Consider the following 55,889-nt stretch of genomic DNA (forward strand, 5'->3'; position numbering starts at 1 on the left):
ATATACAGTGGGTTGCATGTGGGATACGCAGAATGTCCATCAACTCAGCCTCAGCAACGCCATCGGAGATCAGTTAAATAGTGTATACTGTGTTTGGAGTTCTTCGCAGTGTAATTTTTTTTTCAAGAAAGGTCATTTCATGATTTTGTTCAAACTAGAACTTGTAATAAGTTACCAACTTGGAAAAGCCCCTCGCCAATAACTAACCACCGCTTGATGTCAGGATTTCCGTATTAAAAGCGATCAGACGTTATGCTCTTAAAGGGACAGACCAAGTTAAACTCAGTAGCAGAGAAATACTTTGGCTTCAAGTTTTCCGATTTACCTCCAGTTGTTCAACAGCTCCGGGAACTGCTTCGTCCCAAATCAGGGAGATAACAGCTCTAAATGTCATCTGTTTATTTCACACACACTGAATTGAGATGCTTCCCAGTTCTGGGCTGGGGTTAGAAAGCGGGTCACTAATTCTTTCGCTGGAGTACAGTCTGTTGAAGTGCTACTGGCTCTTTGCCACTTTGATCAGATGACAACTGACCTACCTACTTTGGCAAAGACTTAAAGAGGCTCCTGAGAGCGGGGCTGAGCTTCCGCCTGGGAGGAGCCTGCCCCTTTAAATCTACAGAAAGCAACGTGATTGTGGATTTCACGGGTGGAAGCGGTTCTGAAAAAGTGAGCTAAAGGTGCCCGGTCCCGGGATAGGAGTACTGAGAGCCGGAGACTGTTTCCTGCCCATTCAGATCCTGAGCTGGGGGTTTCAAGCTGGCCCATGGGCTCCCCGGGACTGCTGCTGCTGTCTCTCCGGCTGCTCAGCTGCTGTCTAATTCCGGGGCTCGGCGCTGCTTCCCCGGGCTCCGAGCGGCGGCTGCAGTTGGTCCGAGTTCAGCCCGAGTTCGCTCACTCCCTGCGGACAGTCAGCCCCCGCTTCTTATCGGTGGCTCTGGATGCCTCCCTACTCCGGACAGAGAGCCTGGATTTACTGCGGTGAGTGGACAATATCCTGCCGGTAACCCGAGAGGAAACATTCACAGCAATTCCGAGTCTGCGATTGTACCCACTAGTCACTTTATGCAGTAACACCCCCGGATTGAACCCACTAGTCACTTTATGCAGTAACCCCCCCGGATTGAACCCACTGGTCAGTTTATACAGTAACCCCCTCCCCCCCCCCCCCCCCACCCCGGATTGTACCCACTGGTCAGTTTATACAGTAACCCCCCCGGATTGTACCCACTGGTCAGTTATACAGTAACCCCCCTGGATTGAACCCACTGGTCAGTTTATACAGTAACCCCCCCCCCGGATTGTACCCACTGGTCAGTTTATACAGTAACCCCCCCCCCGGATTGTACCCACTGGTCAGTTATACAGTAACCCCCACCCCCGATTGTACCCACTGGTCAGTTTATACAGTAACCCCCCCGGATTGAACCCACTGGTCAGTTTATACAGTAACCCCCCCCCCGGATTGTACCCACTGGTCAGTTTATACAGTAACCCCCCCCCCGGATTGTACCCACTGGTCAGTTATACAGTAACCCCCACCCCCGATTGTACCCACTGGTCAGTTTATACAGTAACCCCCCCGGATTGTACCCACTGGTCAGTTATACAGTAACCCCCCCGGATTGTACCCACTGGTCAGTTATACAGTAACCCCCCTGGATTGTACCCACTGGTCAGCTTATACAGTAACCCCCCCCCCCCCGGATTGTACCCACTGGTCAGTTATACAGTAACCCCCACCCCCGATTGTACCCACTGGTCAGTTTATACAGTAACCCCCCTGGATTGTACCCACTGGTCAGTTATACAGTAACCCCCCTGGATTGTACCCACTGGTCAGCTTATACAGTAACCCCCCCCCCCCCCGGATTGTACCCACTGGTCAGTTTATACAGTAACCCCCACCCCCCCGGATTGTACCCACTGGTCAGTTTATACAGTAACCCCCACCCCCGATTGAACCCACTGGTCAGTTATACAGTAACCCCCCCCCCCCCCGGATTGTACCCACTGGTCAGTTTATACAGTAACCCCCACCCCCGATTGAACCCACTGGTCAGTTATACAGTAACCCCCCTGGATTGTACCCACTGGTCAGTTTATACAGTAACCCCCACCCCCGATTGTACCCACTGGTCAGTTTATACAGTAACCCCCCCCGATTGTACCCACTGGTCAGTTTATACAGTAACCCCCCTGGATTGTACCCACTGGTCAGTTTATACAGTAACCCCCACCCCCGATTGTACCCACTGGTCAGTTTATACAGTAACCCCCCTGGATTGTACCCACTGGTCAGTTATACAGTAACCCCCCCCCCCCCGGATTGTACCCACTGGTCAGTTATACAGTAACCCCCACCCCCGATTGTACCCACTGGTCAGTTTATACAGTAACCCCCCCGGATTGTACCCACTGGTCAGTTATACAGTAACCCCCCTGGATTGTACCCACTGGTCAGTTTATACAGTAACCCCCACCCCCGATTGTACCCACTGGTCAGTTTATACAGTAACCCCCCCGGATTGTACCCACTGGTCAGTTATACAGTAACCCCCACCCCCGATTGTACCCACTGGTCAGTTTATACAGTAACCCCCCTGGATTGTACCCACTGGTCAGTTTATACAGTAACCCCCTCCCCCCCCCCACCCCGGATTGTACCCACTGGTCAGTTTATACAGTATCCCCCCCGGATTGTACCCACTGGTCAGTTATACAGTAACCCCCCCCCCCCCCGGATTGTACCCACTGGTCAATTATACAGTAACCCCCCCCCCCCCCACCACCCCCCTCCCGGATTGTACCCACTGGTCAGTTTATACAGTAACCCCCACCCCCGGATTGTACCCACTGGTCAGTTTATACAGTAACCCCCCGGATTGTACCCACTGGTCAGTTTATACAGTAACCCCCCGGATTGTACCTACTGGTCAGTTATACAGTAACCCCCCCCCCCCCCCGATTGTACCCACTGGTCAGTTTATACAGTAACCCTGGGTTCAGGACTGTACCCACTACAGTAATCCTTGAGGGTTTGGAACGGTGTTTGGCTGTTATCACTATTTCACTTTACTCTCTCTGTTTCACTTCATTCATCTATTTCTCTTTGCCCATTACATGCAGTCTCTCTCTCTCTCTCTCTCTCTATCACTTTCATCTCTCCTCCACTTTAGTTTCTGAGTTGCCTTTTTTCTTCCTTTCTCTTTTTTTTTTGCGTTTTGCATGCAGTTTCCGTCTCCTATTTCCTGCTGTATGCAGGAAGAGGTGATATGATGGTTAGGTTACGGAAGGGCCTCTCTGTTGTTGGTGAGATGATGGCGAGGGGGTTGCAACTTCAAAATGCAGCTCCAGGGAATGGGATTTCCAAAACAAGCCATGGGAGTGGGGTATTGGCAGGCTGGCTCCTGGTGAACGTTGATCAGAATTTGCTCTGGACACAATGGGATTCCAACATTTTCTACCTCTCCTTTCAAATCCCACTAAAGAAGCTCCTTAGGGAAGCACAATGACAACAATATTGAATTTGACCTGTAACTAATAGGCTGCCTTGTTCAACTGATGATAATGTCATCAAGAACATTTTTCAACAGTATAGTTCCTTTTTTTTATGTGGCAAACAGTTATTAAAACATTTTTAATACAGAGTAATGTGTGAAATGGAAACAGCTATTTTTAGACTGGGATTAATTATACCTTTCTGTCTGTACACCAAAAGTATATGTTCATTTCTCTGGTATTAACCCACTTATATTACAGAAAGTCTCTCATTTCCTCTTTATCATTGTGACATAAACAGTGGATCAGTGATCTATTGAATAAACAAGGGTTCCTGTTTCTAAATATTATTGTACTCCTTCCAGTCCAGTACTAATGAAGTGCTACATTGTCAGAGGTACTGTCTTTCAGCTCAGACATTAAACTGACACCGCATCTGCTTTCTCAGCTGAATGTAAAAGATCCCATGGTGCTTTTTAAAGAAGATCAGGGGAGTTCTGTTGGTGTCCTGGACAATATTTATTCTTCAACCAACATCACTAAAACAGTTTAATCATTTAACTCATTGCTCTTTGTGGGAGCTTGCTGTGCACATGCTGGCTGCTGCATTTCCTACATTACAACCATGACTACACTTCAGAATATGCCATTGGATGCAAAGCACCTGGAGACATCCTGAAGATATTGAAAAAAATCCATTTATATTGTAGCAACTTGTTAACTAATTCAAGCTACAATTCCTTCACTGTATACTAATTTGTATTTATATCACACATTAACATCGAAAATATCCCAAGATGCTTTAAAAAAAAAACTGCTTCAAATGTAGTTGACCCTGAGCTAGAAAAAAATAAATCCAAGTTTAGCTTGGATTACTTTTGAACTACATTCCCTTCTCAATTATCAGAACTGTGGGACTCAATCTAGTTTGGATATGCAATCACTCTGGATGTGCAAACACGACTATCTGATTTCTCTTGCACTTACCACTCCTGAGTTACATGTTCCAACTCAACAGAGAAATGGGAAAAGGAACAATGGGAAAACTGGGTTTAAGCTTAATTGCTGTTGCTTCTTAGTGACTGCAGGACTGAGGGAGACTTGAGCGTGGAAACGATCAGCAAAATGGTCCCTTTCTACTTGTCTGGTTATCATTCAGTTAATCCTCACTAACCCTGATTAACTAATGTCATTATTTTACCAATAATTGATGTGACTGAAGGATCTATATGCTGCCCAGGTTTGGTTGCACCCTGTTTTGAATATGAACCCCATCTCAGTACTCTGTTTCCATTCTTAAACAAATAATCATTAAAATGTTGCTTCAGTTACATATCTGATATTTGCTCAGACTACATTTTTGAAGAGTTCTTGGGAAAAAGGAAATTCCTACTTTGTTGAGTGACTTGTTTTCACAGGATGGCAGAGTGGCTTGGGGGCGTTTGACTGTATTGCTACTTTTCTGACTTTGGTGCTTTGTAAGGGTGGGCCTGTGCGTGATTTGAAAAGAGGTCACTTGTGTGCTACATTTTGTAATGCAGACCGTTTTTATATCTAGATCTCAGAAACTAATCACTTTAGCAAGAGGCCTATCCCCTGGATATCTGAGGTTTGGTGGAACCGGAGCTGACTTTATTCTATTTCAACCAAATGATTGTTCATTTTTACCACGAGAATACGGCTGGAAATCTCCAAACACTCCAGGTAAACTCTGGCCCAGTCATAAACCAAGACCAGATCATTTATACAGTGGCATTCTCTTAGGATTGGAAAGCTTGTTGCAATTATTAAGTATGGCCAACGTTAAAAGGACCATGATTGAAAGCTAACATGCAGATACAGCAAACAATTAAGAAGGCAAATGATATGTTGGCCTTTTACAAGAGGATTTGAGTATCGGAGTAACGATGTCTTACTGCAATTATATTGTGAGACCGCACCCGGAACCTGGAGCATTGTGGCCTAACAAAAATGTTTTATTTTTGAAAGGATTGCTTGACCAACAGTTCTAATTGTCATGGAAGTAATTGAGTAACGATACTGAAATTTGCTGGTGCTACCAAATTACAGGACATGGCAACTGTGGGAGCTGCAAGAGATCATAGATGGGTTCACAGAATAGGATTATAGGTGTTAGCTGCAGGTCAATGCAGAGCAGTGTAAAGTAGCACATTCGGGGGAAAGAATGCTGAACGAAAGGATATCCTAAATGGTAAGATACTTTATGGGGTAGAGGTTGTACATGTCGTGTGCTTCTCACAACTACACTTTGCCAGTTCACTGAGGCATGAATATTGAAAATAGTTTAAAAACAAGCTTTAATCTTTCTTTGATTTATTTTTAGCTACAGGGTGTCCAAAGCTTCTTTCCCAACAAACCATAGTTTAGTACAACGAATAACTGACATTTACTAGTTTAAAATTACAGGTCTCTCAGGCTCTATGATCTGTCTGCTACTAATGGGATAATAGCCCAATTTAAAACTAGACACCACATTGAAATCATTAGGCTGAATTTTACCCCGGGCTTCGAGACCTCGGTGTTGGGCAAAAAGCAGGTCCCAAGCCCGCACTTGCTGCCAGCATGACCAGCTCGATGATTTTACCATATGCAGCCTCCTAATTTTCAATCTGTGGGCCCGCCAAGCGGGCTCCTGATGCTGCTGGCCCAATCAGAGTGCCGGTGGTTCTGAAGCCTCAGCAGCACCATGGGCAGAGGTGGGGCATCTCCAGGTAAGTAAATTTTTTTTAAAAATTTAAATTTAGAAGCTGAGGGTCAGAGGAGAAACCCTTCCGGGGGATCTTTGAGGCTGCCTTTCCTGCCCACGGCCCCCTCTGTTGGGTGTGGAGCCTCCGGCTCCGATGGTCCCTCAGGCTGCTGCAGGGGGAAAACGTCCCCACACGGCAGGGGGCCACCCCGCTGTTGGCAAAACGCCGGCGGCCCTGAAAAATGGCACTTAATAGAGCTTTAATTATGCAAATCAGCTTCCCACACCCTTGGAAGGGACAGCAACCCACCTTGCAACCCGCAGCTGTAAAACCTCCCACTGGCGAGACTGCATCAGGGAGCTGTCTCAACGTGGCTCCCTGCTATTTTACTGGCTCCCCCTCGCTGCCCCCCACCCCCCAAATCTGATTCCCCCCACCTCCTAGCCCGCCACCCAGGAGCAGGTAAAATTCTGCCCATTGTTTGAGCATGCTGAACGCCTGCTGTTTCTCTCAGACGTGTATCGTTTTATGATTATTTCCCCCGCCCTTGAGATATAGGGATTGTGTAGCAGTGTCCTGAGCCATTTCACCAAAGGAGCCAACATTTCAAGTTGTCTTCACCCTTGAAATAAGTGAGAATTGCACACTATGAACCTGAGTGATCTTGATGCAAATCGCGCATTCATCCACAACACACAAAGTTTTTGATAGTGGCTACAGCTCAAGTGAGAAGGCCCTTTTCTATTAACGATCTCGTGCCCCATGCATGCCATATCTTTTGGGGGGGGAAAAGGATGTGGTCACCCTTTGTTGCTGTTCTGTGCTGGCACTGGGTTTTTAATATACTCACCAGCATGTCACAACACGGCGTGTGTGACTTGAGCAAACTGGCAATGAGTCACAATGCTGACGCACCCTTTCCACTTCCCTCTGCAGTTGCCTGGAAGGAGGCTGTGGCAAAAAAAAAGTTGAGTGACTTTGCCATTTCCCACTGCTGATGGCATATTGCTGAGCTGTTCCTTTCGTCATTTGCATCACATGTTGGTCCTCGGGGAAGTCAAAGTGACATAAAAGCAGAAAGTGCTGGAAATACTCAGCAGAACAGGCAGCATCTGTGGAATGAGAAGCAGAGTTAACGTTTCAGGTCTGTGACCTTTCATCAGAACTGGCAAAGGTTAGAAAAGAATTAGGTTTTAAGCAAATGAAGAGTGGTTGGTGGGGAAGAGAACAAAAGGGAAGGTCTGTGAGAGGATGGCGGGCAGGAGAGATTAAATGACAAAGCTGACCTGGGACAAAGACAAAGCAAGTGTTTATGCTTCTGCTGAAAGACAAAGTATTAGTCCAGAGAGTGTTAATAGCAGAATAATGAGCAGCTCTGTCTACGTGAAAAACAGGCCGGTTAAAAAATAAAATAAAATAAAAAAAAATAAAAATATCTTAAAGGCCAGTCATGCTCTGAAATTATTGAACTCAATGTTCAGTCTGCAAGGCTGTAGAGTGCCTAATCGAAAGATCAGGTGCTGCTCCTCGAGCTTTGTCTTTCACCATAAGCATTAACATGCTCTTCGCCTTTGTCCCAGGACAGCTTTGTTATTTAATCTCTCCTGCCCTCCGCCATATCACACGTCTTCCCTTTTGTTCTCTTCCCCACCAACTGCCCCACCCACCCCCTTCACTTGCTTAAAACCTAATTCTTTTCTAACCTTTGCCAGTTCTGATGAAAGGTCACAGACCTGAAACGTTAACTCTGTTTCTCTCTCCTGACCTGCTGTGTATTTCCAGCACTTTTTGTTTTTATTTCAGATTTCCAGCATCTGCAGTATTTTGCTTTTATTTAAGTCAAGGTGACATCTTGCCTAGGGTAGTGCTCCATTCTTCCTCTTTACAACTGCACGGGTGCACCTGCATGGGCCTTTAGTTGAGTCACTCTGTAATTGCTCCTGCTTTGTTCCATGCTGGATCTCTATTTGTTTCCATCCTTAATGGAGTTTTGGAGTCGGGGTCATTAATGTGTGGAGAGCTAGAAGGCAAGGATGTGGGAATTTTCACATTCTCCATTAATTGGTGTTTTAAAACATCCTCTCCCCCTCAAAAGCCTAACACAGTGGGTGAGATTTTAACTCGCTCTATACCCATCCATTTCACAGGGCTAAAATCAGACTCAATGTCAATGTGTTATATTAAACCAATTCATTGCAGGGAGAAATTTTGGGATCATGGCAGGGGAAATAATGTGCTAAGGCTCCATTCACATTAATGCATCAGTGACATATTAAACTGCAGCTGCTGCTTGTGTCACCTTTAAAGCACGGAGCAATTGCAGCCCCATCGAGAGTTACCAGTCTTGGCCCAGTTGTTGGATGTGTGGAGGGGAGGCGAAGTTGCTCCTCCACATTAGTGAGTAGAGAAAGGATGAGATATTGAATAAAGATGGAACATTGCAGCACATCTCCAAGCGATCCGAGCAGTCAGACTTCTGCTGTTCCCCATAGATTGAGAGACTGGAGATTGGAGCATCGATCTGGTGTGGGGAAGAGAAATGTAAAGTAACTTGATTGCTGCACCTTCGCCTCAGCCCTCGTCCTCTTTCCCCCCCCCCCCCCCCACTTTTTCTGCCCCCCGCCCCCACCAAAAAAAGCAACTCAGGATATGTAAGTGAAAATGTTTTGAATAGATACTCCAATTCTGCTGAATAAACATCATAAACAGAAAGTATACTGCATATTATGAGAAAAGTCGTACAGTAAAACCCCTTCCTTATTTTTGTTTGGCATGAAGAGTTGGAGGGCAAAGTTCCAATACTTTTGAAGAAATTTCCTTTTGTGTAGAAAAAAGGAAAAAAAAAATTCACTGCCGCTCATCAAATTAACCCACCCTGGATCTGCATCCACTCCATAATGCAGTCATCTTTAATTTTATGACAATATTGCATTAAACTATCAGCTTTTCTTTCCAAAATTTATTCTGTGTTTCTGCAAGTATTGGCATATGATCTGTATGAACACACTGGGCTCTGGTTTGCCATAAGCAGGATTCTGGAACTAATTATGGTGCATTGAAAACTAGATAACCAAATAGGTTTTTGTTAATTCAAAGTTATAAGGATGGGTGGTTTTTAACTCTGCTCTGTTCTACTACCCTGTCACCATCTCAAGGGTGAACTCCATATCTGAGAGGATCCTAAAACAAATACAGATACAAGCAGGAAGATAGCAATCGTTATGATTTTTATTCTGGGGAACATGGACAGTTCCATTTCTAAAATGGCCACTCAGTTTCTCTGAGGAACTATCAACATTTTCCAGGATTATGTAGGAGCCTAAGGTGCCGGGCAAGATTGTTCACTTTTGTGCCTCTTCTAAAGTGAGCAGTGGCTTCCTTCTGTTCCTGATTGTAGTACTGTTCATACTTAATACACTTTCTGTGTAATTTGCATGGAATCTCTGAGCAAGCTATACTTTTCTTGAAATAATCATTTTGTGTCTGCAGTGAAGCTGTCTGAAATTTGGGTTACTTTTAATCCCAGTCAATTTCTGTGCAATCTCCACCCTAAAGAGCTTTTAAAAATAATCTATTTGTTCCATGCCTGTTCCATTAATGTACTACAGACAGGGCGGAGGGAGCAGAGCTGACTGTGGAGAGTGAGGGAGAATGAACACACTCACGCACACACACACCCACACAATCCTATCAAGATGGAGACAGGAGAGAAAGCAGCAAGTAATGCTGATCTTGGGTCAGCAGTCTGTTTGTGTATCTGATGTGTTTGTGTACACAACAATGCAAGTGTGCAGAGAATGCCTCTGCATGCCCTGATCTCAAACTGGGCATACGGTCATGGTAGAGGGAACTTGCATTTCACAATTGGGTCTTGGGAGAAATATAAGGAAAGGCTGAGGAAATGAATGATGTGTGTTGTTGATCATGGGTTTCTAAGTGTTTCCTGGTCCTTCATAAATGTTTTTGGGAAGGGATAGATTTGAATGTTTCCCTTTTTCTGGAATTCTTAGTGAAGTTATGAGGAGACCTATCCTTTGTTTGTTTTTCAGGTTGAACTTGTTTGAGGCAGTGAACACAGAGTAATAGATTTTAAATCGCCTGTGTTTTGAATGAGTAATGTATTTTAACACTGTCTTTGTTCTCACTATGACTCTTGGCTGTGCATCTGTGAAAAGCAGGGTTGAGATCATGAATTTAATGAATTTTTAAAATGCAGTTGCATGAAACACTTGCATGCATTCTCCTGTTTGTAACTAATATTTTTTTTTCTCCCAGGTGTGTTGATATATTGGAGCTCATGTGATTAAACCCTGCATTGGATCATACTTTCCAAACTTAAAAAAAAAACCTTCCCTTTTTCATTAGCTTCAATTCAGGCTCCCAATTACAGTGTAGGAGCCCAATTTTAAAAATGTTAATAAATCTCACACCTCTCCATGCTGAAACACACAAACATACCGTTAACCTCCACTGTAAAAATGGTGAGGGTACATGAGCAACGTGTTGGGGTCAGGTCATGGGTTTTCACTGGTTAACCCCCATCCCCCAATCCTCTCCTGCCTGTCGTGGGGAGGGAAGTTAATATCGAGGTCTATGAAGTCCACCTAAAGATAAAACTCTGATCGCATCTGTTGAATTGAAACAGATTATCCATCTGCACTTGGTGGTATGTTAACATTTCATCAGCCTGTTGACCTAGAAATAGCTGAGTATTGTCACCACATGAACATCGAACATACTCATTGCCGCTACTACTTTAACGAAGGCATAAAAATTTAAAGGGCCAAAAACTCCATTAAAATAGCAGAAGAATTTAATATAAAAGCACCAACACAATTGATCACTCATTCCAGGGTAAGGTGCCCACATACAATGCCATCTCTGTGGAAGATGCAATTTCAGGTTTTTTTTAAAATGGGGAGCAGAAACTGGCAGTGGGAATGCGAATGGGTTGTACTTTTTAAGGAACAGTCTTTCCAGTGGTAAGAGTGTGATAGTGACTGAACAGTTTTATGGTTTATCTCCTGGTAGGTGATTGTTCAAATACAATTCCTTTTGAAGTAGAAGAATATCTGACATACCTCTTGGTCTTGCAAACGCCTGTCATCCTGAAAGAGAAATTCCAACAGGACTTTACGAACATTACAATTTCAGGTAATGGGCAGACTGTAGACGTTTTTAGACAAAAACTGCAAAGTAATGTGGTCATAGTGAGGAAAACTTGTTTTTATACTATTTTTAATCTTGGTGTAAGGTGCTGATTTTTCCAGAGATTGAGTAGAACATTTTAAGTCTCAGTGTATGACTGAACACGAGCTGCAAGTAAGATGATTGCGATTCTGTACAATGCACCATTGTTTTGTAAGTGGCGTGTATGGGTACAAGTATCTACTGTGATCTATAATTGACCATTATTTTTTACCTACAGAAAGATCCATGGACATCTTAAACAGTTTTGCAAACTGCTCTGGGCTTCATTTAATCTTTGGTCTCAATGCCTTATTGAGGAAAGGCCATGCATGGGACAGTTCAAATGCTCAAAAGCTCCTGCAATACTGTGCATCAAGAAAATATAACATGTCCTGGGAACTTGGCAATGGTAGGTTGATGCTGAGTTTTCTTGGGAAGGGGAGACATAGGGAATCGAATCATTAAAAAAGATTCTTTTTGAAAAAGCTATAAAAGTGTTTATGAAGTAAATGTTCCAATGTATATTAATGACTTACTTCGAGGAAGAGACCAAGAGTAATGTTTGCTGATGATACAAAGCTAGGTGGGAACATAAGCTGTGTGGAGAACACTATATAGACAGGTCAAGCGAATGGGCAACCAGCTGGCAGATGGAGTATAATGTGGGGAAGTGTGAGATTATTCACTTTAGTACCAAAAACAAAAAGGCAGAATTATTTTTTACAAGGTGTGAAACCTCTAAATGCTGATGCTCAGGATGACTTGGGTGTACTCATACAAGGAGCACAGACTGTTAGCATGCAGCTACAGCAAGCAATTAGAAAGGTAAATGGTATGTTGGCCTTTATTGCAAGAGGATTGGAGTACAAGAATAAGGAATTATTGGTACAATTGTACAGGGCTTTGTTGAGGCCACACCTGGAGTACTGTGCGCTGTTTTGGTCTCCATATTTAAGGAAGGGTATACTTGCCTTTCTCGGATGAGAGGGTTGTTCTATGATAAGAGGCTGAGTAAATTGGGCCTGAACTCTCTGGAGCTTAGAAGAATGAAACATACAAGATTCTGAAGGGGCTTGACAGGGTAGACACTAAGAGGTTGTTTCCCCTGGCTGGAGAATCCAGAACACAGGAGCACAGTCTCAGGATAACGGGTTAATCATTTAGAATGGAGATGTGGAGAAACTTCACTCAAAGAGTTGTGAATCTTTGGAATTCTCTAACCCAGAGGGTTGTAGATGCTCAGTTGTTGAATTTATTCAAGGCTGAGATAGAGTTTTGGTCTCTCAAGGAATCAAGGTATATGGGAGCGGGCGGGAAAGTGGAGTTGAAGCCGAAGATCAGCCATGATCTGATTGAATGGCAGAGCAGGCTCGAGGGGCCATATGGTCTACTCCTCCTATTTCTTATGTATTAAAACACAGTTCTTTAACAACTAGAACAGGTGTGAGTTCAGCTGAGACAGTTAGATAAAGTCTCCTTTCAGAAATAGCCGCTAGGATTCTTGAAATAAGTTATTTTGAACATTATTCCACTTTCTGGTCAGTTTAACTGTCCAGCTGGTTTCTCCATTACATTTTAACATCACATCCATTTACAAGTGGACAATCATGCACTCTGTTCTTGTACTTTCTAAGGGCAACAGTGGAACTTCACCCCAACCTACTAGGAAGGGGAAGGGGTCCATTGCAAATGTGACTTCTTTGCACCACACCAGGCTGTACCTCCGTTTCAGTTGAAGTAAATGATCTGATATTCAAGCAGTAAACTTGGGGACATCCATCCAGAAAGTTTGAATTGCCCCAACTCCTCACTGATGCTGTAGACTGATGATGCTGCTGCTACCGTTAGTTAGCATTTTACATCTGTGTGCTCTTCTGAGAAACAAAGTAAATACAAACAAATGCTGGAAATGCGCAGAAGCTAGGGACCTTTTTACTGAACCTAATTAGTACTGTGGAGATGACCACAAATAGTTATCATTTGTGACCAGGAACTTAAGAGGAAGTAGGCATTTGGTAGACAACATGTAACTTTGTCACCCAGTGATACTCTTTTATCTTGTGTTCACAGAGCCCAACAGTTTTCGAAAGAAAGCTCACATAAAAATTCAAGGCACTCAACTTGGACAAGACTTCCAGCACTTGCATAGTCTGCTGCATACATTCAGGATCTACAACCACACTGGGTTGTATGGACCTGATATCGGGCAGCCTAGGAAACGACCGATAATCACCTTGCTAAAAGGGTGAGTTAGATGGCAATCTTCCAAAGTCTGCTCCAGGAGCAGTGCCCCTTGATTTTCCACCTATTAATTACCAGAGATTTTGTTTGCTCGTAAAGATTGCCCTTTAATCATCTCCTCCAACAAGGCAGTTTATAGAAAAGGAACACTCACGTGGCAATTCGAGATTTTTGCCTATTTAGTCAACAAGGGACTTTGGGATAAAGAAAAAGAATTTGCATCTGTACAATTTCACATCTTCAGGTTGTCCCAAAGTTTTTCAGGCCAATAAAATACACTGCAATCTAATTACTGCTATAATGTAGGGAAACACAGCACCATCCCAGGAAGAGCAGTGAAATAATTGACCAGATAATCTGTTTTAGTGATGATGCTTGAGGGACAGGTATTGGAAAAGACATTATTTATTTATTTATTTAGAGATGCAGCACTGAAACAAGCCCTTCGGCCCAGCGAGTCTGTGCCGACCATCAACCACCCATTTATACTAATTCTACATTCCTACCACATCCCCACCATCCCCTACTACCTACCTATACTGGGGGCAATTTATAATGGCCAATTTACCTATCCACCTGCAAGTCTTTGGCTGTGGGAGGAAACCAGAGCACCCGGCGAAAACCCACGCGGTCACAGGGAGAACTTGCAAACTCCGCACAGGCAGTACCCAGAATTTAACCCGGGTTGCTGGAGCTGTGAGGCTGCGGTGCTAACCACTGCGCCACTGCGCCTCTCTGAATAGTAGTATGGGATCCTCAATGTCCACCTGAGAGGGCAAACAGTCTGATCTGGAAATGATGATTAGGCCCTTAAATTGGAACTTGATAAAGAGCCTAACAGAACTGTTTCTTGCACATAATATCTATTTAAAATGGGGTTTGTTAATACACTTTAGAAACATTTGCACGTATAAATGTTTGATTGGCTTCCACTTATGCAACAGGAATTCTAGATTGTCAGACAATGCATTGCCATGAATCTCCCACACTTAAGGGGAGGACACAGTGTCAGTTTAGCTTGGCAGTGTAATGAACCAGTCCTCAAGACCGAGCTGGCAGATGGGTCAGGGCTCAAAGGTCAGCTGATGTATCCATTCCCCAGTCTAGCAAAATACCGCAGATGCTGGAAAACTGAAATAAAAACAAGAAATGTTGGACACACTCAGCAGGTCTGGCAGCATTTGTGGAGAGAGAAGCAGAGTTAACGTTTCAGGTCAGTGACCTTTCATCAGAACCCCTGATGAAAGGTCACTGACCTGAAACATTAACTGTACTTCTCTCTCCACAAATGCTGCCAGACCTGCTGAGTGTTTCCAGCATTTCTTGTCTTTATCCCAGTCTAGCAATTTTGAGTTTGAAATGGTCAGTGTGGCAGAGAACTCTTTCTGAATAAAGTTAGCACTAGTCAGCTAAGATCTAATAAGTGCTAAAGCTCTAAATTAACAAAACAGCAAATTTATTTTTCTTTGTTTCCCAATCAGTTTCTCTCCTTTAGATTCACTTCCCTTTGTGATTCTCATTACTTGTGTTTTTAGGTCAGTACCTTTCATCTTTTGTGCTTTCTGTTGTCTTTTTTGGGATGTGGGCATCACTGGCAAGGCTGGCACTTACTGCTCTTTCCTAATTGCCCCGAGAAGGTGGTGGCCGCCTTCTAGAGCCACTGCAGTCTATATGGTGAAGATGCTATTGTGTAGGAATGTCAGGATTTTGACCCGGCAACAATGAACAAACAATGATATCTGTCCAAGTCAGGATGATGTGTGACTTGGAGAGGTATTCTTTACCCAAAGTGTGATAGGAATGTGTAACTTACTACCACAATGAATAATTGATGTGACTAGCATAGGGAAAACTAGATAAACACAAGTAAGAGAAAGGAATATGCTGTTAGGGTTAGATGGAGAGATGTGAAAGGAGCCTCGTGTGCAGCATAAGCACTGGTGTGGATCCTTTGGACTGAATAACTTGTTTCTGTGTAATTCTGTGACAGTGTTCCCGTGCACCTGCTGCTCTTGATCTTCCACGTGGTGACGGGCCTGGGTTTTTCTCCCAATTCACCATTCTTGCTGTCTGTTTCTATTCTTTTGTCTTCCTCTGTTTTCTTTCTGCTTTTTTGCTGTCACCTTTCTGTCTGCCCTTGTCCATTTGCCATGTGTGTTGAAGAAGATACTCAGCTTTTGCTGCTGCAGTCCAAACCCCAATTAGCAAATGTCAAAAATATACTGATTTGTTAATCCAACGCATAATTGTTTGAATGTTGAGTAGTCTAAGTATCACATCAATTCATTGATGCTGTCATATCTTCTGTAATTCACAATTTTTATTACAACAATCCATTCTGGATTTTTTTTCATATTGGTCTTTTAACTAATATTTGAAGAGGTTTTTACCCCTCTTTTTTTATTTTAGATTCCTTGGAACTGGAGGGAAAGTCGTTGATGCAATCACCTGGCACCAGTAAGTAACCCATTTATACGACAATGGTATCTCCGCTTTGGCTAGGAACCATTGGTACAATGTGAAGGGGCGCTGAGAAAGGTAAACAGAATCTTCAAATCTATAGCTGAAGGCAGAGGCAGTTTTTGCCTTGCATGGGCTCAGTTTGAGGCCGTTACATTTTCAAAGACAGTTATACTAAATATTCACCAGATCCATTCGGGGCCTAGTGCAATTGCACAGGTTATACTGTCCTAGCATTGCCCTTGACTCGAGGAATATAGCACATCTGGGAAGTGATGTCAGTGCAAACATTGATCTTCTCTCCCCTTGACAATTGTTTGACGTTCTGTGTACTGATCTATATGGGAAATATTTTGGCCTTGGAGGGAGTATGAAGAAGGGTGACTAAATTTGATAACTGGGATTGGACTTTAGTTCTTTGAGGAGAGACTGTGGGTATTGAAGATGTTTACATGACTTAGTGGTGATGTTACTGAAGTATTTAATAGCTTAATATTGGACATCCTTCTGCAATCCAGTTTATCAATTCCTTTTAACATGGGCTCTGGAACAAGGAGATGCAGACTCGGAGGTTACGTGAGAAGTTGAATACACAGCTAAGATGTAACATCCCTCACAGAGGCTTGGTGAACATGTGGAATAACAAGGCAGTGGATGCAGTTATATATTTTACTTATGATGAAAACTTTTTTGGCTGATAAGGATATGAGACCAAAAGTAGGACTTGACCATCTTGATGAATGGAAAAGGTCTCTCTCTCAATCTGCACAGTTATCCTAAGGATAATGGGACATATTTTGTGGGTTGGTGGGTGGGGTGAGGGGGATGTTAGGAAGAGAAGGGGAGGAGGTGTTGTTTAAGTATATCTATTGATATATCTATCATGGTTGTCTAGAGCTGAACAGAGGTTCTGGAAGCAAAGCACCCATCATGTTTTTCATTTGTTAATTTCTATAGAGTCAAAGCCATATAGCCCCACGCATGAAAAGATCTAAATCTACCTCTTCCTTGTAATCGGAGGCAAACATTCACGGTCTTGCCTTAGTATCATCTCCTGAAATGCATGCAGTCTCAATTAACTGCTTTATCCTTTCCCAGTTATTATGTGAATGGGCGAAATGCATCACTGAAGGACTTCCTGAGCCCCCAAGTGTTGGACAGCCTCGTACTAAAAATTAATCAAATATTTCAGGTAAGCAAATATTTCATGTTCAACTGCTAGTCAATTTCATGACACCAGTTAAAAAAATTACTGAATACTTGCCAGCAGTGGGGGGGAGGGGTGGAGTTAATGATGGAAACATAACTAAGGGTTATTAAGTCTGTTGTAAACGATAACTAATTGAAGGACCATTTACAGCAATGTCTATTTTCTGTCCAATTGTCACTGCATTCTAGCAGAAAAAACAAATGTCTAAGCTGTACTCTCTACAGCATTGGACAGTAGATTTCCCTGTTAGACTTTCTAAACAAAAAACTTTATTTGTTCAGATCATTGGGCAGTGCTATTGAACAGCTTCCCTCAATCCATTTGCTTAAGTTGTTTGCTCATTTTGAAATTTTAAAATTTTATATACGGCTTCTGATCTCTGGTGTCTGAGTGCCAGTTCATGTTGAACTTGATAGCTATGTTCACTGTTCCCCCCCCCCCAAGGATTGCCTGGACCTCCATTTCTTATCCATTTTATGGGTCATTTACAAATACCGGATCTAGATAATCAGCAGCTCTTTTAGCTGCTCTGACATTCTGGATCATGGAACAATTCATTCATTTACAATTGCCAATTCGGTTGGCTTGTGTTTACAGTTCAGCCACTAATGACATTGATTTTCCAATTGAGGTAACCTTTTTAGACTCTTTTATTCTTCCCTTATTACAGGTTGTGGCTAAAATTGTTCCTGATAAGAAGGTGTGGTTAGGGGAGACCAGTTCAGCTTTTGGAGGAGGTGCTCCCGACCTATCGGACAAATATGTAGCTGGTTTTATGTGAGTAGGAAGCATCTATTATCCTGTAAGTAACTTGGGGGAGGAGTGGGCAGGGTGTGTGGATTATATTTTTAGCACAGTGGTATACCAGCATTTGGAACCAGATGTGCAGTACAACCAGATGTAGAGTACAACTCTCCCTAGTTCTGCTCCAAAACATGGGTTAAACCCACCCTCAGGAGACCACCCTGCTGCATCCATACAAATGTTACTTCTTTCCACATGTGTGCATTTTTGACCATGACCCTCATTCCACCCTGAAGCTGGATTGAAGCTGCCTAAACTCAATTGGTGTAGGACACTGATAGTCTCTCAGACTTTTGTCTCATTGGTCTGACTGGATTGCACCTACTTAACCAGAGGTGAAAGGCCTAGCTTCTAATTCACTGGGCAATCCTGGGCTCCTGATATTCAACATATGTCCGTTGCACTGAATTCTTTAAAACTTTTATCATTTGCTTTTCTCCTTGATGAACCTATCAATATTTTTACACATTTGCCCCCTCCAGTTTCATGGAACATTTGCAAGAATCCTATTTTGGAAGCTGCTCAAAAATAACTTGAAACCCTCCAATGTGTATTTGTCATTTCTCTCCCTCTCTCAAGATGAACAAGGGCAATAGAATTATCACAAGGTATCTAAGGGATTTTGGAAACTGATCCAGTCCTTGACTCCTTGCTGAGGTTCAGCTGCAGAGGTGACCATCACCCTCCAGTACCTCAGCCAACTGGTTATTATTGCTATGTGAACCTTGACAGGCTCGGATATCTATTCGACTGAATCCTGTCCTTCGCACACCATCCACCGCAACCCCGCCGCCAACATCTACATTATGCTTCCAAAGATGTTGCAGGATAACAATTAGTAGTGGGAATCCTGACTAACTTTATTCCCCTTCCCTAATCGTAGGCAGGTAGGGCAGTGCTGCTGAGATCATTTTGAGCACACTTACTACCGCTATAACTTAGAACTTCTAGTTAGAATGGTAAATTGAAAGTTTTGATGACTTGCCCTTCTACTTTAGTCTGATGATGATCCCATCAAGCCTACAGGATACTGTGTAATAATAGTGTTGGGGGCTTGAGATTGATTGCATCGGAGACTGCTACTCATATCAATTAGTGTTTTAATCCAGAAAGCCAGTTGGTGTAGGATCACACTGGAGCCAATCTTTGCACACTTTTGTAAGCATTTACAGAGTTACACCTTACAAGCATACACCTCCAAACCCAACAGCAACAGTTTTAGCCTATGTCTATTTATAGGGGTTCAACTGAATCTCAGTTAATATGCTTGCATGCAATTAATATACAATTAACACTTGAGACTGTTCCTTAACCAACAGAATGGCACTCAATATAGAAAAAGCTTCACATGGTCTGAGAATTTGGGTCGTCATCTACTCTATTGTTTTACAGGTGGTTGGACAAACTTGGACTGTCGGCTAAATTGGGCATTGATGTTGTCATCAGACAGGCTTTATTTGGTGCAGGGTATTACCAGCTGGTGGATAGGACCCTTGACCCATTGCCCGTATGTATGGTTCAGTGTTTACCAAAATAAGTAGTGACCTTTTATGATGCAAACAAAACACTAACTTTCACTGGCATTCCATTGTAAATGTCCAAAGCCATTTTGGGGTTTGTACATAATTTGCCTCTAGTTTAACCAGTACCTAACTCAAAGAATCTTGGGTTGATAAAGCAGCCAGTTTGCTCAGGTTTAAACTAAAGCAAACCCAGTAAATATGTTCTGGTTTCATTAGGATCGTCACCTCTAGCACTGGAACATCACATTGAGACCCAAGCTTAACATCCTAGGCCCTTCTTGCATTTGTATGCGGGCTTCCCTTGAAAGCCTCAGCTTATGAAGGAAAGAAAGGTTGGACTATGAGACATGCTCTGCCATTTTGTTCAACCACGCCTACTGGCACAACAACCAACGCACTGCTTGAGCACCATGGACTGTGTCTATGATCTGTGGAGGTCCTGAACTGACCTGCTGCTCCTGGCCACATGATAGCAAGGTGAATTCTTTGGTTGATGCAAAAATACTGAGATACTCGATCTTTGCTGCATGCTGGTTGGCATGGTTATGGCTTTCTACCTCTGCAACTCGGGTTTGAATGTTGCTCAGATTTGAGGGGCAAGCTTTTTCTCGGTCTCTTGTGACCTTGCTCTCTCTGGCATGACTGAAAAATCACAAACAAAATATGTTTCCATCAGGAGATAGGTCTGGGCAATTTTTTCCTAGTTTACTGGTTGTAAGGACTTGTTCAAATTTCCACAACATTATACTGAAGTGGAGTTTTGTGCAGTTGAGCTTGACTTGGGTGAATTGGAAAGTGCATAACTTTCACTGAGGGGTGGGGGGTGCTCAGTGCTACTACAAGTTGCAAAACCAAATCACATTTGCAGCCATGCATGTGTAATTTATAATTTCCCAGTGCTCCTCCTGCCATTGTGGCAGTGATATTTGGCTGTGGGTGGGAATTCTTTCGATGATTTGCAAGGTCAGGATTGCTGATTTCAAAACTCTTTTGAACTCCGTCCCAATGTACCATTTTATCCCTCTCAGTGGCAAGAGTGGGCTCTGGCCCTTCAGTGGAACGGAGTGAAGGTAGGGTCGCCAACTCGCCAGAATTGCCCTGGAGTCTCCAGGAATTAAAGACTAATCTCCCGGAAACTGCAACATTGCAACAATTCAAAATTATGAGAACGTATTTTTCTATTTCCCTCCTGAGATGTAAGCATCATGGATGGGGCCACAGTTTGGAAAATTTAAGATGTGCTGCCTGCACCTCGATCACCATTAGTGGTTTGAATCTGACTATCTTTGTTAGACTTCAAGTAAACTGCCTCTTACTATGTACGTGGAGGTCTGATATTCCATTAAAGAAGAGAGAGACAACTGATCTGGATCACATTACCTGCTAAAATTACGATTGCTGGTGGCTCTTCATTGGTTTTATAGGGAATGAAAGGTACAAATGCTGCTCATCAAGTTACAAGTACGTTCAACATTAAACTAAATGTGTAAACCTGAGTAGAGTGAGTAAACATTTTAGTGTGAAGGATTAAATGAGGGAATATTATATGATTTATTGGGATTAACAAAAAAAAGCCCACTTGATAAATAGAATATTATCAAAGAACTTGTACCAGTGGAGAAAATCATCATACCCCACTCACAATTATAATTTTTGGAAAAATTAATTCTTGGGATGTGGGTGTCACTGGCAAGACTGGAATGTATTGCCCACCCCAGTTGCCCTCCAGAATTTGATGGTGGGGCTTCTTCAACTGCTAATAGGAGTTTAATACACAATTGGACGGCTTGCCAGACCACTTTAGAAGGCAGTTAGGAGTCAACCTCATTGGTGCGGGACTGGAGTCACATATAGGCCAGATTGTGTTAAGGACAGCAGATTTCCTTCCTGAATGGATATTAATGAACCAGTTGGGGTTTTTGTTTTGACAGTTCAACAGCTTAATGGTCACTTTTTACTGAAAGCAGCTTTTTTTATTGCCATATTTTTGTTTACACCTGAATTCTCAAACTGGGATTTGAAGTCACATTCATTTGAGGATTACTAGGGGGTGTGGTACCATAGTGGCTGTGTTATTGGCCTAGTAATCTAGAAGCCTGAACTAATCCAGAGACAGGAGTTCAAATCCCCCCCATGGCTGCTGGGGAATTTAAATTTAACTAAATAAATGTGGATTAAAAAGCTAGTATTCTGGTGACCATGAAACTACAGGATTATCTGTAAAGAAAAAAAAATCTAATGTCCTTTAAGGAAGGAAATCTGCCATTCTGACCCTGTCTGGCATATATGCAACTCCAGACCCACAGCAAAGTGGTTGACTCTTAACTGCCCACTGAAAAGACCTTTCTTTCTTTTGGGCCTCCTTATCTCGAGAGACAATGGATACGCGCCTGGAGGTGGTCAGTGGTTTGTGAAGCAGCGCCTGGAGTGGCTATAAAGGCCAATTCTAGAGTGACAGGCTCTTCCACAGGTGCTGCAGAGAAATTTGTTTGTCGGGGCTGTTGCACAGTTGGCTCTCCCCTTGCGCCTCTGTCTTTTTTCCTGCCAACTACTAAGTCTCTTCGACTCGCCACATTTTAGCCCTGTCTTTATGGCTGCCCGCCAGCTCTGGCGAACGCTGGCAACTGACTCCCATGACTTGTGATCAATGTCACAGGATTTCATGTCGCGTTTGCAGACGTCTTTAAAGTGGAGACGTGGACGGCCGGTGGGTCTGATACCAGTGGCGAGCTCGCTGTACAATGTGTCTTTGGGGATCCTGCCATCTTCCATGCGGCTCACATGACCAAGCCATCTCAAGCGCCGCTGACTCAGTAGTGTGTACAAGCTGGGGATGTTGGCCGCCTCGAGGACTTCTGTGTTGGAGATACGGTCCTGCCACCTGATGCCAAGTATTCTCCGGAGGCAGCGAAGATGGAATGAATTGAGACGTCGCTCTTGGCTGGCATACGTTGTCCAGGCCTCGCTGCCGTAGAGCAAGGTACTGAGGACACAGGCCTGATACACTCGGACTTTTGTGTTCCGTGTCAGTGCGCCATTTTCCCACACTCTCTTGGCCAGTCTGGACATAGCAGTGGAAGCCTTACCCATGCGCTTGTTGATTTCTGCATCTAGAGACAGGTTACTGGTGATAGTTGAGCCTAGGTAGGTGAACTCTTGAGCCACTTCCAGAGCGTGGTCGCCAATATTGATGGATGGAGCATTTCTGACGTCCTGTCCCATGATGTTCGTTTTCTTGAGGCTGATGGTTAGGCCAAATTCATTGCAGGCAGCCGCAAACCTGTCGATGAGACTCTGCAGGCACTCTTCAGTGTGAGATGTTAAAGCAGCATCGTCAGCCCAGAGGAGTTCCCTGATGAGGACTTTCCGTACTTTGGACTTCGCTCTTCGAGTATTTAAGAAGGTGAATCATCATCACCTTTTGAAAGGCAATAAATGCTGGCCTTACCAGGGATACCAACATCCTGTGAATGATTTTTTTTTTAAAGTCCAGTAATATAAACACTATCCAAAGTATTTTTTAAAAATAAGTTTTCAAATCTGCTTTGGAATTCTCATTCAACATCTTACAGTTTAATATCTGTCTTTAGAAATTCCTGACTATAACGTGTGTGTAATCTTTGTTTCTGTTCTGTGCAGGATTATTGGCTTTCTCTCATTTACAAGAGGCTGGTAGGCACCAAGGTGCTGAATGTATCTGCTGTGCACAGAGATGCAGCCAGCAATGGAACACTGCGTGTGTACATGCACTGTACCAACCCCAATAGGTAAAGAATCATCCTGAATACTTTTCTCACCTAATGCTGTCCTGGGGCATTTTTGTCTGTTGGATGAGATGCATTTTAATTGCACTAAATGGTTGCTGCTGTTGCCATGGATTCATGATAAAAGGTCCAGACTACAAAGTCGGGGTTTCACTCAAGTCTGTTTATTGATCAGGTAGCTAGAAGCAAATAGTGAAGAACTTTTACCTTATCCCATGCCTATGTAATAAGAAAGAAAGAACTTGCATTTATATAGCACCTTTCATGACCTCAGGGCATCCTAAAGTGCTTTACAGACAATGCAGTACTTTGGGAGTATAGTCACCATTTCTTTTGGGCCTCCTTATCTCGAGAGACAATGGATACGCGCCTGGAGGTGGTCAGTGGTTTGTGAAGCAGCGCCTGGAGTGGCTATAAAGGCCAATTCTGGAGTAACAGGCTCTTCCACAGGTGCTGCAGAGAAATTTGTTTGTTGGGGCTGTTGCACAGTTGGCTCTCCCCTTGCGCCTCTGTCTTTTTTCCTGCCAACTACTAAGTCTCTTCGACTCGCCACAATTTAGCCCTGTCTTTATGGCTGCCCGCCAGCTCTGGCGAATGCTGGCAACTGACTCCCACGACTTGTGATCAATGTCACACGATTTCATGTCGCGTTTGCAGACGTCTTTATAACGGAGACATGGCCGGCCGGTGGGTCTGATACCAGTGGCGAGCTCGCTGTACAATGTGTCTTTGGGGATCCTGCCATCTTCCATGCGGCTCACATGGCCAAGCCATCTCAAGCGCCGCTGACTCAGTAGTGTGTATAAGCTGGGGATGTTGGCCGCTTCAAGGACTTCTGTGTTGGAGATATAGTCCTGCCACCTGATGCCAAGTATTCTCCGAAGGCAGCGAAGATGGAATGAATTGAGACGTCGCTCTTGGCTGGCATACGTTGTCCAGGCCTCGCTGCCGTAGAGCAAGGTACTGAGGACACAGGCCTGATACACTCGGACTTTTGTGTTCCGTGTCAGTGCGCCATTTTCCCACACTCTCTTGGCCAGTCTGAACATAGCAGTGGAAGCCTTACCCATGCGCTTGTTGATTTCTGCATCTAGAGACAGGTTACTGGTGATAGTTGAGCCTAGGTAGGTGAACTCTTGAACCACTTCCAGAGCGTGGTCGCCAATATTGATGGATGGAGCATTTCTGACATCCTGCCCCATGATGTTCGTTTTCTTGAGGCTGATGGTTAGGCCAAATTCATTGCAGGCAGACGCAAACCTGTCGATGAGACTCTGCAGGCATTCTTCAGTGTGAGATGTTAAAGCAGCATCGTCAGCAAAGAGGAGTTCTCTGATGAGGACTTTCCGTACTTTGGACTTCGCTCTTAGACGGGCAAGGTTGAACAACCTGCCCCCTGATCTTGTGTGGAGGAAAATTCCTTCTTCAGAGGATTTGAACGCATGTGAAAGCAGCAGGGAGAAGAAAATCCCAAAAAGTGTGGGTGCGAGAACACAGCCCTGTTTCACACCACTCAGGATAGGAAAGGGCTCTGATGAGGAGCCACCATGTTGAATTGTGCCTTTCATATTGTCATGGAATGAGGTGATGATACTTAGTAGCTTTGGTGGACATCCGATCTTTTCTAGTAGTCTGAAGAGACCACGTCTGCTGACGAGGTCAAAGGCTTTGGTGAGATCAATGAAAGCAATGTAGAGGGGCATCTGCTGTTCACGGCATTTCTCCTGTATCTGACGAAGGGAGAACAGCATGTCAATAGTCGATCTCTCTGCACGAAAGCCACACTGTGCCTCAGGGTAGACGCGCTCGGCCAGCTTCTGGAGCCTGTTCAGAGCGACTCGAGCAAAGACTTTCCCCACTATGCTGAGCAGGGAGATTCCACGGTAGTTGTTGCAGTCACCGCGGTCACCTTTGTTTTTATAGAGGGTGATGATGTTGGCATCGCGCATGTCCTGGGGTACTGCTCCCTCGTCCCAGCACAGGCATAGCAGTTCATGTAGTGCTGAGAGTATAGCAGGCTTGGCACTCTTGATTATTTCAGGGGTAATGCTGTCCTTCCCAGGGGCTTTTCCGCTGGCTAGGGAATCAATGGCATCACTGAGTTCCGATTTGGTTGGCTGTATGTCCAGCTCATCCATGACTGGTAGAGGCTGGGCTGCATTGAGGGCAGTCTCAGTTACAGCATTCTCCCTGGAGTACAGTTCTAGGTAGTGCTCAACCCAGCGGTCCATCTGTTTGCGTTGGTCAGTGATTATGTCCCCCGATTTAGATTTGAGGGGGGTGATCTTCTTGATGGTTGGCCCAAGAGCTCTCTTCATGCCATCATACATTCCTCTGATGTTTCCGGTGTCTGAGGCCAGCTGAATATGACTGCATAGGTGTTGCCAGTAGTCGTTTGCGCAACGCCTAGCTGTTCTTTGTGCAGTACTTCTGGCTGCTTTAAGTGCTGCGGATGTTAAATCGCTGGGGGCTTTCTTGTAGTTCAAAAGTGCAATGCGCTTAGCGGCTATGACAGGTTCCAGCTCTTCATTATGAGATTGAAACCAGTCTGCATTTCTCTTCGCACTTTTGCCGTAGGTGGTCAAAGCTGACTCATAGATGGCGTCTCTGATGTGGGCCCACTTGGTCTCAGCATCCCCTGTGGGAGTGTTTTGAAGGGCTGTTACAAGTGAATTTAGAAATTTTTGTAACAGCTGTGGGTGAGAAATTCTGCTCGTGTTGATGCGCGGGTGGCCCTTCTGCTTGGAATGATGCAACTTCTTTGGTCTGAGTCTAACCTTGCTGCACACCAGGGAGTGGTCGGTGTCGCAGTCCGCATTGTCACCATTGTAATGTAGGAAATGCAGCAGCCGATTTGTGCACAGCAAGCTCCCACGAACAGCAGTGTGATAATGACCAGATCATTTTTTTGTGAGATTAGTTGAGGGATAAATGTTGACCAGGACACCGGGGATAATTCTCCTGCTCTTCAAAATAGTGCCATGGGATCTTTTAAGCCCACCCGAGATTGAAAAATAGTGAACTGAACTTTTGCTGCTATTTGAAAATGTAATTTGCAGTTGCTGCAGTGATTTTTTTTTTTTTCTTTTTTGTTTGTTTTCTGAATTGACTGTGCTTTAAATCCATTACCAACCTGCTCTTTTCATAAAGGATTCAATAAAGAGTTAGGTAGAAGATCATAGATTCAGCAAGCCTTCAATTGAAAGGCCCCAGAAATTCTGAATTAAAGCCATGCAGGTTTTATGAAAACAAAACACTCCATATAAGCTGAGAGCATCTGTTGGTAATGAAACAGTTTTATAATGCATACCTCATTAGATTGCTCACAAATTATTTGGCTGTTAAGTAGCATGTTACAGCAAGTCTAGTTATCCCGCTTCAAAAAAGTGGCTTTGTTGCTGAGGAAGAAAGAGCTTGTATTTATAAATCATGTTATCATGTCTGACTGCATTTCAAAATCGTTCATTGTTGATTAAATAATTTGTGGCAGCTGCTGGCAACCACGTTGCCCCATAACAATGGGCGGCTAATCTGTTATTGTTGATGGGGGATCGAGGGCAGAATATTGGTCAAGACACCATAAGAAATAGTGACTTTTCTTTAAATGGTGCCTTGGATTCTTTAACATCCAACTGAATCAAAAAAGAAAGATTTGCATTTTATAGAGCACCTTTCATGACCTCAAGACATCCTTTTAAAGCCAATAAAGTACTTTTAAAGTGTAGTCACTGTTGTAAAGTAGGAGGCAGGTGGAGCCCTGGTGAAAAAGGTGGAGTTCAAGATTCCGATCTGTCCGGGTGAGTTTTACTGTTCGATTTGAAATTCAATGGTTAACAACATAAAATGTTTCTTCTGAGTAAACAATGAAGACAGGCTGGACGGACCACAAGGTTTTTTCCTCTCCGTCATTCTTGTATGTTTATCATATAAGAGCTCTATTGTTGCTTTAGTTAGAGAAGATAAAGCAATTTAGATATCTACTTCAATTTTAATATCCTAGGTAATGTGAATTGTTAATAATCCAGAAAATATGCCAGGAAGAAATTTCACACTGTTGCCTTGGAAGGTTTTATCCGTACTTATCCTCTCCCTCTATGTTCTGTGGCCAGGGAGAGAATAATTCTCGATAAGATTTCCAAGTATGAACTTTTCATCCTGACATTTTTCTGGAATATATCCAGATTATTACAATCTACATTGATCTAAATTAGATACAATTTGGCCCCCATCTATTGATCCCTAGGCAACCCATTCAGTATTTCCTCCCATCCCGGCTATAAATCCTCTAATAATTCCTCCTCCTTCTTCTTCTTGTCCTTCTTGTTTTTTTTTTAAAACCCTTCAGTCAATTCCAATCCATACCCGACTCGATCTAAACCCCCACAATGGCCTTTCATTCAGGACTTTGTTCCCCGAGAAACTCTGTCCAATTGGCATATATTGGGTACTGGTAGGCAACCCAGCCCCCACTGCTGACCAGGAGGCATACCATCTGGGTCTCTCTTGGCACCCACCCCCCCTCCCTTGCCAGACCTACGAACGTCATTGAAGCATTTCTGGCACTGTACCCAGTTCCTTCTCACCACTCCTCTGCTGCTGACCTTGTATGTCACCTCCAGCCATGCCCTCTTGGTGAGTCTTGCAGGCCTTCTGTTGCCACTGGCAGGGAAGAGAGTGCTTCTGCGTGCAGTCACCTGCCTCCAGCAGCACCTCCAGTGAGTTATCAGCAGAATGGGGGGCAGTCCTGACACGGGGGCCCTCCCTGCCCACTGGCCTCTGCTTCCTTTTTGGATGAACGGCAGCCTCAGCAATGGCTGCTGCCTCAGTCCCCCCTCCTTCCCAAGTCTGCTGCTGCAATTTGGGCAGCAAATGCAACTCTAGGCCAATTAAGTTCTTGCTGATTAAATATTGCAACACCTGCATGTTTCTACGTCAGCATGGGGTCAGGACCCAGAAGTCATCGTGATGTTGGGGTTCTGACCCGTGATATGAAATTCTGCCAGAGGAGTCAAAGTCAAGTTTATTATTCAGATGATTTGGGGTTAGAGGGCAAAAATAAGTACTAGCTGAGAAACTGGAAGATGCAAAACTGGTATTTTAGCACCACCACTGGCAGTAGGGTGCAATTACAGTGTGACAAGTTGACATAGGCAGTTTCCATTATAAATGTGGGCATAGGATTTATAATGGAGGAAAGTTGACAAAAACATAACAGGAAACATGTGGCAATGTAAGTTTTTAAAAAAAAAAATGTAATCTCTTCAAGTAAAATAAGTTGTTGTTCTTCGAATTTAAGTGTTGCTATTTATAAAAAGAGTTAATGCCTCCATTAAAAATAGAGAGGAGACCATGCTAAATATTTCTACAACAATTCACAACATTCAGTCATGCCAGGCTTCGCGCCATGTGCTGCTGTTATTTGTGTGGTAAGGAACCAGTGTAATAGTCACTGATACTTCCAGTTTAATTCCAAGGTTAGAAACCTGGAAACTCTGGGCAGCAATCCATCCAATAATTGTTTGTTTTGCATTTTTCTTGTTCTGAAGGGTGAGATTAAATTGGTCCCAGCATAACCCAGCTGTATTTAAGAATGAGAAAAAGATGGAGCAACCTGACACTGTTTCACTACTCATTTAACATTTCTGTTTTCCAGAAGGGCTGCAATTAAAACCCTTTTGAAGGACACATGCAATTGTTTTGCTGTGAGAGGGTGTGGTTATGGCTATGGCTGTGTGTATGCGTGTGCGCCTCGAAGTGCACTGCGTGGCGAATCCAAGATAAATGCAGGGATCCTCCATCTTCTCCACGATGACATGCAAGCCGTGATCCTCACCAACGGAACCTCCAGAAACCCTATCTCAGTCAAGACCAGGGTCAAGCAAGGCTGTGTCATCACACCAACTCTCTTCTCCATTTTCCTCGCTGCAGTGCTACACCTCACCTCCAGCAAACTACCCACAGGCTTAGAGATAATCTATAGAACAGATGGGAAACTATTCTGCCTACACTGCCTTCACTCAAACCAAAATCACTCCAACCTCAGTTGTCGAGCTTCAATTTGCAGATGACGCTTGCGTGCACGCTCACTCTGAAATTGAGCTCCTGATCGTTGTCGACTCCTTCTCTGAAACATAAGAGAAAATGGGTCTTTCTCTAAACACTCAGAAAACGAAGGTCCTCTTCCAACCAGCTCCCATAGCACAACACCTTCCCCTGTCAATCCAGATCAATGGAGAGATCCTGTAAAATGTGGATCATTTTCCATATCTTGGGAGCCTCCTTTCGGCGAAGGCAGACATAGATGACGAAGTTCATTATCACCTCCAATGTGCCAGTTCAGCTTTTGGCCAACTGAGGAAGAGAGTATTTGAGGATCAGAATCTCAAACCTGAGACTGGGCAACAGGGATCCCTGCGCTCCTATATGCTTCACAAGAACACAAGAAATAGGAGCAGAAGTTGACCATATGGCCCATCGAGCCTGCACCGCCATTCAATATGATCATGGCTGATCTTGGGCTTCAATTCCATTTTCCTGCCAGCTCCCCATATCCGTTGATTCCCTGCGAGATCAAAAATCAATTTATTGCAGCCTTAAATGTCATCAATGATGGAGCATCCACAACCCTCCTGGGGTAGAGAATTGCAAAGACTCATAACCCATTGAGTGTAGAAATTTCTCCTCACCTCAGTCCTGAAAGATTGGCCCCTTATCCTGAAACCCTGCCCCTGCATTCTAGATTTCCCGACAAGTGGAAACAATCTCTCAGCTTTTACCCTAACAAGCCCTTTCAGAATCTTGTATGTCTCAATTAGATTGCTCTTGTTTGTCTAAACTCCAGAGAATACAGGCCCAGTTTACTCAGCCTCTCATTGTAGGACACCCCCTCATCCCAGGGACCAATTTAGTAAATCTTTGCTGCACTGCCTCTAGTGCAAGTATATCCTTTCTTAAATATGGAGACCAAAATTGCACACAGTATTCCAGGTGCAGTCTCACCAAATCCCTGTACAATTTTAGTAAGACCTCTTTATTCCTGGACTCCAATCCCCTTGCAATAGAGGCCAACATGCCATTTGCCTTCCTAATAGCCAGCTGCACCTGCATGTTAACTTTGTGCGTTCCTTGTACGAGTACCCGCAAGTCTCTCTGAACATCAACACTTGCCAGTTTCACACCTTTTAAAAAAAAAAAAAAAAAAAATTCTTCACACTTCCCTCCATTATACTCCATTTGTCATCTTGTTGCCCACTCACTTAGCCTGTCTGCATCTCTTTGCAGCCTCTCTACATCCTCCCTTCAGTTTACCTTTCCACCAAGCTTTGTATCAACAAACTTAGATACATTACTCGCTGTCTCTTCATCCAAGTCATTAATATAGAGTGTAAATAGCTGAGGCCCCAGCACTGATCCTTGCAGTACCCCACTATTCATTGCCTGCCAACTTGAAAATGCCCCATTAATGCCCATTCTCTGCTTCCTGTCTGTTAACCCGTCCTCTATTCACGCTGTTCTATTACCCCCAACACCATGAGCCTTTATCTTGCCTCTTACTCTTTTATGTGGCACCTTTATTGAATGCCTTTTGGAAATCCAGGTACATTACAGAGACTTGGACAACCTTCAGCAGGCACCTCAATGCACTGGAGAAGTACCACCAGAGGTGCCTCCGCAAGATCCTCCAAATCCGGTGGCAAGAAAGGCAGTCCAACTTCAGCGTCCTCTCCCAAGCCAACCTCCTCAGCATCGGGGCACTCATCACCCAAACCCAGCTCCGCTGTGCGGGACATATTGTTCGAATGCCTGATACCAGACTGCTGAAGTAGCTGTACTACTTAGAACTTGGTCATGGCAGGAGACTCCCAGGAGGACAGCAGAAACATTTTAGAGATGTCCTTAAAGCATTCCTGAAGAGATCAAACATCCCTGTCGACCCGTGGGAGTTCCTGGCTCATGACCATCCGAGATGGAGAAAGCTCATTCGGGAAGGCATCGTGTACCTCGAGGGGTTTCGTCAGGAAGATGTGGAGGCAAAGTCGAGGCATTGGATGGAGTGCAAAAACCTCCAAACTACTCATCTACCTGACCCTTCAAGCACCACCTGCCCCTCATGTGGCAGAGTCTGCAGATCACACATTGGACTTCTTAGCCATCTCATAACCCATCAAAGCAGAGTGGAAGCAAGTCATCCTCTATCCCAAGGGACTGCCTAAGGGAGAAAAGAAAAGTGTGTGGTTTTGTAAGATTGTGAGTGAGAGTGTGTGTGACTTTTTTATTTGCATCAATTGGCAGTGTGCTGATAACCAGGGAGTCTACACCTTGGCAGGAGTAGGGGAGAGGGACAGCACATCTCTCCAATATTGCATTGTAACTAAAACATTGAAAATGTCATGCAAGCAGTAACCACAGTCCAGTGGGTGTACACTTAAGGTTAGCGCAGAGCGGCAGAATAACCGGATTGTCAACAATTAATACTAATTCATCTTTTTCCACTTGCAGCCGAATCTATCAAAAGGGATCAGTAACGATGTTTGCTTTAAATCTGAGTGATCAAGACAAACGCATCCTCCTCTGTTGCAGTTTGTTCAACAAAACTATTCAATTCTTGCTCCAGCCTGGCGACAGTGAGAGAGGATTATATTCACAGTAAGCAAATCTGGGCTTTTACCAAATTCAGTAACTGTCTTGTCCAAGTATGTAGTTGAATGCTCTGCATAGTTCCAATGTTTCTGTTATTAGGTCTCACTCAACTCTCACCTTTTCCTTTTCTAAACTGCTTGAAGCAGGGTTGAAGAAGCCAAACAGTGGGCCATTTCCATAGCAACCATTTTCGCTGCCATCCCCACCCCACACCCACCCATCACCATGTAGTCCTGTTTCAGCCAAATCCATAAATGCCACCACCATTGCAAGCAAAGAATGAACTTGCATTTATGCAGCATCTTTCACATCTGTAGGACGTCCCAAAACACTTCGCAGTCAAGCAAGTATTTTTGAAGTTTAATTACTGCTGTAATGTAGGGAAATACAGCAGCAAATTTGTGCATAGCAAGGTCCCAGAAACAGCGATGAGATAAATGATCAGATCATTTGTTTTTGTTGCTGTTCGTTGAAGGACAAATATGGCAAGATTATCGAGAACTCCCTTGCTCTTTGAATAGTGGTGTCTGTTACATCATCTGAACAGGCCTTAAAGTAACTACGCAACACCCGCTCTGTACTGTACTCCCAGCCTTACGTGCTCAAACCCTGGAGTGGGGCTTGTACCCATTATTTTCATTCCAAGGCAACAATGTGATAGACCGAGCCAAGCAGATACTCTAACAATGAGTCCACTAATAGGGTTGGTTCCTTGCTGATATTGTCCCACTATTGCATCTTTCTGGCCCAACAGAGAATTGTAGTACTTCAACCATTGAAGGACATTCAGTTAGAATGGCTGTCGATAGTTATGAAATCAACACTTCCAACTATTGCTTTCCACAAACCTTCCTTTTCTCCACCAGTCCTTTTTAATTCAGAGCTGCCTTGCAGCTACATCCACCCCCACCCCTGCCATTTGAGACCTTTTTCAATCTGAGGTGATTATGATCAATCACTGTTTCTCTCATACTCTTCCATCACCCCACCCCTCATCTCTCCACTGCCTCTGACACAGTGGACCATTTGGTCTTCCATGGTTCCAGTCTTTGTGACTCTACCCTCTGGTCCCTTCCCTACTCATCACAACAGTCATTGCATTTCCTCCAGCACCTCCTCCCATGCCTACATTGTCTCGTTCTAGAGTAGTCCAGGGCTCCATCCCTAACCCCCACCCTCTCCATCATTTTACATGTAGCTGCTTTGTGGAATTAGCTTCTAAGTGGCTTCTGATGACACTCTGCTTTACCTCTGCATCTCTGTCTTCAACAGCCTTTCCTGAGTGAGTCATAACTTCCTGCAACTTTTTAATGTCTCTAAAATGAAAGCCATCCTCTGGTTTCTGCCACATCCTGAAAGACACTCTGGCCTCTAACAATTTCCTTTGCTGCTGTTTCACGTTTTGCCTGGATGTGCAAGGTTTCACTGCCTGGTTCACAGTTCAGTCCCCTTAAACCTCTGAACTATTGCCAGCCTCTGCTGCTACTCCTCCTCCAGTGCTGCTGGCATCAAAACATATGTCGTCTTTACTGGAGATGTGACTTCTTGAATGTAATCCTTCCACACATTACTATTTATCTAGAATGCTGCACTGTCCTTGCCCACATAAGGTCCCATGGTCCGATCGCCCTTGTTCTTGCCAAGCTCCTGTGCCTCAATGGATTGATCCTACGATTGCTCTGTGACCTTGCTCTGCCCTACTTCCTTCCAATGATATGCCACTTCACAGACCCTCTGCTCTAATGCTGCTCCACTTCTCTTCCCCCTCCATCTCCTCTTTGCCTTTGGCAGTCATTCTATGAGCCACTACACCAGACCTCCTTCTGCCTTGCCATCTCACCAACGATTTTACAAAAGCACCATGAAAATCATTTTTCCTTCTATTTTGAAGCTCAAAATCATCATCTCCACACCACCACCTCCCCGCCCCGTCGATCTACTTCTGCTCAGAAAGTCCATGGGCTGGATTTTCAAAGGGCTGCGGGGTTAGGAGCCAGAGCAGACACAATTTGAAAATCATGGTCCCAGAGGTCATCTCCCTAACCCGACGCCTGCAGGACAATCCGCAATTTTCAATGTGAGGGTAGGGAATGGGGAAGCTGCTCAACTCCAATTTAAGGATCCATTAAAGCCCATGAGGGAGCTTGTTAAGGGGGGAGGGAGGGTGGTCTGCACTGCGATTTTTGATGGCAATTCTGGTGAGCCTGACCAGACTGGAGCCTGACAATACACAGCTGTCCGGCTCACAGCAGGAGGGGGAAACTTTATTTCTGCACGATGAAATGTTTTGTGCTTCGAGAGACCTTGCACTGGGCCATGCAGAGGACCTTTTTTTTTTTCATTTAGCAAGTGCTGTTCCACCTCTTTATTCCACTGGCCCCCAAGGAGCTGCCTGCACTCATCGGCAATGCAGCAGCAGGCCCCATCATGGCTACCGTCTGCCTTTGCCACTCGTGCTCTGCAGGCAGCTCCTTCTGGAGACGCTCAGTGCCACAGATTAGCAGCTGACACGCCTCCTGCCCAAATTAGGGCATTAACATTTGACGATGGCATCTCAGGCAAGGGGTTGGGACCTGGTGATCATCCAGGCATCGGGTTCCTGATCGGTTTTGAAAATTCAACACCGCTTCTCTGTAAAGCATCCGAGACTGTATCCTATATGTGTGGAGGACAAAATGAAAGGATCTTTTTGTAATTTGTAAATTGCTAGTTTCAATGTCCTTCATCTTTTTTTGGGGGGAGGGGGTGGTTTGGTGTGGGGAGAGCTGAAAATGCAAGTAAATGCAGGTTTCTGGGATGGTATGGGTGGGACTGCCCATTTGCGGGATATATTTGCAACCAAAAACATTTTATTTTTAAACCAGCCACAAAACAGTCTCTTTACATTTAATATATTCATAAATCCAGCCACTGTAAGGTATTAATTACTAATTTTTAAGATCACAAGAGTCTGGAAGGTTCCTGCACTAGCTGCCAGAGCCAATGTCTCCTCAGGCTGTTATTTGGAGGCAGGGGTCCTGGTCCTGAGTCCCAAGAACTCCCCCAAGGGGAAGCACCCACATTCTCTCCAGGGTACAGAGTGCCAGAATCTGGGAATGTGAGGGTCCTCGTGCGTGAGGACTTGGTGGGAACACAGCAGGTATGGAAGAAGACTGAAAGCTGTGATTGTCCAGAGGCATCAGACAGAGTAGAGGCTGCAGTATGGTTTAGAGACCTGGAAGGATTCTAGGAGACCGCTTAGGAGTGTAAGGGCTGCTGGCTGTGGATTCTAGTGGGGGTCCTAGCTATGATGCTGGCTATGGATTGGAGTGGGTGAAGGGGAAGTGGGGGTGGAGTCCTGGCACCGGATCAAAGTGGGGGGCTCCGGGATGTGGATTCAAGTGGGAGTTGTTGGCTTTGGGGCAGGAGTGAAGGTACTTCTCTTCAGTAAGCATATGCACAATAATGCCAGATGATTTCCAAAGAATGTTCAGGTAACCAAAAAACAGCAACACCTCCAAATGGACCAATCCACTTGGTAGAAAATGTAGCCCATACACTTTTTTTTCAATCCAGATACAAACATTGAAAAAATAAATTATTTATTTACAAATAACATCCCCAGGGAGATTTCATATTCTTTCAGATTTCACTGACTGATTGCCTTGTTAATGAATGCACCAAAGGCATTGATCACGGTGGAAATGTCAATAGTACTAGTACTGTAATTAAGTTTGCATATTTAAACAGGTGTATTATGATTGGGGAATAGTCTTGTTTCAAGTAGAAGTAGTATATTTCAGTCACATCTAGGTTTACCAACCCTCTAGGATCGTCCTGGAGTCTGCAGGAATTAAAAATTAATAGTGGCATTAAAAAGAATTGATTTTTTTCATTTTTGAATGCTTTTGCATATTAGCTATAAAATATTGAAGATGACACAAAAAGCTGTTTGACGGACCAGGGTGACTGAAAGTGAGAGGTCATGTGATGAAACCTCCAGGAATAGATCCAACCAGAATTGGCAACCCTAGTCACAATTTTCCTCCTAAGGGTTGACATCTCGTATTTCTGGTACCTAGTTCATTGTTTCTGGTACCTAGTCCATTGAGCATGTACATCTCACCATTGCTCTATCACTGACCAATATACTATTAAATATTTGTTTCATCTTGTTACCAATTCTCACTGACTCTTAAGTAATCCCTTAGTTGCAGATGGGTAAGGAAATAATTGCAGTTAACAAGATAGTCATCGTTTTTAACAGCAACATGAGGGAAAAGTCTAGACTTTAGGAATGTAGTTTATTGATGTAGAAACAATTTGACAGATGGAGAAAACTGTAATAAACAGGGCATGTACTACTTGAGATATCAGAACTTCTGTCTTGTTTCTTAGGTCTGTTCAACTCAACGGTGAGCTGCTCAAAATGGTGGACAGGAAGACCTTGCCGGTTATCAAGGGGAAAGCACTTCAGGCTGGAAGTCCGATCATTCTCCCTGCACATTCTTATGCATTCTATGTGGTTCAAGATGCCAAGGCTCCAGCTTGTAGTGAAACAGCATCAACTCAATCAGCAGCGGTTTGAACTTGTTCTTGCAGCTAGCTAAATATATACTGTGGAACTACTAAATCACACAAAACCTCATGGAATATACAGGGCTTCTTTAGCAAAAGGACCAGGATTTCTAATCATGAATATTGAAATGACTTGAACATAAAATTTTCATTTGGGTTGTGTCGATTAGGCTGTATTTTTCATGACCGTGTGTGAGAGATAATAGAAATTTGCCTGTCAGAATTGCAATATTCAGTTTGGGCTGTTTCTCCTAGCTCCACAGGAAGGTTGTTCAAAAAAGAAATAAACTTCAGCTTTTTGATGGCAGGGGCAGCAATTGCTGGGGATACCTGAGTGGAACAGGCCCAACACCTGCTCCACCCAACACTGCTCCAGGTCTTCCTCAAACAAGTGTTGGGCCTCTCACTTACATATCTAACCTGCCTGACCCCCATTTCAGGAAGGTAACTGGGCTGCCGTCTATGCCAATATGGTAGCTCCTATACTTTGGTGTAGCTTGGGTATGGAATTGGCTCATAGAACAGGCACAAAGAGGACCAATTCCTACCCCAGATTGAGTGGGTGTGTTATTTTATGAAACTACTTGTATCTTTATTTTTCCAGTGAATTTAATTCTCTTCAGTCTCCAGGTGGTATTCACCATGTATGTTGAAATATTTTTAAATGTTTGACATAAGGTGCTACTATTTATCTGTTTATGATCTGTGCAGTTTTTGTCTTGTAATATTGCTTAACATTTAACTCGCTAATTCCATTTTCCACAAACCCTAAAGGTGATCTTGCAGAGTTCTGGGGTCACCTGAGCCCCCACTGACATTGGTGACATGCAGCCCCTGTGTGGCTGGGCATAGGTGACATGCAGCCCCTGCGTGGCTGGGTGTGGATGGCCCGGAGATCCACTGGCATAGTTGTCAAGGTCCAACATGGGCAGCTGCGAGTTGTGAAGTTCTGCTGCAGTTGTGCCTGCCATATTTGCACATTGCTCCCCCAGCATTGGTGCTCATTGCAGCAATTGAAGTTGCAGCAGGACAAAGGGCTGTGAGTAGCAACTCATCATGAGTTTCCATGGCACTGCACGATTGAGAAGAGAAAAGACTAGCTCATGAGAGAACACCAAATTCCTGAGGTTTTTTTTTTATATGCCAGTGCTCATTCTACAACACTCCTGCCTGGGCTTATCACAAGAGATCCATCTTTAGTTGCAGCTAATCTCCACTCTTCCTGTAGCTGCGGCATTCTCCACAGCTCTAAGCTCTTCTGCTAATGGGTTCTTCCAAGCCAATGCAGGCGATCAGTCAGTCTGCTTCCGGGGAGCTCTGCCAGATCAGATGTTCCATGGCTGCATCAAACAAGTGACAGGTACAGTGGCCAACAGCCTTCATCACTTCATCACTTCATCACTTCCTGCTCTGGAAAAGTGACATTAGTTTGGACAGGACTCAGAATATTCACCAGCTGACAAGGCTGCAAAGAGTCCAAGAGGGATCAAGCTCGTGGTCATGAACAGAAAATGTTTCCAATCAATGAATGTTCCGATAGTATCTGACCCCAGGACATGCCCATTATTTAGGAAGCAGCCATGGTGCCTTTGTTAGCTGGCAGCTCATGGCCTCTGCCTTATTTGAAAGCTCACCTTGAAGGCTGCAGCAAATGAGGTAACCTGAGAAAGATGCCTGAGCCGAACCATGAAGTGATATTTGCACTAAACTGCAAAGGATCCTTTCCACTGTTCAGTATGTAAGAATTACGCTTTCTGTTTGGAATAAGAATGAGCAACTGTGCAAAGTGAGAGGGAATTAAACCTAGCCAGTGTCTTTCTGACAAGTTAGTATAAGCTATTTCAAATTTTTTTGATAATTCTGATGTTTTTAAGTACCCAAGGGAAGAACAGGCACAGTGGAAAGCGTTTGCTCAGCACCTGATCTGTTGGTGGCTTTTGGAACGCTGCTGACTTTGCACATGCTTGTGGGAATCCAAAGCACCTGTTGTCATCTCTACTGTGGAGTCTGTGAGTCAGTGAATAGCACAGGTAAAAAATAAATCACAGTGATGTCACAACCCAAGGAGTGGTACTGGGAGGGTAAACATTTAATTTAACCTACCTCTAACTTAAAACTAGATCAAGTAATTAGTTTAAAAACTAAAAAAATAAGCTGTAAGTTAACTGTATAAATTTTAATGTGCAAAGAATTTGCACCAAAATAGATACATTATTAGCACAGATAGAAATTAAAGGGTTTGATTTAATGGCCGTTATGGAGACATGGTTGTAGAGTGACCAAGGATGGGAATTAAATATTACAGGATACTTGACCTTTTAGAAGAGATAGGCAAAATAGAGGAGACGGGGTTGCCTTTAAAGGACAAAGTATGGGATAAAGACAGTAGAGAGAAAGGATCAAAGCTTGGAAAATCAAAATATTGAATCAATGTGAGTGGAGCTAAGAAACAAGGGGCAGAAAACATTGGTAGGAGTACTTAATAAGCCCCCTAGCAATAGTTCTAGTGTTGGGCAGAGTATAAGTCAAGAAAATAGAGGTGAATGTAACAAAGGTAATACAGTAATCATGGAGGACTTCAATCTTCATATAGACTAGCCAAATCAAATTTGCAGTAGTATTTTGGAGGGCAAGTTCATGGAATGCATTTGAGAGAGCTTTCTAGATCAGTATATCAAGGAACCAACTAGGAAACAGGCTATTTTTGATTCATTATTGTGCAATGTAGTAAAGAAACTGCTAGGGAAGAGTGATCATAACATAATAGAATTTTTACAGAGTTTGAGAGTGATTTTTAGTTAAGTATAAAACTATGATCTTAAATCTGAACAAAGGAAACTACATAGGATCTGGGGGAGGTGCGAGTTAGCTAAGGTAGATTGTAAAGTTAGATTAAAAGATATGATAGTAGATAGGCAATGGCAAAAATTTAATTCACAATGAATATACAATCCTTTTAAGGAATTAAAAACCCCACACCAAAAGTGATCCAACCGTGGCTAACAAGAGGAGTAACGATAGTGCTCGATTAAAGGAAGAGGCTTATAATGCTATCAAAAAGAATAGTATGCCTGAGAATTGGGAGGATTTTTAAAATTCAGTAAAGGATGACCAATATTGATAGAGAAAATGAGATATGAGTAAACTGGCTAGAGACTTGAAAACAGATTGCAAAAGCTTCTATATAGAATAGCAAGGGTAAAGGTGTGTCCGTTGAAGTAGCGACAGGAGAAATTATAATGGGGAATAAGTAAATGGCAGAGATGGTAAGCAAATACTTTGTGTCTCTCTTCACAGTGGAAGACATGAAAATCATTCCGGAAGTGGCAGGGAACCAAGGGTCTAGCGAAAATGAAACCTGTGGATATTAACATTCATAAAGAAATGACACTGGAAAAATTAATGGAGCTAAAAGCTATAGAATGCCCTAGGCCTGATGGTCTATACCCTAGGATTTAAAAAAGATGGGGCTGGATTTTTGCCCGCAGTTGGGGTTGGAAGCAATGGCTAGATATAGCCCGCCAACTGCCGTTCCCACCCTACCAACCCCCCGACCCTGACAGTGGTGGTCTGGCTGCAAAAGTCATTTTTAAGATTTTAAAATGTTGGAGAGAGGGTGCCTCCAACTTGAAGCACTCTCTCTCTTATTTAATTCAGTTAAGACCATTTGAAATTATCAACTGGATCCAACTCCTTTTTTTCTTATACAAAGGAATTGGAGTATAACAGTAAAGACATTTTATTGTAATTGTAGAGGTCCTTGGTGAGGCAACACCTGAAGTACTGTGTATAGTTTTGATCTCCTCACCTCAGGAAGGATATAGTTGCCTTAAAGAGAGTGCAACGAAGTTTCACTTGACTGATTCCTGCAATGAGAGAATTGTCCTATGAGAAGAAATTGAGTAGAATAAGCCTATATTCCCTTGAGTTTAGATGAATGAGAGGTGATCTCATTGAAACATATAAAATCCTTAACGGGCTTGGCAGGTTAGACGATGGGAGGATGTTTCGCCAAGCTGGGTATCTAGAACTAAGGGTTACCCTCAGAATAAGGGGTCAGCCTCAGTCAGGACTGAGATGAGGAGACATTTCTTCACTCAATGGGTTGCGAACCTTTCCAATTCTCTAGTCCAGAGAGTTGTTTTTTTAAAATTCATTTATGGGATGTGGGCATCGCTGGTAAGGCCAGCATTTATTGCCCAACCCTAATTGTCCTTGGGAAGGTGGTGGCAAGCTGCCTTTTTGAACCGCTGCAGTTTATGTGGAGTAGGTGCACCCACAGTATTGTTAGAGAGGGAGTTACAGGTTTTTGACCCAGTGACAGTGAAAGAACTGCGATATAGTTCCAAGTCAGGATAGCGTGTGACTTGGAGGGGACTTGCAGGTGGTGGAATTCACATTTGTCTGCTACCCGTGCTCTTCTAGGTGGTAGAGGTTGCAGGTTTGGAAGGTGCTGTTGAGGAGGTATGGCGAATTGCTGCAGTACATTTTGTAGATGGTAGGCACTACTGCCACTGTGTGTCGGTGGTGGAGGGAGTGAATGTTTAAGGTGGTGGATAGGGTGCCAATCAAGCATGCTACTTTGTCCTGGATGGTGTCCAGCTTCTTGAGTGTTTTTGGAGCTGCACTCATCCAGGCAAGTGGAGAGTATTCCATCACACTCCTGACTTGTGCCTTGTAGATGGTGGACAGACTTTGGGGAATCAGGAGGTGAGATACTCACTGCAGAATCCCCAGCCTCTGACCTGCTCTTGTAACCACAATATGTATATAGCTGCTCCAGTTAAGATTCTGGTCAATAATAACCCTCAGGATGTGATGGTGAAGGATTCAGTGATGATAATGATTAGAATATCTCTCTTATTGGCGATGATGGTTGCCTGGCACTGATGTGGTCAAATGTTACTTGCCACTATCAGCCCAAGCCTGAATGTTGTCCAGGTCTTATGCATGTAGGCATGGACTGCTCCCGTATCTGAGGAGTTGTGACTGGTACTGAACACTGTGCAATCATCAGTGAACATCCCCACTTCTGAACTTGTATTGGTGGGAAGGTCATTGATGAAGCAGCTGAAGGTGGTTGGGTCTAGGACACTATCCTGAAGAACTCTTGCAGTGATGTCCTGGGACTGAGATTATTGGCCCCCAACAACCACAACCATCTTCCTTTGTGCTAGTTATGACTCCAACCAGTGAAGAGTTTTCCTCCTGAATCCCATTGACTCCAGATTTGCTAAGGCTCCTTGATGTCACACTTGGTCAAATGCTGCCTTGATGTCAAGGGCAGTCACTCCTACCCCACCTCTGGAATTCAGCTCTTTCATTCATGTTTGGACCAAGCTGTAATAAGGTCTGGAGTCAAGTGGCCCTGGCAGAACCCAAACTGAGCGCCAGTGAATAGGTTATTGCTGTGTAAGTGCTGCTTGATAGCACTGTCAGTGACTCCTTCCATCACTTTGCTGATGATTGATAGTTGACTGACTGGGCAGTAATTGGCCAGATTGGATTGGACTGCTTTTTGTGGACAGGACACACCTGGGCAATTCTCCTTATTGCTGGGTAGATGCCAGTGTTGTAACTGTGCTGGTACAGCTTGGCTAGGGGCGCGGCTAGTTCTGGAGCACAGTGGCGGCACAGTGGCGCAGTGGTTAGCACCGCAGCCTCACAGCTCCAGCGACTCGGGTTCAATTCTGGGTACTGCCTGTGTGGAGTTTGCAAGTTCTCCCTGTGTCTGTGTGGGTTTCCTCCGGGTGCTCCGGTTTCCTCCCACATGCCAAAGACTTGCAGGTTGATAGGTTAATTGGCCATTATAAATTGCCCCTAGTATAGGTAGGTGGTAGGGAAATATAGGGACAGGTGGGGATGTGGTAGGAATATGGGATTAGTGTAGGATTAGTATAAAATGGGTGGTTGATGGTCGGCACAGACTCGGTGGGCCGAAGGGCCTGTTTCAGTGCTGTATCTCTAAACTAAGTCTTCAGTATAGCCAGGACCTTGTCAGGGCCTATAGCCTTTATCCAGTATCTAGTGCCTTCAGCCATTTCTTGACATCACATGAAAATCTGGCTTAAGTCTGGCATCTGTGATGCTGGAGACCTCAGGAGGAGGCCGAGATGGATCATCCATTCGGCACCTCTGGCTGAAGATGGTTGTAAATGCTTCAGCCTTTTCTTTTGCACTGACGTGCGGGCTCCCCCATCATTAAGATTCTGGATGTTTTGTGGAGCCTCCTCCTCCTGTTAGTTGTTTAATTGTCCACTATCATTCACAACTGGATGTGGCAGAACTTTGATCTGATCCATTAATTGTGGGATCTTAGCCCTGTCTATTGTATGCTGCTTCTGCTGTTTGGCATGCATGAAGCTTCACCAGGTTGGCACCTCATGTTTAAGTTTGCCTGGTGCTGCTCCTGGCATGCTCTTCTGCGTTCCTCATTGAATCAGGGTTGATCCCCTGGCCTGATGATGATGATGATAGAGTGGGGGATTTGCCGGGTCATGAAGTTACATATTGTGCTTGAATACAATTCTTCTGCTGCTGATGGCCCACAGTGCCTCATGGATGCCTAGTTTTGAGCTGATGGATCTGTTCTGAATCTATCCCATTTAGCATGTTGGTAGTGCCACACAACACATTGGAGCGTGTCCTCAGTGTGAAGACAGGACTTTGTCTCCACAAGGACTGTGCATTGGTCACTCCTACCGATACTGTCATGGAATGATGCATCTGTAACAGGTAAATTGGTGAAGATGAAGTGAAGTATATTTTTCCCTCTTGTTGGTTTTCTCACCAATGCTGCATGCCCAGTCTGGCAGATATGTCCTTCAAGACTCAGCTAGCTTGATCGGTAGTGGTACTACCGAGACATTCTTGATGATGGTCATGAAGTCCCCCCACAGAGTACATTCAGTGCCCTTGCTACCCTCAGTGCTTCTACCAAAATGGTGTTCAATGTGGAGAAGAACTGATTCATCAGCTGAGGGAGGGCTGTAGGTGGTAATCAGCAGGAGATTTCCTTGCACATGTTTGACCTGATGCCATGAGACGTCATGGAGTCTGGAGTCAATGTTGAGGACTCCCAGAGCCACTCTGTCTCCCGACTGCTGGCAGTGGGACAGGACATATCCAGGGATGGGGATGGAGGAGTCTGGGACACCAGCTGTATCAAATCCTATGTCAGGCTGTTGCATGACTAGTCTGTGGGACAGCTCTCCCAATTTTGCCACAAGTTTCCAGATGTTATTGAGGAGGTCTTTGCAGGGTCAACTAGACTAGATGCTCAGTCGTTGAGTATATTCAAGTCAGAGATCGATTTTAGATTTTTGGATACCAACTGAATCAAGGGATATCGGGATAGTGCACGACAGTGCAACTGAGGTAGAAGATCAGCTTTATTGAATGACAGAGCAAGCTCAAAGGGCCCAAATTGCTGCTCCTATTTCTTGCTTCATTACAGAATTTAAACTCTTATGAACACAAGTAAGGAATTTTAAAATCTACATATCTATTTACTGAACTCAATGTATTGCAGATATCCCAAGTAAAGTAACTCGAAAGCATCCCTTTAATATACCTTTCCCATGGAGGCTATGGTGTCTTGTGGGAGCCCAGACTTTGTTGGGAGAAATGAAGGCTGATTGTGTGGAATCCAAATGCCTTAAGTGTTCTTATGACATTCCTCTGTCAATTATTTTAAACAAGTTGTGAATATATTTGAAATAAACAAGTTGATACTTCCATTAAAATTACAGACAACAGAATGTCGTACATTGGGCATTCACGCTGATAATCATTTCTCGGCCTTCTCTCTGTTTTGAGAAGCAATGTGTTTAGCTTCTAACTTTTTAAATTTCTGGATCAACTGGAGAAAATATTCCCCTAGTGCTGGTGACTGCTTGGAGTGTCTCTTGCTAAGTATCATTTGAGTCGTCCATGAATTTTTCAAGATGAATTAAATGTAATTGATGTGATACAATCTCATTACTTTAATGAGTTGACAAGTTGGACTCTTTTGTACTTGGTCATTTTTTAGTACTGGAGTATAATGCAGTGTTATGTTTTGGAAAAAAACATAGGCCACATATTCTGACTAAAGTACTTTTTGGAAAATTGTCTATTACCGTAACTGATGTTTAGTCATTGTTAATTCTTTTTGAATAAAACTTATGGGCCTGTGTCTTTTTAATTGTGTACTTTTAGAACTATAGAACCATAGAAAAGTTATGGCACAGAAAGAGGCCATTCAGCCCATCATGTCTGCGCTGGCTGAAAAAGCTAGCCGCTCAATCTAATCCCACCTTCCAGCACCTGGTGCATAGTCCTGCAGGTTACATCACTTACAGAACATGTTAGAAATGTATCAAGAATGATTGAACAGGGTGGGGTATTTTCTCGATTATAAAAGAGAAGATTGAGGGGTGGCCTAATAGAGGTCTTTAAGATTATAGATTGAAGAAGTTGGGACCGTTTTTCTTGGAGAAGAGAAGGTTGAGAGGAAATTTGATATAGAGTTGTGCAAAATCATGAGGGGACTGGACAGAGTCGATAGGGAAAAATCTTTCCCATTGGTGGAAGGATCAAGAATAAGAGGGCACAGATTTAAGGTAATTGGCAAAAGAAGCAATGGCGACACGAGGAAAAACATTTTCATGCAGCGAGTGGTTAGGAACTTTTCCTTTGGGAAATTGCATTGTTGCACCAAACAAGAACAACTTATATAATGTCTTTAAGGTAATAAAATGTCGCAATGTGCTTCACAAGAATATTCTAAAACAAAATATGACCGAGCCACTAAAGGAGATATTAGGTCAGATGACCAAAAGCTTGGTCAAAGAGGTAGGTTTTAAGGAGCGTCTGAAAGGAGGAAAGTGAGGCGGAGAAGTATAGGGAAGGTATTTCAGAGCTTAGGACCTAGGCAACTGAAGGCACGACCACTAATGGTGGAGCAGTTAAAATCAGAGATGCTCAAGATGCCAGCATTAGATGAACGTAGTTCTCTCAGAGGGTTGTGAGGATGGAGGAGATTACAGAGATAGGGAGGGGCGAATCCAAGGAGTGATTTGAAAACAAGGATGAGAATTTTTAAATCAAGACGTTGCTTGACCAGAAGCCAATGTAGGTCAGCGAGCACAGGGGTGATAGGTGAATGGGAGTTGTTGCAAGTTAGGATATGAGCAGCAGAATTTTGGAGGACCTTAAGTTTACATATGGTAGAATGTGGGAGACCAGCCAGAACTCCATTGGAATAGTCAAGTCTAGAAGTAACAAAGGCATGAATGAGGGTTTCAGCAGTAGATGAGCTGAGGCAGGGAAGAAGTCGGGTGATATTACGGAGGTGGGAAAAGACAGTCTTAGCAAAGACGCGATTACATGATCGGAAGCTCGCCTTCCTTTCTGTCTAGACTACAAGACACTTTTCTCAGTCTAGAATGGTCTCTGCTCAAGGTTACTGCGGTCACCTAGTCTGCATTTGGTCTCCCCAATGTAGAGGAGACCACATTGTGAGCAGCGAATACAGTATACTACATTGGGACCTCCAGCGTGATGCCAAATGCATCTTCCCCCTCCCTTCCCCTGTCAGCATTCCGAAGGGACCATTCCCTCCACAACACCCTGGTCCACTCCTCCATTACCCCCACCACCTCGTCCCTGTCCCACGGCACCTTCCCCTGCAATCGCATGAGGTGTAATACCTGCCCATTTACCTCCTCTCTCCTCACTATCCCAGGCCCCAAACACTCCTTTCAGGTGAAGCAGCGATTTACTTGTACTTTCAATGTAGTATACTGTATTTGCTGCTCACAATGTGGTCTCCTCTACATTGGGGAGACCAAACGCAGACTGGGTGACCGCTTTGCGGAACACCTCCGCTCAGTCCGCAAGCAGGACCCTGAGCTTCCAGTTGCTTGCCAGTTCAACACTCCCCCCTGCTCTCATGCTCACATCTCTATCCTGGGCTTGCTGCAGTGTTCCACTGAACATCAACGCAAGCTCGAGGAACAGCATCTCATTTACCGATTAGGCACGCTACAGCCTGCCGGACTGAACATTGAGTTCAATAATTTCAGAGCATGACGGGACCCCAATTTTACTTTTATTTTTAGTTATTTTTTCTTTTTTACATTTTTTACAATTTTATAAAATTTCATTTCATCTTAGTTTGGTCAGTTTGCTTACCCAATGTTTTTTTATCATGTTTGTACTTGCTGCTGTTCAATCTTCAGTCCGTTAACACCCTATCTGTACGAATGCTTTGTCTTTCAACACACCATTAACATATTGTTTGCCTTTGCTCCATGACCTTTTGGTCAGCTATGTGGCCTTGTCCAATCTACACCTCCTTTGTTATCTCTTGCCCCACCCCCCACCTCACTCGCTTATAACCTTTGACATTTCTAATATTTGCTAGTTCCGAAGAAGGGTCACTGACCCGAAACGTGACCTCTGCTTCTCTTTCCACAGATGCTGCCAGACCTGCTGAGTGGTTCAAGCATTTCTTGTTTTTATTTCAGATTTCCAGCATCCGCAGTATTTTGCTTTTATTAAATTGTACCATGTTGTGGTCGCTATCACCAAAATGATCCCCCACCAACACATCAACCACCTGTCCGGCTTCATTCCCCAGAATTAGGTCCAGCACTGCACCCTCCCTTTTTGGATCCTCTACATATTGAGCTAAAAAGTTCTCCTGTATACATTTTAAGAACTCCACTCCATCTAAGCCCTTAACACGATGACTATCCCAATTAATGTTGGGAAAGTTGAAATCACCTAATATAATTACCCTATTATTTTTACACACCTCTGCAAATTGCACACATATTTGCTCCTCAATTTCCCGCTGACTATCTGGGGGTCTACAATAAACACCTAGCAATGTGGCTGTCCCTTTTTTATTCCTAAACTCTACCCTTAAAGCTTCACTTGATGCCCCTTCCAAGATATCATCTCTCCTTACTTCATTAACTGACTCCTTAACTAATATTGCAATGCTGCCTCCTCTTTTACCCCCTCCTCTGTCTCGTCTGAAGATTCTATATCCCGGGATATTGAGCTGCCAATCCTGCCCCTCCCTCAACCATGTCTCCGTGATGGCTACTATATCACAATTCCACGTGTCAATCATTGCCCTTAACTCATCCGTTTTACCTGCAATACTCCTGGCATTAAAGTAGAGGCCTTCCATCCTGGTCTTACTCCCTTGAAACTTACTTCCACTGTATTCCCTCTGACTTGATCGCTTTCCTGTGTTTAGCTGTGTCCCTATTCTGCTAGGAGTCTGCAATCCCTCCCACTGCCAAATTAGTTTAAACTCTTCCCAACAGCACTAGCAAATGCACCAGCAAGAATGTTAGTTCCCCCTCTGGTTCAGATGGAGACCCTCCCGCTTGTACAGGTCCCACCTTCCCCAGAAACGGTCCCAGTGGTCCAGGAATCTAAAACCCTCCCTCCTGCACCAACTCTTAAGCCACGCATTCATCTGTGCTATTCTCCTATTTCTATACTCGCTAGCACGTGGCACAGGGAGTAATCCAGAGAGTACAACCCAAGTGGTCCTGCTTTTTAGTCTACTACCTAACTCCCTGAATTCTTGATGCAAGACCTCATCCCTCTTTCCACCTATGTCATTGGTACCAACATGTACCATGACCTCTGCCTCATCACCCTCCCCATTCAGGATGCCCTGCAGCTGTTCAGTGACATCCTGGACCCTGGCACCAGGGAGGCAACACACCATCCTGCAGTCACGTTGACAGCCACAGTAGCGCTTATCTGTTCCCCTAACTATAGAATCCCCTATTACTATTGCTCTTCCTCTCTTTCCCCCTTCCTGTACAGACAGGCTGATTGCGGTGCCAGAAGCTTGACTCTGTCCGCACTCCCTGGAGGAACCAGCCTCATCAGCCTCCAAAATGGAATACCAATTTGCAAGCGGGACCCCAGGGGACTCCTGAACTACCTGCCTGTTTCTCTTGGACTGCCTGATGGTCACCCATTCTCTTCCTTCCTCAAGTCCCTTCAGCTGCGGTGTGACCACCTCTCTATACGTGCTATCCACGATGCTCTCAGACTTGCGGATGCTCCACAGTGTTTCCAGCCGCCGTTCCAGCTCTGAAACCCGAGCTTCCAGGAGCTGCAGCTGGACACACTTCCTGCACACGAGCTGGTCCCGGGGACTGGAAATGTTCCCGGATTCCCACATGCAGCAAGAGGAGCAAACCACGGCTTTAAGCTCTCCTGCCATGACTAAACCCTTTAAATTTAAAACTTTAGAAGATTATTGTAATTAAAAAAAAAATAACTAAGTCTTGCTAAAACATCTCCCTAGCTTTAGAATCTATTCATTAAAAATTTGAAATTTATTAATCTCATCAATGCTGAAAAATAATTGATCAAGAGAGTGAGACCGGTAAAGTAAAATTAGCCCAGTCCAAATCAAATGCTGGCAGGTTGCATAAACTATACCTGTATGTTCCACCTGCCTGTAACTTCATGGAGTCAGCTTGGAGAGGCCCATTTGGTTTATTGCGCTAGTACTGGTATGAGCCACAACTGGAACTATGTGCTCTTTCCCCATACACTTCACTGCTCTCCTCCTCAACTATTCATCTCATTCTCTATTAAATGTTGTGATTGATGCAGCTTCAAAGGCCATTTGTGGTAATGGATTCCATATTGTTATTAATCTTTGCATGAAAAATTCCTTCTAACCAAATCCAGGTGTCATAAATATAATATAATGGTGCTGATTTGCCCAAGGGCAGGTCCTCTGCTCATTTCTCCATGCCTCACAGTCCTGCACTTTCCTTTGCGGTTGCTTGTAAGAACCTTCCATTTTTTTAACTTCCATGAGAAATGAGCAATATGACTGGGGGGAAAAGTACATGAGATGGTTTCCCATTGCCTTCCTTGTTGTGCTTTTAAAGGAAACACAAGTCCTCTTCTCAAAGGATCCTCTGCCTGTAGGCAGCTGTTGTTCCTCGAGGTTCTAGCTCTTCTGCCAGCACCACCGAAAATTCGCTGGTTCTGTTGTTAGCCATGGCTCATAACCGTGGCCACGGGACCCCTACCTGGGCCTGAAGCAACTCACAAAAGGGCAGGGCCGACCACACCCCGAGGTCTCAAATGACCCTGCTATCCTATATAAGATAGTCACCAATAAATCCAATAAGGAATTTAGGAGAAACTTCTGTACCAGGAGTGGTAAGAATGTGGAATTTGCTACCATAGGAGTAGCTGAGGCAAATAACATAGATACATTTAAGCTAGGTATGCAAATAAGCTAGAAAGGAATAACAGGATATGCTGATAGGGTTAGATAAAGAGGTGTGAGAGGAGGCTCATGTGGAGCATAAACTCCACCATCGACCAGTTGAGCTGAATAGCCTGTTGCTGTCCTATTTCATTCTCCCAGTTTCTTCGACTCCATGGCATATGTTTGGATGATGCAACCTTCCATACTAGTGCTTTCGATATGTCTTCCTTTTTCTTCAACCAAAGAATCCTCCCCACCGTACTTGACAGGGAAATCGACCGTTCTATTTCATGCACTTCTGCTCTCACCCCTTCCCCTCCCTCCGAGAATCACAATAGGGTTCCCCTTGTCCTCACCTTCCACCCCACCAGCCTCCGTATTCAATGGATCATCTTCCACCATTTCCGCCACCTCCAACATGATGCCATCACCAAACACATCTTCTCCCCTCCTCTTTCAGAATTCCGAAGGGACCATTCCCTCCATGACATTGTGGTCCGCACCTCAATCACCTCCCCCTTTCCTATGGCACCTTTCCATGCAAGAGCAGGAAATGCAACACCTGCCCTTTCATCTCTTTTCTCACTATCCAAAGCACCAAACACTCTGTCCAAGTGAAACAGTGATTTATTTGTACATTTTTCAATTTAGTATACTGTATTTGATACTCACATTGTGGTTTCCTCGAGGTTGGGGAGACCAAATACAGACTGTTTGGCCACTTTGCGGAACACCTGCATTCAGTCCGCAAGTGTGACTGCAAGCTTCCAGTCGCCTGTCCTTTCAATTATCCACCTTGTTCCTACTCTGACCTTTCTGTCTTTAGCCAGCTCCTGTGCTCCAGATGAAGCTGAACCCAAGCTCGAGGAACAGCACCTTTTAATTCGGCACTTTACAGCCTTCTGGACTCAGTGTTGAGTTCAACAATTTTAGATCATAACCTCTGTCCTCATTTTGTTTTGAGTTTTTTCTTTGCTTATCCCTTTACTTATTCAAAACCTATTACATTTCTAACTTTTCCCAGTTCTGATGAATGGTCACAGACCTGAAACGTTAACTCTGCTTCTCTCTCCACAGATGCTGCCAGACCTGCTGAGTATTTCCAGCATTTTCTGTTTCTATGCTGTAGAAATTACTCTTTTCCCAGGTCTGAGCAGTTAACCAATGATGTTCATGTTGCTTTAAGTGTTATAAAGCACTCTTGAACCTGCAGTTTTACAGGGGAAGATTTTGAACTAGACACCAGGGTGTAAAACCGCCTCTGAAGATTGGCTGCCCCTTACAGAAGCCATCTAATTTTCATTTCGAAAAATAGTTTCTAGAACAAGTGATGCCAGTTTTACATGTGGGCAGCAAGTTGAAAATCTAGGAACAGACATAGGCCAATCAGTCCCTTCAGCCATTCAATTAGATTATGGCTGATCTGTACCTTAACTTCATTTTGCTCCATATTACTTGATACTTTTACCCCCAAAAAATCAAACTATCACAGTTTTGAAAGCTCCAATTGAACCAGCATCCCACAGTCTTTTTGGGGAAGAGAGTGAAAAAGTGCTTTCTGCTTTTGCTATAAGTTACTCCACTGTTTCTCTTATAGAGTGGGATATGTGCCCAGCAACAGTCGCACAGATCAGCCAGTGAAATACCATCTGGAACAATCTTGTCCAGCATCTGCTTAAAGCACTGAGAAGCCACTTTAAGCCTCTGAATTGTATATGTTACCACAGTACAGCTGTTTGCTGAGCAATTTCTGTATGGAATGGTTCTGTTTAGATGCTTTGATCCTTCACTTATAAGGCAGAATAAGAGAAGGGAAAGATACCCATTTACAGGACAAAATGCCAAGGTAAAATGGAATCAAAACCTGACAGGAAAAACTGTAATGGAACAATGAGTGATCTTTAAGGAGGAGATGATTCAGGCACAGGCTAGATATATTCCAACAAGGGTGAAAGGTAAAGGAACCAAAGCCAGGGCTCCTTGGATGACGCGGGAGCTAGAGCTTGATGAAACAAAAGAGGGTTAGGTGAATTCTTCCAGCAAGATCCAGGTCAAATATAGTAAGTTGAGAGGGGAGGTGAAGAGGAAAATAAGACTGTCAAATAGAGAATATGAGAATAGAATAGAATGGCAGTTAAGATAAAAGGGAACCCAAAAATCTTGTACCACCATGTAAATAGTAAGCGAGTAGTCAGAGGAATGTATGATGGCATGAAGAGAGCTCTTGGGCCAACCATCAAGAAGATCGCCCCCCTCAAATCTAAATCGGGGGACATAATCACTGACCAACGCAAACAAATGGACCGCTGGGTTGAGCACTACCTAGAACTGTACTCCAGGGAGAATGCTGTCACTGAGACTGCCCTCAATGCAGCCCAGCCTCTACCAGTCATGGATGAGCTGGACATACAGCCAACCAAATCGGAACTCAGTGATGCCATTGATTCTCTAGCGGAAAAGCCCCTGGGAAGGACAGCATTACCCCTGAAATAATCAAGAGTGCCAAGCCTGCTATACTCTCAGCACTACATGAACTGCTATGCCTGTGCTGGGACGAGGGAGCAGTACCCCAGGACATGCGCGATGCCAATATCATCACCCTCTATAAAAACAAAGGTGACCGCGGTGACTGCAACAACTACCGTGGAATCTCCCTGCTCAGCATAGTGGGGAAAGTCTTTGCTCGAGTCGCTCTGAGCAGGCTCCAGAAGCTGGCCGAGCGCGTCTACCCTGAGGCACAGTGTGGCTTTCGTGCAGAGAGATCGACCATTGACATGCTGTTCTCCCTTCGTCAGATACAGGAGAAATGCCGTGAACAACAGATGCCCCTCTACATTGCTTTCGTTGATCTCACCAAAGCCTTTGACCTCGTCAGCAGACGTGGTCTCTTCAGACTACTAGAAAAGATTGGATGTCCACCAAAGCTACTAAGTATCATCACCTCATTCCATGACAATATGAAAGGCACAATTCAACATGGTGGCTCCTCATCAGAGCACTTTCCTATCCTGAGTGGTGTGAAACAGGGCTGTGTTCTCGCACCCACACTTTTTGGGATTTTCTTCTCCCTGCTGCTTTCACATGTGTTCAAATCCTCTGAAGAAGGAATTTTCCTCCACACAAGATCAGGGGGCAGGTTGTTCAACCTTGCCCGTCTAAGAGCGAAGTCCAAAGTACGGAAAGTCCTCATCAGAGAACTCCTCTTTGCTGACGATGCTGCTTTAACATCTCACACTGAAGAGTGCCTGCAGAGTCTCATCGACAGGTTTGCGGCTGCCTGCAATGAATTTGGCCTAACCATCAGCCTCAAGAAAACGAACATCATGGGGCAGGACGTCAGAAATGCTCCATCCATCAATATTGGCGACCACGCTCTGGAAGTGGTTCAAGAGTTCACCTACCTAGGCTCAACTATCACCAGTAACCTGTCTCTAGATGCAGAAATCAACAAGCGCATGGGTAAGGCTTCCACTGCTATGTCCAGACTGGCCAAGAGAGTGTGGGAAAATGGCGCACTGACACGGAACACAAAAGTCCGAGTGTATCAGGCCTGTGTCCTCAGTACCTTGCTCTATGGCAGCAAGGCCTGGACAACGTATGCCAGCCAAGAGCGACGTCTCAATTCATTCCATCTTCGCTGCCTCCGGAGAATACGGCATCAGGTGGCAGGACTATATCTCCAACACAGAAGTCCTTGAAGCGGCCAACACCCCCAGCTTATACACACTACTGAGTCAGCGGCGCTTGAGATGGCTTGGCCATGTGAGCCGCATGGAAGATGGCAGGATCCCCAAAGACACATTGTACAGCGAGCTCGCCACTGGTATCAGACCCACCGGCCGTCCATGTCTCCGCTATAAAGACGTCTGCAAACGCGACATGAAATCGTGTGACATTGATCACAAGTCGTGGGAGTCAGTTGCCAGCGATCGCCAGAGCTGGCGGGCAGCCATAAAGACAGGGCTAAATTGTGGCGAGTCGAAGAGACTTAGTAGTTGGCAGGAAAAAAGACAGAGGCGCAAGGGGAGAGCCAACTGTGCAACAGCCCCGACAAACAAATTTCTCTGCAGCACCTGTGGAAGAGCCTGTCACTCCAGAATTGGCCTTTATAGCCACTCCAGGCGCTGCTTCACAAACCACTGACCACCTCCAGGCGCGTATCCATTGTCTCTCGAGATAAGGAGGCCCAAAAGAAGAAGAAAGAAAGAAAGAAGTAAGAGGTGGAGGGGGCCTATTAAGGCAAAGAGAGTGATATATGCTTAGAGGTGCAGGGGAAGGCTAGAATACTTAATGAGTACTTCGTATTGGTGTTTACTAAGGAAGAGGAATGTGACAAAATATCGGGAGAAGTGGAGATTGATAGAGGTAAATGATGGAGTGAAAATTGATAGAAAGGATGTACTGGAAAGGCTGGCTATTCTTATAGTGGATAAGTCACCTGGTCTGGATGTCTTACAGGTTGCTAAAGGAAGTGGGAGTGGAGATAGTGGAAGGTCTTGCCATATTCTTCCAATCTTCCTGAGATACAGGGGAGGTGCCAGAGGACTGGAGAGTGGCAAATGTGACACCCTTATTCAAGAAGGGTGTAAGGACATTCTTCGCATTTATAGGCCAATCAGCTTAAGATCAGTGGTGGGTAAGATTTTAGAAACAATAATCAGGGGAAAAATCAACATACGCTTGGAGAGGTTTGAGTTAATTAAGGTGAGTCAGCATGGATTTGTAAAAGGCAGATCGTGCTTGACTAATTTAATTGAAATTTTTGATGAAGTAACAGAGAAAGTTGACGAAGGAAAGCAATGGATGTTATCTATATGTATTTTAAGCAAGCATTTGATAAAGTACCGCAAAGGAGATTGAGAAGAGATTTGATAGAGGTGTACAGATTATGACAGGTTTAGATAAGGTAGAGAAGGAAAAACTGTTCCCAATAGCTGATGGTGCAATGACTAGGGAACACAAATTTAATGATTTGGGCAAGAGATGCAGCGGGATATGAAGAAGAACTTCTTACACAGACAGTGGTAACGACCTGGAACTCGCTGCTCATGAGGAAGAAAACGATTAATGATTTCAAAAGGAAATTGGACAGGCACTCGAGTGAAATAACCTTGCAGGAATCAAGCGAGGGAATGGAACTGGTTGGATTGCTGTACAGAGAGCCAGCATAGACTCGATGGGCCGAATGGACTCCTGTGCCATTATGACTCTCAGTGTCATTCCTCTTCTCTACGTAACATTTGGTTGAGCTGTCATATTCAAGTGTCAGTGCTTAGTATAAAGCAGGTCCACAGCAAAAAGTGGGAACATATGATTTATGAGTAACAGTACAGAAATTTGTGGGAGAAAGTAGATGGGAAAGATCAATTGATGTATGTGAATTAATAGGTTTTAAATGGGCTCTGGTACTTATTGTCAAACATCTTAGATTAATACATGCTGCACATTCTTTCTTGCAACTATTTATTTTTCTCACTGTGGTCTCCCAATCACTGAAACACTGTTTCTGGTTGCCAATTGTATATGTGTATGACATCTTCATTGTAGCATGTTCTCTACCTCATTCTATCATTTTACTTGCACTGAGCTCCTGTCTGTTGTTGATACCAGATAGCCTTGGTCCTTTTTTCATCCAGCAATTCCCATGCTGCAATAACATGCAGCAACTGGTCAGCTGCACTGTTGAGACTAAACACATATCTAGAATGACTTAGCCCTGGGTTAATGAGAGGAGGAGAACTCAACATGCAATGGAAACATCTGGAATTATAGGTCCAGGTCCAGATGTAGATCCAAGTTCAGATCTTGGTCCAGGTCCAGAGCTAGCTTGGGTCCAGATTTTGATCCACATGTAACTCTTGGCCAAATCCAGATATAGATTCAGAAATAAAAACAAGAAATGCTGGAAATAATCAGCAGGTCTGGCAGCATCTATGGAGAGAGAAACAGAGTTAACGTTTCAGGTCAGTGACCCTTCATCAGAACTGACAAATGTTAGAAATGTAATAGGTTTTAAGCAAATAAAGTGGGGTAGGG

The 55,889-nt window shown here is 44.1% G+C and overlaps 1 protein-coding gene across 1 annotated transcript; it reads left to right on the plus strand.

Annotated features, from left to right (window-relative positions):
• Positions 1 to 378: 378 nt before the first annotated feature.
• Positions 379 to 40,138, plus strand: hpse (heparanase). The gene is made up of 12 exons (XM_068044841.1): positions 379 to 981; positions 5,060 to 5,205; positions 11,241 to 11,363; positions 11,638 to 11,808; positions 13,470 to 13,644; positions 16,050 to 16,097; positions 17,199 to 17,292; positions 17,981 to 18,087; positions 19,507 to 19,621; positions 23,277 to 23,404; positions 31,901 to 32,047; positions 36,419 to 40,138. Exons 1-12 carry the CDS (start codon positions 767 to 769, stop codon positions 36,606 to 36,608), a joined length of 1,659 nt encoding a protein of 552 aa, XP_067900942.1. The 5' UTR covers positions 379 to 766; the 3' UTR covers positions 36,609 to 40,138.
• The last annotated feature ends 15,751 nt before the right edge of the window (positions 40,139 to 55,889 follow it).

Source organism: Heterodontus francisci, chromosome 1 (genome assembly GCF_036365525.1).
Source record: "Heterodontus francisci isolate sHetFra1 chromosome 1, sHetFra1.hap1, whole genome shotgun sequence".
Classification (NCBI taxonomy): domain Eukaryota; kingdom Metazoa; phylum Chordata; class Chondrichthyes; order Heterodontiformes; family Heterodontidae; genus Heterodontus; species Heterodontus francisci.

Coding starts and splice junctions, on each gene's coding strand:
- hpse (XM_068044841.1), top strand. CDS start 767: ATGGGCTCCCCGGGACTGCTGCTGCTGTCTCTCCGGCTGCTCAGCTGC. Junction 11,809..13,469: donor GTCCTGGGAACTTGGCAATG/GTAGGTTGATGC, acceptor TTGTGTTCACAG/AGCCCAACAGTTTTCGAAAG. Junction 23,405..31,900: donor CACTGTACCAACCCCAATAG/GTAAAGAATCAT, acceptor TTCCACTTGCAG/CCGAATCTATCAAAAGGGAT.